This window comes from Bufo bufo, chromosome 3 (genome assembly GCF_905171765.1).
Source record: "Bufo bufo chromosome 3, aBufBuf1.1, whole genome shotgun sequence".
NCBI classification, from domain to species: domain Eukaryota; kingdom Metazoa; phylum Chordata; class Amphibia; order Anura; family Bufonidae; genus Bufo; species Bufo bufo.
Genome location: NC_053391.1, coordinates 670,629,444 through 670,690,391, shown reverse-complemented (window position 1 = coordinate 670,690,391; position 60,948 = coordinate 670,629,444). Strand labels below are relative to the sequence as shown.

The window sequence follows — 60,948 nt, the reverse complement described above, 5'->3', positions numbered from 1 at the left end:
CCATAGCTTTATACATTCTGTCTGCATGGTTTCTGCATAGTGATAACCTGCAGTCCCATGTAAAACTATAGACAACACATTGTGACTCTAGCTCAATACTCATTCCAGCACAGTATCCCCTATGTACACACCAGACTATTGCAGGCCATACACAATGGATAAATGTAGCCCACCGTCTAATATGTATGGGGGCTTCCCGACTCTCTAATCATGGCAGCTGGTGGATTTCAGTATGTCCAATCCTACTGTTCCCAGGAAGATGAGCTCTTGCCAGCTGCACAATTCTGGGATGGGGAGGGATCGCTGCCATAAAAAAAATAATCCTATGTAAATCTTTTTTTTTATATATATATATATATAAAAAAAAAAAGTGGATCATGTATTGTACTTCCTGTCCTGGCTCTTTAAAGAGGTATTCCGGTTTTAATGACTACATTTATTCATGTAGAGAATAGGATGTTGAAAAGATTTCTAATACGCATTTAAAATTTTGCTCACAGACCTTTATTATATCCGTACGGCCCGTTTTAGTCCTGTAACATGCATTCATAGTGGATAAGACTTAACATGGCGTCAGTCATGTGAGCCCTAAAAGGAACATGTGACCCGGCTTTCAGTTAACTTCCCAGGGGAAGAATAGTGTATGGAGGAGCTGTACATACACTATTACTACCTGCAGTATCTCCATCATGTCTGTGTAGTTTTTTTTTTACACTAAACTTTATTAACATGACATCACCTAGAGACTGGCTGCCATTTTACATCTCCTACGGACAGGACGCCATGTAAATACAATAAAGTAGTTGCTGTAATAACCACAAGAAAAATCATGATTCCGCCACTCGTCCTATTCCCTTAACACATGAAGGTGTCCTGTGTGATGACCCCGCACACGGATGTCACGTAACACTGCTGCTTACTGAATGTCAAAAATTACTTGATGTGAAGGTTGTCACATGACTGATGCCATGTTTCAGTTAGGCCTTAGATAGATACACAGGACTCACCTGATATAAGAAAGGTATGTATACAGAATTTTAAATACATGTACATTAGAAAATTTTATGATTTCCTATTATATAAACAAGTAAAAAAAAAAAGAAAAAAAAGAAAATGACAATCAGGAGAGGTCATCATTATAATATCAGTGGGGGTCCAAGTCCCAGCATCCCCCTGGCCTAGGAAGTGTCGCACCCCGTAGATGTGATACTAATGACCCATGCTGAGGATAAGTCATACATTTCTTTTCCTGAATAACCCTTTTAACTTCCTCTTTGCTTGGACTTTTAGCACAACAGACAGTGTGGCTTAAAGGGGTTTTCTGGGATTTTATTATTGATGGCCTATCTGCCGCTCAGCTGGTTGAAGAGAAGTCTGCGCTCCGTGCGAGCGCAGCCTTCCCTTCATTGTTTACCTCCTCACCGTCGACATCGCAGCGGTGATCAGATGTATTTACAACCAGTCCCATTCACTTCAAAGGGACGGCGTCTTTCTATTCAAGTGTAGACTACACAGCTGTCCCATAGAAGTCAATCAGGACAGCTTAGCTGTAATTACACCTGATCACCACTGCAACGTTGACGGCGAGAAGGTAGACAATGAAGGGAAGGCTGCACTGGAATGGAGCGATGCCTTCTCTTCAAACAGCTGATCAGTGGCGGTGCCGGGTGTTAGGTCATCAATATCAGATCAGCAGGGACCTATCCTGAGGATAGGTCATCAATATTAAAATCCCACAAAACCCCTTTAACTGCCAGATACTTAAATATTACTTTATTATAAATATATTCTCAAATACCTTTCATTATTTATAATGAAACAAAATGGCCACTGTCCTATTGGTTCACACAAAACCTGTCCTGATCACACATGAGGACAAGTTACTTCACAACACTGAGGTAAAGAGCTGCCTCATCCTCTTCTCTGCTCTGCTTGTCAGGGATTATGATCCTGAATACAGATAAGAACTTTAGCTGAATCTCTGGGGAATTTAGTTCATGAGGAGACATGAAGTACAGACTGTGGTAATGGAGACTGCATACAAGAGCTGCTGCTTATTATCCACATCCCCACCTCCTCTCTGTACTTCATGTTTCCTCATCATCTCCATTCTCACAGAGATTCACCTGTATTCAGGATCATGATTCCTGACAAGCAGAGCAGAGAGGAGGATGAAGCGACTCTATGGCTCATTGTGGTGAAGTAACTTGTCCTCCTGTGTGATTAGGACAGGTTTTGTGTGTACTGATAGGACGGCAGCCATTTTATTTCTCCTAATGATTGCTCCCCGGACAAAACAAGCCATTATAACTAATGAAAGGCATTTATGAATATATTTATTATAAAATAATATTTAAGTACCGTATTTTAATTTTTTTAATTCCTGGAAACCCCTTTAAGGCGGGGGCTACATAGATTTGGGGCATACAACAAGCTGAGGCGGATAGCCCTGCCTGAAATGAGCTAGGAGAGCGCAGCTACATTCACATCATTTAAAAGGGATCTGTCCTAGTAAATATTCACATTCTCCATAAAATAACTCTGGGAAAATTTTTCTTATAACTCTACAATTTGCTATTCCTCCTGCAAAAATTAATGAATAAATTGACAACTGGGTGTGACCATTGCTATTATGACTACACGCCGACACCGTAGACAATGCCGTGATGTGCAGGGACCCACCATACTGACGAATGGTAGCGCCCATATATTTTCACTAGGAATAACAGAGGAATGGTGCAATGCACAGGTCTAAGAAAAGATGCGCCAGATTTGTTAGTTTATAGGGAACACCCATTAACAATGTCAGGAGAGAAACCAGATCCCCTTTAACCCGATACTGGCTACAATGACGTGTCAGGCAGAATTCGGAGGGCCCAGTGCTACACCATTCATGGATTACCAGTGCATTTACTTGGAAAAGGAAAGATTTCATTTAAATATCTGGTAAAAGGGTTACGGTAGTAGGTGGATGAAAAGGCAATACACAGCATAATATATAAAAAATTACAACCAGTGACGGCTGAAAATACAGCTTTTTACACATTGTCCAAGGCTGGACAGCCTCAAAAGATTGGAGGCAGGAATTATCAATTTTGCATAAAAAAAAAAAAAAAGGTCAGGAGGGCGAGAAGTTACAGTACATGTGAACCGGAACAGATAAAACATGACAGAAACTGGATGTCCACCTCAAACAGGTTAAAGAGGTCATCCACAGTGGTCATGCCACTCCCCAGAGACCGCGCCTCCTTTGTCCATGGGCTATTATTGCACTTCAGACCCATTCAAGTAATCATCATCATTCAAGTGAATTGGGCTGGGGTGCAATACTGGGCACAGCCCATGGACAAAGGTAGCGTCAATGAAACACCAGAAGTTGGCTCGCATAAAACTTTGTTCTAATACTGTACGGAGCGAGCACTCTGTACAGTATTAGAATGTATTGGCTCCAATGAGCCGAAGTTATTACTTCGCAAAGTCTCACGAGACTTTGCGCAATAACTTCATAAATTAATTTATACTGTAAAAAGACAACAACATTTCCCAAACCGGAATCTGCCCCCCGCGTGTCTTCTTTTTGGTCATGGGCCATTGTCATGTACAAGTGAATGGAATGTCAGACCGACTTGGATAATTTAAAAAACCGAAATGCTATAACTACGGTAGGACTCATGCACACGACCATGATCGGCTCTGTAAACACAGTCCGTGCGCCGGCCACCTCTCCCGGACCGGCTGCGGCTCCCATGACCAGAACGGATGGTATCAGAGTAATTTATGGCAAGGTGCTACTGCTGTGCACTGATACGATGATGTGAGCACAGTACAATAGCCCCGGACTGTATCATAAATTACTGTGATGCAGTCAGGTTGGGTCAGAGAAGCCGCGGTCGGCCCAGGAGATGCAGCCAACATATGGACTGTGTCGGGTGCATGAGCCCCAAGTGGAACACAAGTCTTTGCTTGAAATGAGTACTAAGAGGCAGGACTTCCTGCACGGTCATTCTTGGGCCTCCGGGCTGTTCTCCTGTGGCAGCTTTGGAGGGACGGGTCGAGGTAGATCTAGCCGGCCCCAGGTCATAGGCTCAGCCTTTTTCATGAAAATCTCCACCTTGGTTGCAGTTAGGTTCACGTAACTTTTTTGTACGTCGATGACCTGGAAGTAACACAATCAAGAGTCAGTGATTTAAAAGGAGCAAGAAACCCAGAAAAGACTGTGGCAAATAAACGGTCTGTCAGTCTGCAGGAAATTTCTGCAAGGTTCTGAAACAGAAAGTCTTGTAGAAATCGCAGGGGTTAATCTCCTGCTGATCTGTTCCGTTCCTCTGCTGCGGAAGAGCTGAGGAGTCTGGGATTAGCAAAGGGGCTGCCTGGGCGTTACTAAGTGAAGTCAATGGGAGCAGCGCTGCACTGAAAGTGCTGTCCACTACATGGCTGACGGAGCTGCATAGTTCCAGTGCCAACCTCCGGCAACAGAGCTGCACCGGAACAGTCGGTCGTCTTGGATGCGGGGTGTCGGACCCCTGCTGATCAGCTAGCGATTGCCTATCCTGTAGATAGGCCATCACCTAGCAAGGACAGAACAACCCCTTTAACAATCTTATTGTCCTACTGCAGACTGGGCAAAGAGGGGGGCTCCTGCTGCAGACAGAACAGAGGGGGAGGCTCCTGCTGCAGACAGCTGTCTTACAGCCAGACACAGAACAGTGAGGAGGAGGAGGGGGGCTGATCTCCTGGGCCACACTGAACATTTCTTTGCATATTTCAGTTTTAAGTGCAATAGTAGAGAAATGGGATTAAAGGAAAGGAGGAGATTAGAGAATATGCTGGATTTTTTTTTTAAATTATGCATACTTTCTATTTTAGTATTCTCTTTTAAATAAAACTAAAGTTGTATGAAGTTTATCGAAATACCGCATTTCTAGAAGTATACATCCATTTGACAAATAACCGAGCCAGAGCATAATCGGACAGAGAAGCAAACAAGACAAAAGAGGAGGAGACGTACGTAGGAACAAACGTCCAGGCCGTTCTCAAGGTCCAAATAATGAAGATATTTAGAGAGTGTGCTAGAACAAGTTTGTTAGAAAGTTCACATTATAATATGAGAGGGTCTAAGCAAGAAATCCAACCCCATCAAAAACCAAAGTGTCTGACAAAGTGATCTCGATACTGTGCGATCACCCAAATCACCCAGGGAGTTCGCCGAGTGGCATAACAGAAAGAAAGTAACTAGCGCCATATCCAGAAAAGTATTTTTGCTGCCCATCATATAGGTAAATGACTACTGCCATTTTAAAACACATTAAAGGTGTTGTCACATCAATGACCCCGATGGCACGTCACTATGGTTGGCACAGGTTTCACCAGTGAAGCTCTCCCGATCAGATATGCTGGGCAGCCTCTGCAGTAGCGGCTTCTTCCCCCCCATGCAGCATAGGGATATAAACAAAGGAGGGAGAAGCTTCCAGGCAGGTCCGAATTTTGAGAGAAGCTGCAGAAATTCTGGGGGTGCACATCAATAGGGACCAGCCTTTGGGCATCACGCTGAGGAACAACCCCGTACCGCCACAGGAAGAGATTTGGCTGTATCAGGAATTCTCAACTTGCGCACCTCCAGGTGTTTTAATACTACAACTCCCACCATGCCCTGCTGCAGGCTGATAGCAGTAGCCTGTCCAGGAATGCTGGGAGTTGTAGGTTTGCAACGGCTGGAGTGCCGCAGGTTGGGCATCCCTGGGCTATATCATCTGCCAAGGCTATGGCAACTGGGACGCACCAGAAACTTCCTTCACCAAAGTCAGCAAAACATCCAAGTCCAGAAGAAAAGGACATACAAGTTTCACTCATCAGGAGCTACTTACCCCCCACAACTGTAGATTCTGCTGAAATTCCTTCTCGCCATCAAATATGATCTGAATATTAACCTAAGGAGGAAATAAAATAGGAGATGTTCCTGTAAGTAGGGTGGATGAGGTATTAGGTCAGACTCACACGAACCTGCAACGTGTGTCAATGAAAGGTCCTGCTCTGACCTCCCCTCTTCTACCAGGATCACCCAGCATTATACTGATTTTTAATGCTGTGTAAGGTCCGCAAAAACGGAGTCCGTAGGTCCGTGATCCGTTTTTTCTTCCGTGGGTCTTCCTTGATTTTTGGAGGATCCACAGACATGAAGGAAAAAGTCGTTTTGGTGTCCGCCTGGCCATGCGGAGCCAAACGGATCCGTCCTGACATGCAAGTCAATGGGGACGGATCCGTCCCCCATTGACTTTCAATGTAAAGTCAGGAGTCCCTATTATACCATCAGATCGGAGTTTTCTCCAAACCGATGGTATATTTTAACTTGAAGCGTCCCCATCACCATGGGAACGCCTCTATGTTAGAATATACCATCGGATTTGAGTTAGATCGTGAAAACTCATATCCGACAGTATATTCTAACACAGAGGCATTCCCATAGTGATGGGGACGCTTCAAGTTAGAATATACTACGAACTGTGTACATGACTGCCCCCTGCTGCCTGGCAGCACCCGATCTCTTACAGGGGGCTGTGATCCGCACAATTAACCCTTCAGGTGCCGCACCTCAGGGGTTAATTGTGCCTATCATAGCCCCCTGTAAGAGATCGGGTGCTGCCAGGCAGGAGGGGGCACACCCTCCTCCCTCCCCTGTATTACTACATTCATTGGTGGCCAGTGGGCCCCCCTCCCTCCCCTGTATTACTGTACATTCATTGGTGGCCAGTGGGCCCCCCCTCCCTCCCACTGCTAATTAAAATCCCCCCCGCCCCCCATTATTGGTGGCAGCGGAGAGTTCCGATCGGAGTCCCAGTTTAATCGCTGGGACTCCGACCGGTAACCATGGCAACCAGGACGCTACTGCAGTCCTGGTTGCCATGGTTACTTAGCAATTTTAGAAGCATTATACTTACCTTCGCTGTCTGTGACCGGCCGGGCGCTCCTCCTACTGGTAAGTGAAAGGTCTGTGCGGCGCATAGCTTATAGCACAGACCTGTCACTTACCAGTAGGAGCGCCCGGCCGGTCACAGACATCGCAGGTAAGTATAATGCTCCTAAAAATTGCTAAGTAACTATGGCAACCAGGACTGCAGTAGCGTCCTGGTTGCCATGGTTACCGATCGGAGCCCCAGCGATTAAACTGGGACTCCGATCGGAACTCTCCGCTGCCACCAATGATGGGGGGGGGGTGTTTAACTAGGAGGGGGAGCCGCACTGGCCACCAATGAATGTACAGTAATACAGGGGAGGGAGGGGGGGCCCACTGGCCACCAATGAATGTACAGTAATACAGGGGAGGGAGGGGGGCCCACTGGCCACCAATGAATGTACAGTAATACAGGGGAGGGAGGGGGGGCCGCACTGGCCACCAATGAATTTACAGTAATACAGGGGAGGGAGGGGGGGCCGCACTGGCCACCAATGAATTTACAGTAATACAGGGGAGGGAGGGGGGGCCGCACTGGCCACCAATGAATGTACAGTAATACAGGGGAGGGAGGGGGGGCCGCACTGGCCACCAATGAATTTACAGTAATACAGGGGAGGGAGGGGGGGCCGCACTGGCCACCAATGAATGTACAGTAATACAGGGGAGGGGGGGGGCCCACTGGCCACCAATGAATTTAAAACTGGGGATTAATTGAGGGGTTAATTGTGCGGATCACAGCCCCCTGTAAGAGATCAGGTGCTGCCAGGCAGCAGGGGGCAGTCATGTACACAGTTCGTAGTATATTCTAACTTGAAGCGTCCCCATCACTATGGGAACGCCTCTGTGTTAGAATATACTGTCGGATCTGAGTTTTCACAAAGTGAAAACTCAGCTCTGAAAAAGCTTTTATGCTAACGGATCTGCGATCCGTCTGTGTGAAAGTAGCCTACGGCCACGGATCACGGACGCGAATGCCAATCTTGTGTGCATCCGTGTTTTTTCAGGGACCCATTGACTTGAATGGGTCCGTGAACCGTTGTCCGTCAAAAAAAAAGGACAGGTCATATTTTTTTGACAAACAGGAAACACTGATCACGGCCGCGGATGAACAACGGTGCATTTTCCGAGTTTTCAACGGACCCATTGAAAGTCAATGGGTCCGCAGAAAATCACGGAAAACGGAACAACGGCCATGGATGCACACAACGGTCGTGTGCATGAGGCCTAACCCTGAGGGTCCTGAAATCTACTGTATATAACACTGACATAATGCTGTCAGTGTAATACCGCAGATTTCAGAACTCTCAGGGTATGGGCCTGGTTGCTTGGTTTGAAGGACAGAGCAGAATCAAATGTTATCCCCCAAAGCATCGGACCTGTGAGACCGGAAATAGTGTGGAGCCATTAGCTGTGATTGATAGGTCTGGAGGGGGACCGAGTGAGATGATGAAATCAGTTTTCTCCATGTTGAGGATTAGAAAGCAGCAGCAAGAGGATATAACCGATAGGCATGCTGGAATATCTGGAAAGCAGGGAAATGACATCTGGACCAGAGAGGTAAAGCTGAGAGCCATCAGCATAAAGGTGGTACTGAAAGCCAGGGGAGTCTCATGAGCTGTCCCAGGACAGAGCCTTAAGGGACACCGACATAGAGAAGACAGGGGGAGGAGATGGTGTCTGAGCACACTTTCTAAACCAGACAGCCTCCTTAAGATATACCTGCAACAAATCAAACTAAACCCATCTTATAAAGACGGAGAACCGTATAAAACCTGATTTCCAGGCGCTACTCACCACTGTGCTATTGGCCTCCACGTAGCTCTGTTCTGGGATGGAGTTCTTTGCATAGATTGAGATTGTGACTCCACTACCAGTCTGGTGCCAGTCGTGTCGGCAGGGAACCACCTTCTTACCCTGCGAAGCAAAATCATACAGATCAGGCAAACCCGCTCTATATCCAAGTAAGGCCTCATGCACACGACTGTTGTTGTGGTCCGCATCCGCGCCGCAGTTCTTGCGGCTCGGGTGCGGACCCATTCACTTCAATGGGGCCACAAAAGATGCGGGCAGCACTCCGTGTGCTGTCCGCATCCGTTGCTCCGTTCCGTGGCCCCGCAAAAAACGGACAAGAATAGGCATTTCTATAATGGGCCGCCCGTTCAGAAAATTGCGGAAGGCACACGGGCGGCTTCTGTTTTTTTGCAGATCCGCGGTTTGCGGATGGAATGGAACGGACGTACGGCCTAAGGGCCAGTACTTCAACGCAACCTCAAACTTACGTCGTCTTTCTTAATCCATAAATGCGTCCCCTTAAAGCACCCTTCCTGGGACAAAAATGTATTGAAATCTGAGGTTTTCCTCTTACAGCAGCTCCAATATTTCATCCTAAAAAAAATAAAATAAAAGATTTTAAAACGAGATCAAGAAACACAAAGCTGTTAAAGTGGTTTCTGCTGCCACCGTGCTCCTTGCTGGTTGTAACTAGGAAAGAGCGAATAGACTTCGAATGAAACATCCAAAGTCGAATCGCATAATACTTTAAATACTGTATGGAGCGAGCGCTCCGTACTGTATTAGAATGTATTGGCTCCTGTGGGCCGAAGTCTCGCGAGACTTTGCATAATAACTTCATAAATTAAAGGGGTTGTCCGGGATCAAATTATTATTATTTTTTTTTTAAAATATACTCACTGTTAACAGGTGATTCTAGGTCCCCCCCCATGTGTTTTAAGGCATTTTCGCCATTTCTACACTGCTCCGACGGTCCCCCACGCACTGTTTACATCTCTGTTTATTTTTGTCTAACTTCCTGCCGCTCTGCACTGTGGGTCCCAGCGCGGCATCACGGGCTTTCAGACGACTCTTCTCCGCTGTGACCCCGGCCCCTCATTGTTATTCCGCCTCCTGACGCACATCGCCCCGTCCTCCATGCATCTGCCCCATAGTTCCCTTGCCTCCTTCACTGTGAACAACACGCTCTGCCCGGTGACGTCACCGGAGTGGGGGAGCGTGGCTTAGCGCGATCTGTTGCCGCCGAGGTACCGCCCCTCCGAGCGCTCTGCATAATGCCTGCGGCTGATGGTGACATCACCGGGCTCCCTGCGAAGCGGCTTCGCTCTGCAGAAGGGACCCGGTACGTCACTGAATGTGAGAAAAGACTCGCTTTCGGCTGAGAATTTGTGTAATGAATATGGGGCATCCGAAAAGTATGGGAAAGGTAGGACAGTCATGTAGGAGAGATTTATGTCCCTAATCCCAGACAACCCCTTTAATTTCTACTGCAAAAAAACATTTCCCGAACCAGAGTTATTATTAGGGGTGCACCGAAATTCCGGCGGCCGAAAATATCGGCCGAAAATGGGCCTAATCCATTTCGGCCGATATTGGTACATATCGGCAGAAAATATGGGGTTTGGGATTTGTGCGGGCGGGCGGTTTACTTTAAGTCACTGCATCTTTATTTTACCTTACAATCGTGACGCTCCAGTAACAACTCTGCAGGCAGAGCGGAGGGCGGCGTAACGTCACTTACTCACGTGACGCGCCTGCTCCGCCTCCTTCATTCATAAAGTGCAGCAGGGCCGGGGCTGTTATGGGTAGGGGGATCGGTCTATGGCACTGCTATGGGGAGGGGGGATCCTGTGCACTGTTATGAGGAAAGGGATCTGTGCACTGTTATGCCCATAACAGTGCACATATCCCCCCCTCCATAACAGCGCCACCCACAGATCCCCCTCTCCATAACAGCGCCACCCACAGATCCCCCTCTCCATAACAGCGCCACCCACAGATCCCCCTCTCCATAACAGCGCCACCCACAGATCCCCCTCTCCATAACAGCGCCACCCACAGATCCCCCTCTCCATAACAGCGCCACCCACAGATCCCCCTCTCCATAACAGAGCCACCCACAGATCCCCCTCTCCATAACAGCGCCACCCACAGATCCCCCTCTCCATAACAGAGCCACCCACAGATCCCCCTCTCCATAACAGAGCCACCCACAGATCCCCCTCTCCATAACAGAGCCACCCACAGATCCCCCTCTCCATAACAGAGCCACCCACAGATCCCCCTCTCCATAACAGAGCCACCCACAGATCCCCCTCTCCATAACAGAGCCACCCACAGATCCCCCTCTCCATAACAGAGCCACCCACAGATCCCCCTCTCCTTAACAGAGCCACCCACAGATCCCCCTCTCCATAACAGCGCCACCCACAGATCCCCCTCTCCATAACAGATCCCCCTCTCCATACAGATCCCCCTCTCCATACAGATCCCCCTCTCCATACAGATCCCCCTCTCCATACAGATCCCCCTCTCCATACAGATCCCCCTCTCCATACAGATCCCCCTCTCCATACAGATCCCCCTCTCCATACAGATCCCCCTCTCCATACAGATCCCCCTCTCCATACAGATCCCCCTCTCCATACAGATCCCCCTCTCCATACAGATCCCCCTCTCCATACAGATCCCCCTCTCCATACAGATCCCCCTCTCCATACAGATCCCCCTCTCCATGCAAAAATTTGTTCTTGACCTGAGGCTACGTCTGTTTACAGTTTGAGGTTGGTTTTACAACTGTTTCTTGCACTGTTGTTTTGTACAATCACTTGTGTATGAGGAAGCACCATGTTATATAATATGATTTATTAAATTCATGAAAAAGAATTATTAATAAAATCATTAAATAAAAAGTATTTGGGCAAAAAGGCAGTTTCGGTTTTCGGTCAAGGGCATCCTGAATTTTCGGTTTCGGAACAGAATTTTCATTTCGGTGCACCCCTAGTTATTATATTCGGTGACACGTTTGGTCCATTTGGTATTTTCTACTTACCCCTCATGGAAGATGGGCACCCCGGAGTGATACTGACAAACCTCTTCATTACTCTGGGGTCCTGTAAACGTCTACAAGAAACACATTAAGGTTATACAATGGGACGAGGCATCAGGAGTCCTTACCATTGTCATTTATCCACCAGGAAGGGTCCATTGATATGGAAATAGAAACATAGAATGTGTCGGCAGATAAGAACCATTTGGCCCATCTAGTCTGCCCAAATCAGGCAGATTAGCCCGGGGCTGCTCAGTACGGCCCGTTTCTGATAGTTCTTTAACTTTGATTTAAGCAATGAAAGGGGGGCGCCGTTTATGTGAAGTTATCCCCTATCCACAGGAAACGGTATAAACCATGCGATCTGTGGAGGTCCTACCTCAGGAACCCTCACCGATCATGGGACCGGGGAGCATGCACACCCCACAAACAAACTGAGCGGCTGGTTATACCGCTCCATTCATTTTGATAGGAGTTCCGAAGACGTCTAAGCACATGCTTGCACAATATAGGAAAAAGCACCAGCCTATGTGCGCTCCCACGGTCCCGGCCACCAGAGAGGCGGATGCTTTTTCCTATAGTGTGCAAGCACAATCACCCCTGATGGATTGCAGGGTGGTCTGTAACCAGTGTATAATGTGATGGAAAAATGAATCCAGCCAGCAAAGGAGGCAGTATGGACAATATATTAATAATGTCCATGCTGTCCCCATCACAGCTCAGGGGGCGTGTCCATGCTGTCCCCATCACAGCTCAGGGGGCGTGTCCATGCTGTCCCCATCACAGCTCAGGGGGCGTGTCCATGCTGTCCCCATCACAGCTCAGGGGGCGTGTCCATGCTGTCCCCATCACAGCTCAGGGGGCGTGTCCATGCTGTCCCCATCACAGCTCAGGGGGCGTGTCCATGCTGTCCCCATCACAGCTCAGGGGGCGTGTCCATGCTGTCCCCATCACAGCTCAGGGGGCGTGTCCATGCTGTCCCCATTGCTGTCCCCATCACAGCTCAGGGTGGCGTGTCCATGCTGTCCCCATCACAGCTCAGGGGGCGTGTCCATGCTGTCCCCATCACAGCTCAGGGGGCGTGTCCATGCTGTCCCCATCACAGCTCAGGGTGGCGTGTCCATGCTGTCCCCATCACAGCTCAGGGTGGCGTGTCCATGCTGTCCCCATCACAGCTCAGGGGGCGTGTCCATGCTGTCCCCATCACAGCTCGGGGGGCGTGTCCATGCTGTCCCCATCACAGCTCGGGGGGCGTGTCCATGCTGTCCCCATCACAGCTCGGGGGGCGTGTCCATGCTGTCCCCATCACAGCTCGGGGGGCGTGTCCATGCTCTCCCCATCACAGCTCAGGGGGCGTGTCCATGCTCTCCCCATCACAGCTCAGGGGGCGTGTCCAGTGAGCAGGACAAAGAAACAGGGAAAACAAACAGCAGGTGGCGCTGTACAGATACATTTTATTAAATAACTCAGTGGCTATGCTAAATTTTTAATTACATGCAATTACAAAAGTATTCAGATCCAGGTGCTGGTTTGAAAACGGTAGAATATTTCTCGTGGGACAACCCCTTTAAGTGGGCTGTGGCTCTCAGGCGTGCGCTGCAGCCGCTTCGTTCTTCACATCATGTTTTATGCTGGCTGGTATTGCACACGCTGTACTTTTAGTATCACTTGTGCAGAGTATCTAAGTGACTGGGACAACGCTGTAATACCCAGCGCAGCCGCTACAGAAGGTGCGGCAGGTATGGTAGAAACCAGTGTAGGAGCCAATGCAAGCTATGAAGAGGCTGCGGCGCTTGCCTGAGCAAAGGGGCTCATTTAACCAGTTGGCTGGCGAGGGTGCTGGACGTCTGACCCCTGATATTTTAGGACCTTTCCTAAGGATAGGCCATCAATTAAAAAACCTAGGTCTTATGATAAAATGATGAACATCTACTCTTACCTTTGTGCAGCCGCCATTTTTACAGGAGGTTCCGATTTTGGTTTCTCCAGTGTCCTCATCTGTAAAAAGAGGAGGGGGGGGGAAAGTCAGGGAAGTCCTTCATTGAGGAACTAATTGTCACTAATGTCATCATGGACGCAGACGTGTGAATGAAGCCTCAGTAAGGCCGTGAAGCGGCACAGCAGTTGCCCTGTGGGTGATAACACAGGCACCATTGCTGCAGGGTGGGAAGGGGTTAAGGACGTCTATCAAGCACTGAACGGTCACCTCTCAGTTAGGCCTCTTGCGCATGAACGATATGGATTAGGTCCGGATTCGTTCAGGAAAACTCGCACCATTTCGCAAGCAATTTCAGTCAGTTTTGTCTGCGATTACGTTCAGTGGTTCAGTTTTTTTTTCCGCGCGGGCGAAATGCGCATTGATGCGTTTTTCACACGCGTGATAAAAAAAAAAAACCTGAATGTTTACAAACAACATCTCCTAGCAACCATCAGTTAAAAAAATGCATCACATCCGCACTTGCTTGCGGATACGATGCATTTTTCACGCAGCCCCATTCACTTCTGCATGAAAAACGCAGAATATAGAACATGCTGCGATTGTCATGAAAAAAATAAAAATGAATAGGTCCGGATTCAGTACGGGGCGCAATGTGAAAGGGGCCTTAACCCCTTCCCGACTGCAATCCGTTTATATACGTGATATTTGCACATGCCCCATGCAGCTACCACGTGTATAAACGTCAAGCCAGCTCTTTAACCACCTCCGGACTGCCTAACGCAGGATCGCGTTCCGGAGGTGGCAGCGCTGCGCACAGTCACGCATATACGCGTCATCTCGCGAGACTTCCTGTGAACGCGCGCACACAGGCGCGCGCGCTCACAGGAACGGAAGGTAAGAGAGTTGATCTCCAGCCTGCCAGCGGCGATCGTTCGCTGGCAGGCTGGAGATGTGTTTTTTTTAACCCCTAACAGGTATATTAGACGCTGTTTTGATAACAGAGTCTAATATACCTGCTACCTGGTCCTCTGGTGGTCCCCTTTGTTTGGATCGACCACCAGAGGACACAGGTAGCTCAGTAAAGTAGCACCAAGCACCACTACACTACACTACACCCCCCCCCCCCGTCACTTATTAACCCCTTATTAGCCCCCGATCACCCCTAATCACCCCTGATCACCCCTGATCACCCCATATAGACTCCCTGATCACCCCCCTGTCATTGATTACCCCCCTGTCATTGATTACCCCCCTGTAAAGCTCCATTCAGATGTCCGCATGATTTTTACGGATGCACTGATACATGGATCGGATCCGCAAAACGCATCCGGTCGTCTGAATGAAGCCTTACAGGGGCATGATCAATGACTGTGGTGATCACCCCCCTGTCATTGATTACCCCCCTGTAAAGCTCCATTCAGATGTCCACATGATTTTTACGGATGCACTGATAGATGGATCGGATCCGCAAAACGCATCCGGACGTCTGAATGAAGCCTTACAGGGGCATGATCAATGACTGTGGTGATCACCCCATATAGACTCCCTGATTACCCCCCTGTCATTGATTACCCCCCTGTAAAGCTCCATTCAGATGTCCGCATGATTTTTACGGATGCACTGATAGATGGATCGGATCCGCAAAACGCATCCGGACGTCTGAATGAAGCCTTACACGGGCATGATCAATGACTGTGGTGATTACCCCATATAGACTCCCTGATCACCCCCCTGTCATTGATCACCCCCCTGTCATTGATCACCACCCCTGTCATTGATCACCCCCCCTGTCATTGATCACCCCCCCTGTCATTGATCACCCCCCTGTCATTGATCACCCCCCTGTCATTGATCACCCCCCTGTAAGGCTACATTCAGATATTTTTTTGGCCCAAGTTAGCAGAATTTTTTTTTTTTTCTTACAAAGTCTCATATTCCACTAACTTGTGTCAAAAAATAAAATCTCACATGAACTCGCCATACCACTCACGGAATCCAAATGCGTAAAATTTTTTAGACATTTATATTCCAGACTTCTTCTCACGCTTTAGGGCCCCTAGAATGCCAGGGCAGTATAAATACCCCACATGTGACCCCATTTCGGAAAGAAGACACCCCCAGGTATTCCGTGAGGGGCATATTGAGTCCATGAAAGATTGAAATTTTTGTCCCAAGTTAGCAGAACGGGAGACTTTGTGAGAAAAAAATTAAAAATATCAATTTCCGCTAACTTGTGCCAAAAAAAAAAAATTTCTATGAACTCGCCATGCCCCTCATTGAATACCTTGGGGTGTCTTCTTTCCAAAATGGGGTCACATGTGGGGTATTTATACTGCCCTGGCATTCTAGGGGCCCCAAAGCGTGAGAAGAAGTCTGGTATCCAAATGTCTAAAAATGCCCTCCTAAAAGGAATTTGGGCACCTTTGCGCATCTAGGCTGCAAAAAAGTGTCACACATCTGGTATCGCCGTACTCAGGAGAAGTTGGGGAATGTGTTTTGGGGTGTCATTTTACATATACCCATGCTGGGTGAGAGAAATATCTTGGTCAAATGCCAACTTTGTATAAAAAAAATGGGAAAAGTTGTCTTTTGCCAAGATATTTCTCTCACCCAGCATGGGTATATGTAAAATGACACCCCAAAACACATTCCCCAACTTCTCCTGAATACGGCGATACCACATGTGTGACACTTTTTTGCAGCCTAGGTGGGCAAAGGGGCCCATATTCCAAAGAGTACCTTTAGGATTTCACAGGTCATTTACCTACTTACCACACATTAGGGCCCCTGGAAAATGCCAGGGCAGTATAACTACCCCACAAGTGACCCCATTTTGGAAAGAAGACACCCCAAGGTATTCCGTGAGGGGCATGGCGAGTTCCTAGAATTTTTTATTTTTTGTCACAAGTTAGTGGAAAATGCTTATTTTTTTTTTTTTTTTTTTTTTCATACAAAGTCTCATATTCCACTAACTTGTGACAAAAAAAAAAAACTTCCATGAACTCACTATGCCCATCAGCGAATACCTTGGGGTCTCTTCTTTCCAAAATGGGGTCACTTGTGGGGTAGTTATACTGCCCTGGCATTCTAGGGGCCCAAATGTGTGGTAAGGAGTTTGAAATCAAATTCTGTAAAAAATGACCTGTGAAATCCGAAAGGTGCTCTTTTGAATATGGGCCCCTTTGCCCACCTCGGCTGCAAAAAAGTGTCACACATCTGGTATCTCCGTAATCGGGAGAAGTTGGGGAATGTGTTTTGGGGTGTCATTTTACATATACCCATGCTGGGTGAGAGAAATATCTTGGCAAAAGACAACTTTTCCCATTTTTTTATACAAAGTTGGCATTTGACCAAGATATTTATCTCACCCAGCATGGGTATATGTAAAAAGACACCCCAAAACACATTCCCCAACTTCTCCTGAGTACAGAGATACCAGATGTGTGACACTTTTTTGCAGCCTAGGTGGGCAAAGGGGCCCATATTCCAAAGAGCACCTTTCGGATTTCACAGGTCATTTACCTACTTACCACACATTTGGGCCCCTAGAATGCCAGGGCAGTATAACTACCCCACAAGTGACCCCATTTTGGAAAGAAGAGACCCCAAGGTATTCGCTGATGGGCATAGTGAGTTCATAGAACTTTTTATTTTTTGTCACAAGTTAGTGGAATATGAGACTTTGTAAGAAAAAATAAAAAATAAAAAATAAATCATCTTTTTCCGCTAACTTGTGACAAAAAATAAAAAGTTCTAGGAACTCGCCATGCCCCTCACGGAATACCTTGGGGTGTCTTCTTTCCAAAATGGGGTCACTTGTGGGGTAGTTATACTGCCCTGGTATTCTAGGGGCCCAAATGTGTGGTAAGGAGTTTGAAATCAAATTCAGGAAAAAATGAGGAGTGAAATCCGAAAGGTGCTCTTTGGAATATGGGCCCCTTTGCCCACCTAGGCTGCAAAAAAGTGTCACACATCTGGTATCCCCGTACTCAGGAGAAGTTGAGGAATGTGTTTTGGGGTGTCTTTTTACATATACCCATGCTGGGTGAGATAAATATCTTGGTCAAATGACAACTTTGTATAAAAAAATGGGAAAAGTTGTCTTTTGCCAAGATATTTCTCTCACCCAGCATGGGTATATATAAAATGACACCCCAAAACACATTCCCCACCTTCTCCTGAGTACGGAGATACCAGATGTGTGACACTTTTTTGCAGCCTAGGTGGGCAAAGGGGCCCATATTCCAAAGAGCACCTTTCGGATTTCACAGGTCATTTTTTACAGAATTTGATTTCAAACTCCTTACCACACATTTGGGCCCCTAGAATGCCAGGGCAGTATAACTACTCCACAAGTGACCCCATTTTGGAAAGAAGAGACCCCAAGGTATTCGCTGATGGGCATAGTGAGTTCATAGAACTTTTTATTTTTTGTCACAAGTTAGTGGAATATGAGACTTTGTAAGAAAAAATAAAAAATAAAAAATAAATCATCTTTTTCCGCTAACTTGTGACAAAAAATAAAAAGTTCTATGAACTCACTATGCCCATCAGCGAATACCTTAGGGTGTGTACTTTCCGAAATGGGGTCATTTGTGGGGTGTTTGTACTGTCTGGGCATTGTAGAACCTCAGGAAACATGACAGGTGCTCAGAAAGTCAGAGCTGCTTCAAAAAGCGGAAATTCACATTTTTGTACCATAGTTTGTAAACGCTATAACTTTTACCCAAATCATTTTTTTTTTACCCAAACATTTTTTTTTTATCAAAGACATGTAGAACTATAAATTTAGAGCAAAATTTCTATATGGATGTCGTTTTTTTTGCAAAATTTTACAACTGAAAGTGAAAAATGTCATTTTTTTGCAAAAAAATCGTTAAATTTTGATTAATAACAAAAAAAGTAAAAATGTCAGCAGCAATGAAATACCACCAAATGAAAGCTCTATTAGTGAGAAGAAAAGGAGGTAAAATTCATTTGGGTGGTAAGTTGCATGACCGAGCAATAAACGGTGAAAGTAGTGTAGGTCAGAAGTGTAAAAAGTGGCCTGGTCTTTCAGGGTGTTTAAGCACTGGGGGCTGAGGTGGTTAATCCAAGCGCTGCAAAACGCTTGGATTAAAGCTTCTGCCCCTGCCCTGCTGCTGTCACGGACAGCATACAGTTCAGTAATGCCGGCAAGGGACCAGAGTGGCCCCTTGCCGGCAATCGATCCGATTGGTTAGTCTATGCAGACTAACCAATCGGATCGCGGCAGTGAAAAAATGCCGGTTTCAGGCTCTGAGCTGCGCTCTGCAGATCAGAGCCTTAAATCAGGTAGTGTTCCTCGTGCACCCCCGTAGGTATCACCACGTCCGTAACGACCGTCTCTATAAATATATCACATGATAGACCCAGTCCGATAAACACCATAAAAAAATAAAAATAAAAACTGTAAAAAAAGCCATTTTTGTCACCTTACATCACAAAAAGTGCAACACCAAGCGATCAAAAAGGTGTAAATCAAACAAAATGGTACCAATAAAACAGTCACCTCATCCCGCAAAAAATGAGACTCTACATAAGAAAATCGCTCAAAAAAATAAAAAAAAATAAAAAATAATATAGTTTTTAGAACATTGAGACACAAACATTTTTTTTATTTCAAATATGCTATTATTGTGTTAAAGTGAAATAAATAAAAGTGTACATATTAGGTATCACCGCATCCGTAACAACCTGCTCGATAAAAATATCACACCCCTCAGGTGAACACCGTAAAAAAGAAGAAAAAAAAAAAAGGGCCAAAAAAAAGCAATTTTTGGTCACCTTACATCACAAAAAGTGCAACAGCAAGCGATCAAAACGGCTTATGACCCCCAAAATAGTACCAATCAAACCGTCACCTCATCGCGCAAAAAATGATACCCTATTTAAGACAATCGCCCAAAAAATAAAAAAGCTATGGCTCTCAGACTATGGAGACACTAAAACATAATTTTTTTGGTTTCAGAAATGCTATTATTGTGTAAAACTTAAATAAATAAGAAAAAGTATACATATTAGGTATTGCCACGTCCGTAACGATCTGTTCTATAAAACTGTCACATGACCTAACCCCTCAGATAAACGCTGTAAAAATAAATAAATACGGTTCCAAAACAGCCAATTTTTTGGTCACCTTGCCCCATAAAGTATAATGTTGAATGATCAAAAAATTTTTTTAAAAAAAATGGTACCAATAAAAACCTCAACTCTCTGCAAAAAACGAGCCCCTGCACAGAAAAATAAAAAACATATGGCGTTCAGAAAATGGACACACAAAAACATAATAAAGCATTTTTGAAAAAGAAATTATGTAAAACTGAAACAAACAAAGAAAGTAGACATATTTGATATCATTGCGTCCGTAACAACCTGCTCTATAAAAATAGCACATGATCTACCCTGTCAGATGAATCTTGTAAAAAAAAAAAAAAAACTGTGCCAAAACAGCCATTTTTCAGTTACCTTGCCTCACAAAAAACTTTAGAGCAATTAAAAATCATATGTACCCCAAAATAGTACCAATAAAACTGCCACCTTATCCCCTAGTTTCCAAAATAGGGTCACTTTTTGGGAGTTTCTACTGTAAGGGTACATCAGGGGGGCATTAAATGGGACATGGCATCTAAAACCAGTCCAGCAAAATCTGCCTTCCAAAAACCATACGGCGTTCCTTTTTTTTCTGCGCCCTTATATCAGTTTACGACCACATGTGGGGTGTTTCTGCAAACCGCAGAATCAGGGTAATAAATATTGAGTTTTGTTTGGCTGTTAACCCTCAAAGTGTTAAAGAAAAAAAAAAATGTAATAAAATGGAAAATCTGCCAAAAAAGTGAAATTTAGAAATTTCATCTCCATTTTCCTTTAATTCTTGTGGAACACCTAAAGGGTTAACAAAGTTTGTAAAATCAGTTTTGAGTAACTTGAGGGGTGTAGTTTCTACAATGGGGTCATTTATGGGGGTATCCACTATGTAAGCCCCACAAAGTGACTTCAGACCTAAACTGGTCCTTAAAAAGTGGGTTTTGGAAATTTTCTTAAAAATTTTAAGAATTGCTTCTAAACTTCTAAGCCTTCTAACGTCCTAAAAAAATAAAATGACATTTCCAAAATGATGCCAACATAAAAGTATACATATGGGGAATGTTAAGTAATAAATATTTTATTAGGTATGACTTTCTGTTTTAGAAGCAGAGAAATTGAAATTTTGAAAATTGTGAATTTTTCTAAATTTTTGGTAAATTTGCGATTTTTTCATAAATAAATGGTGAAATATATTGACTCAAATTTATAACTATCATGAAGTACAATGTGTCACGAGAAAACAATCTCAGAATGGCTTGGATAAATGAAAGTGTTCCAAAGCAATTACAACATAAAGTGACGCATGTCAGATTTGTACATTTTGACCTGGACACTGGGGCATCAATGACCCTTGGTCATGAAAGGGTTAATGAAGGAAGCTAGTGTTATGTGTGCGTCTGTCAGCAGCTCCCGCCGTGGTCGCTCAGGCTCAACAGTGAAAGTTGCCCGGCGTTTGGAAAGAATTTATTTTTCCGCGTCTTTCCTCCGGCTGATGATTAGATCCTGGAGCTTTTTATAGACGAGGTCGGCGGCCCTGCATCATTGTGTTACAGCACGCGGCGTACTGAGGGCGACACAGAAAAGCCCCAGAGCACAAGACCAAGTCTGCGATACACGCTGGAGGGGATCGGTCTACGAGGCAGATGTGAAAAGGGCAACCAGCAAGGGTTGTACAGAAGAAGAAACAAACATGGCCGCTTTCTTTCCAGGGTCGTCACTCGTAGTGTAGCTCAGCTTCATTGAAGCGAAAGGGGCCGAGCTGCAATACCACATTCATCCTGTGGACAAGTGTGGAGTAGTTTCTGAAATAAACAGGCCATTGTTTTTTTTCTAATCCTGTTCACCCCTTTGATCCTTCAAGGATGTTGCTTAACCCCTTCAGGACTTTGCAATTTTCCATTTTTAACTCCCTGAGCCATAACGTATTCATTTTTCTGTTCAAATAGCCATAGGAGAGCTTTTATTTTCTTCCCAGGATAAGTTGTACTGACCCTCTAATCGCACCACATTTAGGGCTCACGCACATGACCGTATGTACGTAAAGCAGATGACGTCCGTGTGCATTCCGTATTTTGCAGAACGGAACAGCTGACCTCTGATAGAACAGTCCTATCCTTGCCCGTAATGCGGACAATAGGACATGTTCTATTGTTTTGCAGAACGGACATGCGGAAACGGAATGCACACAGAGTAACTTCTGTTTTTTTGCGGACCCATTGAAATGAATGGTTCCACATACGGTCAGCATAAAAAAAAAAATAAAAAAAACACGGAACGGACATAGAAAGAAAATATGTTTGCATGAGCCCTAAGTCGGAGGGTAGAAATTGAAGAAAAAAAACAAAAAAAACAAAACACAATTACACCACCAGTTTTATGGGTTTTGTTTTTCTCTTCATTCTCCGGTCAGTGCGATTAGATTACAGCAATACCACATTTATATAGTTTTTCTTGTATTTTAATACATAAAACAAAAAAAATATATACTAATTTTGGATACAAATGTTTCTTTGCATCGACTAAGGGTCTATTCACACGTCAGTAGAATGTGTCCGCCCCCGTTCTGCAATTATCCGGAATGGCAGGAATGGATGCGGACAGCGGCCCTGAACTTCCACAGTCCGTGGCTCCGTAAAAAAAAAAAAATAGAACATGTCCTATTCTTGTCCGCAATTGCATTTAAAAATAGGCAGTTCTGTGGGGGGGGGGTGCTGGCCGGGTGTATTGCGGATCCGCAATACGGACGTGTGAATGGACCCTTATTCTGACCTCCATAACTTTTTCATATTTCCACGGAGCGGTGTGAGGGCTCATTTTTTGTTGGGTTATTTGTAGTTTTTATTGATACCATTTTGAGGGGTGTGTGACTTTTTGATCACTATTTAGAAACCCGCCGGCTATGGTGCGATTCTACCACTAATGTAGATGGTTGTGTGGAGGACCTGGAAACAGCTTCTCATATCGAGGGTCTCACGTACTACTTAGATAAAGAGGTTATTGTTGCCAAAGATATAGAATTCCCCCCCCCCCCCCCCCCAAAAAGCTGCCACGCTCAGTCTTCCCACTGTTACAGGCCACAACCAATCAGATTACTGTGCAAGGAAAGAAAATAAGGATCATACAAAACAAACAAAAAAAATAAAAAATACACGGTCGCAGCGAAGGGGGTTTTCTTTTCCAGTTTTCTTTTGCATTTTAGTATATTTCTGAACAGTTGCTACACTTTATTGAGTAAAAAGTCTGGGTTTGGGTGAATTGGTGAACACATTTATGTCAATGGAAGCGGGGTACTACTGAGACAGAACTCTTAGGCTGGGTTCACACGAGCGGATGCCGTGCGTGACATCCGCTCCGTGAATGACAGCCAAGACCCGATGCAGACAGCAGAGGCACGGAGCACTGACATGACTGATAATGCTCCGTGCCTCTCTGTGACCTCTTTACTACGAAATCACAGTGACAACTTTCTCACTGTGATTTCGTAGTAAAGAGGTCACAGAGAGGCACGGAGCATTATCAGTCATGTTAATGCTCCGTGCCTCTGCAGTCTGCATCGGGTCTTGGCACTCTTTCACGGAGCGGATGCCACGCACGGCATCCGCTCGTGTGAACCCAGCCTTAAGGGTGAATATATTTTGAAGATGCAACAAAAAAATGTGGGTTTATTTTATGCACTTATATAGCACTACTATATTCCGCAGCGTTTTACAGACATTAGCATCATACTGTCCCCAGTGGGGCTCACAATCTAAGTTCCCTATCAGATGTCTTTGGAGTGCGGGAGGAAACCGGAGAACCTGGAGGAAACCCCCGCAAACACGGGGAGAACATACAAACTAGGACCTAGGACCCCAGCGCTGCAAGGCACCAGTGCTAACCACTGAGCCACCGTGCTGCCCATTCAAGTGAATAGGGCTAAGCGGCGCCCAGGCCATGTGACATACTTGTGACATCACTGGCTGCGACACTACTGTCTTCTCAAACAGCTGATCGGCGAGGGTCCTGGATTTTAGACCCCCACCGATCAGATGCTGATGACCTAGCCAAATAATAGATCATCAGCAAGAAAAAGGTGGAAAAGCCCTTTAAATACTTTCATGCCTAAGGCCTATTGCACACGACCGTTTGGATTTTTCAGTGTTTTGCGGTCCGTTTTTCACGGATCCGTTGTTCCGTTTTTTGTTTCCGTTGTGTTTCCATTTCTGTTCCGTTTTTTCCGTATGGCATATACAGTATACAGTAATTACATAGATAAAATTGGGCTGGGCATAACATTTTCAATAGATGGTTCAGCAAAAAACGGAACGGAAACGGAAGACATACGGATGCATTTCCGTATGTGTTCCGTTTTTTTGCGGACCCATTGACTTGAATGGAGCCACTGAACGTGATTTGCGGGCAATAATAGGACATGTTCTATGTTAAAACGGAACGGAAAAACGGAAATACGGAAACGGAATGCATACGGAGTACATTCCGTTTTTTTTGCGGAACCATTGAAATGAATGGTTCCGTATACGGAACGCAAAAAACGGCCAGTAAACGGGAAAAAAAAAACGGCCGTGTGCAGGAGGCCTAATAAAAATGCTCCCTGCAAAAAAACGTCATCCACACGATGCTGACCTTATAGAAATTCCCCAAAAGATATCGATACTGAGAGCAAATTGGTTTAATTATAAATCAGATATAAGACTGAAGAAAAATCCTTTAAAGGGGTTTTGCCATCTTAGACAATGGGGGCATATCGCTAGGCTATGCCCCCATTGTCTGATAGGTGGGACCCGCACCTACAAGGAGAACGGAGCCGGGGAGAGTTGTGGCTGGAGGACCCTGGGTTTCCCGGGGTCCGTCCACCACCAGGCGCAGCTCCCCCCGCCTCTCTCACTGACGTAAATGGGAGCGCACCGCGCATGCGCGGCCACCGCTCCCATTCATTTCTATGGAGCCGACGGAAATAGCCGAGCCAGCGCTCGGCTATTTTCGGCGGCTCCATAAAAATGAATGGAGGGCGGCTGCGCATGCACGGTGCGCCCTCCTCAACTTTCTCCGCACCGTTCTCCTTGTAGGTTCTGGTCCCAGAGGTGGGACCCGCACCTATCAGACAATGGGGGCCATATCCTAGCGATATGCCCCCACTGTCTAAGATGGGACAACCCCTTTAATTGTAGTGTTGGAGTACACAGACGGGGTCAGCTCGGGGCTAGGATTACTGAAAAGGAAGCTGCTGACCGAACTACAATGACTCTAGGTCGATTATACCGAGTAGGAACACCGACCTCTGCAAAAGATTGGAAAACACAGTCAAGAATATGGAGAAAGGGGATTTAAATTACATTACAGGAAAGAAAAAAAAATGAAAAAAAAAAAATGAAAAAATGGTTACCAGGGGGAAATCAAAGCCAGAGTTTTGTGGGGGAGGGGGTGTTTATATATTGTGTATGCTGTAAAATTTTTATAAAGCTAGAAAATCTGAAAAAAGTAGCTCACTATTCAATACAGAAAAAAAATACAAAATTAAATATATATAAATAATAATAATAATAATAATAATAATAAAAAAATGCAAATGCCCCCTCCCCATTGTAAGCCAAAAGGCAGATGACTTAGGACACTGGGTTCAGATGGATATGAGCACTTTTTTAGGGGTCTCACAGTTAATAGATGGGGGTCTTCTGTTCAGGATTCTCATCTCTTGGTCAGAATGGGGAACGGCTACAAAGGGCGTCTCTGGAAGACGTGTCCTGCATTACACTGACGAGTATAGGCACTGTGCAACGCTTAACTTCTCCAGTGGTGGCGCTCGGTCCGGGATAGATGAGCCGTGTGTTGGCGACATATCCTGGACCGACCACGGCTCCCCTTACCCGAACTACCAGCATCATAGTAATTTATGATACAGCGAGTGTCTGTCTGATCGCGGATCTATTGCGCTGCGCGCTCATCATCATGGCAGTACAGCACTTTATAATAAATTACTATGATGCAGTCAGCTCGGATCGGGGGGGCCGCCAACACATGGCCTATGTATCGGCAGTCATGTGAATGAGCCCTCCCTGGGGTACACTAGCACCATTACCTGCTACCGTCTGTTCAGTTTCTGAGGAGACTTTCAGCTTATCCAGTGCTTGCTTCAAAGACGCCGACACCTTCAGCTGTAACAGAGTTAAAGGCTCGTCCGCGCTAAAACACAAGAAAAGAATGGATTGTATGTGAGGCGCACCGGGTATCGAAATACTCAATCGATACTTTTAGACCCGGATCGAGCCGATACCGGGTTTTACTATTTAACGATACTAGTATCAGTTAGAGAACATGGCATGGCTCTCAGCGCGCGCCATGTTCTCTTCAGCAGCACAGGGGAGAAGGAGGAAGTCCCCCGCCCCCCCACCGCTGACACAGCCGCCACCAATGGGGAGATAGCAGGGAGGAGGAGGGGGAGCGGCTGTGGCCACCAATGGGGAGATAGCCGGGGGAGCGGCTGTGGCCACCAATGGGGAGATAGCAGGGAGGAGGAGGGGGAGCGGCTGTGGCCACCAATAAGGAGATAGCAGGGAGGAGGAGGGGGAGCGGCTGTGGCCACCAATGGGGAGATAGCAGGGAGGAGGAAGGGGAGCGGCTGTGGCCACCAATGGGGAGATAGCCGGGAGGAGGAGGGGCTGTGGCCACCAATGGGGAGAAAGCTGGGAGGAGGAGGGGGAGCAGCTGTGGCCACCAATGGGGAGATAGCAGGGAGGAGGAGGGGGAGCGGCTGTGGCCACCAATGGGGAGATAGCAGGGAGGAGGAGGGGGAGCGGCTGTGGCCACCAATGGGGAGATAGCCGGGAGGAGGAGGGGGAGCGGCTGTGGCCACCAATGGGGAGATAGCCGGGAGGAGGAGGGGGAGCGGCTGTGGCCACCAATGGGGAGATAGCCGGGAGGAGGAGGGGGAGCGGCTGTGGCCACCAATGGGGAGAAAGCAGGGAGGAGGAGGGGAGGGGCTGTGGCCACCAATGGGGAGATAGCAGGGAGGAGGAGGGGGAGCGGCTGTGGCCACCAATGAATATAAAACACATTAATTCAAGTGTAGGCTGTGGGTGCCGGCGGCGGTATCACATATCCTGCCTCAACAACAGGGCAGGGCGATCCGCGGCAATTAACTCTTCAGGTGTCACACCTGAGGGGTTAGGATCCAGCAAAAACGCTTCCGTTACTGATAATACAACCATCCGCATCTGTTATGAACGGATCCGGTTGTATTATCTGTAACATACCCAAGACGGATCCGTCATGAACACCACTGAAAGTCAATGGAGGACGGATACGTTTTCTATTGTTAGACTGATCCGTTTTGCTCCGCATCCCGGGACGGAAAGCAAACTGCAGCATGCTGCTGCTCTCCGGTATGAGAACGGAACGGAATACATTTTGGAGCATTCCGTTCTGTTCAGTTTTGTCCCCATTGACAATAAATGGGGACAGAACTGAAGCGTTTTCTTCCGCTATTGAGCCCCTATGACAAATCTCAATACCGGAAAACTAAAACGCTAGTGTGAAAGTAGCCTTAATTGACGGGGATCACAGCGCCATGTCATAGAGGCCGGGTGCCAGGTATGTGATACCGCTGCCGGCACCCACAGCCTACACTTGAATTAATGTGTTAATTATAACCATTGGTGGCAGTGGCCACAGGGTCCCCTCCCCCCATCTTCATTGGTGGCAGTGGCAGCTTCTGAGCCCCAGCAGTGTAATCCTGGGGCTCCGATCGGTTACCATGGCAGCCAGGACACTACTGAAGCTGAAGCCCTGGCTGCCATGGTAACCTCCCTGCTGCTGGCTGCCATGGTAACCTCCCTGCTGCTGTGTGTACTGTGCACAGGGCAGCAGGGAGACTGTGAAGTCCTATTCACCCTAATAAAGATCTATCAGGGTGAATAGGACAAGGACAACGCCTGAAAAAGTGAGAACTATTAAAATATAAAAAAAATTGTATGTGATCAACGCAGTAACAGAAAAAAAAAACAATTTAAACCACATGATTTGCCATTTTTAGTCACCTTGTCCCCCCTCCAAAAAAAATAGGAGAGGACTGTTCTATTATGGGCCGGACATTCCATAAAATGCAGAAAGCGTGCAGGTTTTTTGGCGTTATTTTTTTTTTTCGCGTGGTATCGAGTATCGCAATACTTTTTTTATGGTATCGAAATCAAATCAAAATTTTGGTATCGTGACAGCCCTGACTTTCTCCAGATGAGCTGTTCAGAGCAAGATGTTACACACGAGGAAAAATAAATAAATAAATAAAAACACGGAGGGCATATGCAGTGCTCCAGACTAAAAAAAAAAAAAAATACCTAGTAGCCATTGGCAACTGAACTGAAATTTTTAGTCGCCAAATCGAAACCGAATCAAAATTTTGGTATCGTGACAACGCTACGCCGATCAGATCGGTGTAGGGTTGTTTTGATACCAAAATTTTGATTCGCTTTCGTCACCATAAAAAAGTATTGCGATACTCAATACTGCCAAAAAAAAATTTAAAATGTAAAAAAAAAAAAAAAAAAGCCGCGTGCATTTTATGATTTTATGAAACGTTCGGCCCATAATAGAACAGTCCTATCCTATTTTTTGGGGTGACAAGGTGATTAAAAAATGGCGAATGCTCACCGCATAGGAGATATTTTTTAATAATTTAATAGTTTGGACTTTTCGGACGCAGCGCTATGTAATATGTTTATTTATTTATTGTTTATATATTTTATATGTAAAATTAGGAAAGCGGGGATTTAAACTTAATATTTTAGAGTACTGTCACATTAGCGTTATCCTTTTTCGGCACTGAGTTCCGTCCTAGGGGCTCTATACCGGAAAATAACTGATCAGGTATATCCCCATGCATTCTGAATGGAGAGCAATCCGCTCAGGATGCATCAGGATGTCTTCAGTTCAGTCTTTTTGACTGATCAGGCAAAAGAGAAAACCGCAGCATGCTACGATTTTATCTCCGGCGAAAAGAACTGAAGACTTGCCTGAATGCCGGATCCGGCATTTTTCCCTATAGGAATGTATAAGTGCCAGATCTGGCATTCAAAATACCGAATGTGTAAACCGGTAAAAATGTGTAAAAAGATACAAGACGGATCCGTCTGTCCGCATGACAAGCGGAGAGACGGATCCATCCTTGCAATGCATTTGTGAGACGGATCCGCATGCGTCTCACAAATGCTTTCAGTCACATCTCTTCTGTCTTCCTCTTAGCTGTGTGCAGGAAAAGGACCTGTGGTGACGTCACTCCGGTCATCACATGGTCCGTCACATGATCTTTTACCATGGTGATGGATCATGTGATGGACCATGTGATGACCGGAGTGACGTCACCACAGGTCCTTTTCCTGCAATCAGCAAAGGAGGAGACAGAAAAGATGCCGGCAGCGCGATCAAGTGGACTAAGGTGAGTTTAATTTTTTATTTTTTTTTAACCCCTCCAGCGCTGTTTTACTATGCATTCTGTATTCAGAATGCTATTATTTTCCCTTATAACCAAGTTATAAGGGAAAATAATACAATCTACAGAACACCGATCCCAAGCCCGAACTTTGTGAAGAAGTTCGGGTACCAAACATGCGCGATTTTTCTCACGCGAGTGCAAAACGCATTACAATGTTTTGCACTCGCGCGGAAAAAAAATTGTTCCCACAACGCACCCGCACCTTTTCCCGCAACGCCCTTGTGAAAGAGGCCTTAGTGTTTGTGTTTTTTTTATTTTTTACTTACTATTACGTCCTATTCACCCTTAGGCCCCTTTCACACGGGCGAGATTTCTGCGCGGGTGCAATGCTTGAGGTGAACGCATTGCAGCCGCACTAAATCCGGACCCATTCACTTCTATGGGGCTGTGCACATGAGCGGTGATTTTCACGCATCACTTGTGCGTTGCGTGAAAATCGCAGCATGCTCTATGTTGTTTCTTTTTTCACGCACCGCAGGCCCCATAGAAGTTAATGGGGCCACGTGAAAATCGCAAGCAAGTGCGGATGCGGTGCTCTTTTCACACGGTTGCTAGGAGACAATCGGGATGGAGACCCGATCATTATTATTTTCCCTTATAAGATGGTTATAAGGGAAAATAATAGCATTCTGAATACAGAATGCTTAGTAGAAGGTCAATATAATGAACATTATATACACCCCAGTATAATAAACATTGGTGGCGCAGTGTCCACAGCCCCTCCCCTCCCCCTCCGGTCTCTCCTCTTATTGGCGGCGGCACAGGGGGGGAGGGAGAGACTCCTCCTCCACTGCGCTGCTGAGAAGAACATCGGCGGCGGGGCAGAGAACTATCATCTCCGGTGCCCGCCGCTGTATTCAACTGCAGAGCTGCGGCGGCGGGTCTAGACGCAAATGGCGACAAGACTAAAAAGTCTTGTCGTCATTTGTAAATTCTAAGTAGCATTGGCGACCATTTTGGTCGCCATCTGGAGCCCTGATATATCTAATGAATGCCACAACAGATGCCATCTGAAAGCGATACGTCACCTAGGTAAAAAGAAAAAAATAACAAAAAACATTTACTGGATGGCTGCCTCACGCCGCAAATAGTCTGCCATATAGAGAAAACGGAACGGAACAGCCAGCCCCTAATAGAACCGTACTATCCTTGTCCGTAATGCGGACAATAATTGGACATGTTCTATTTTTTTGCGGAATGGAAATACGGACATACGGAAACAGAATGCATTCCGTTTTTTTTGCGGACCCATTGAAATGAATGGTTCGGTATACGGTTGTGTGCATGAGCCCCAATTCTGTTCTTATGGTTCCTCTGTTAATCCTCCTGGAAATGAATTACTAACTGGGCGTGACTATTCCCTTGTCATTTGTCCCTATACATTCTGACACTGACCACTGGGCGCTGTGCAGGGACATCCCCCTGTCCTGGAGTATAGACCCCACAGCGTCCACTAGAGGACAAACGTGGCATTACGTGCTGCCCCCCGCACTCACCTGGGTCTCTTTATGCATTCTATAGGCTTTGGTGCTTGGATGATGCGTTCATCAAACTTTGGCTTCAGGTCGGCCAGCTCTTTCTTTTCCGACGTGGTCTTCACCTCCGGCTTCACGGGTTCGGGGGGCTTCTCGTTGCTGTGTAAACCCTTAGTGCAGCCCTGCAACCACAGTGAGAGACAGCACTCAGTAGTCTTACACACGATGCTTCCGCCGAGGTCCGTCGCCCTGTTGTGTCCGTCTGTCTGTCCAGGAGGACTTCTATAGGCCCGCTCCGAAAACACGTACCGCAATACTGAGGAAATCGGAGAAATCCGTCGTCCGCCTCTTGCAGCACGACCAGCCCTGAGGACCACAGAGACAAGTTACACACGGCCGCTCGCCACAGTAATCTAACAAGAGCCTCGCTATAACATAAGCCTCACACCTACCTTCAGAGCGTCATGAAAGACGGGGACCCCCGGGTGATGGGTGCAGGAACCTACAAGACAAGAAGAAAGTTACTCCAGATATTCCTAGATCTGCACGTCCTGTTACTTCAGCGGTTGCAGAACTACAACTCCTAGTAGTCCGACCGCCAGGGTATGTTGGAAGTTGTAGTTCTGCAGAGTGACAGCCAGGCCGCGTCGTACGATATATCAGGGAATCGGGGGTCGGACTGATCTTTGAGGATGAAACGCGACCAGATTTTTTCCACGGACGTCAAACAGCCCTCTCGCTCTCGACTTGTCAGTTTAGGATTTGCCACAAATGCGGTGAATGGAGAGCCACACGTGCGCAGTGCCCGTCGCCGATCACCAACGCCACGCCATCCGCTTACGTTACCTGTGACGCAGGGTGTGCTACACCACAGCCTAGGTCGTCGTATAGCCCCCGTCTAGGACCTGGACCACCCGGTGGCACCGATTATGCGTGTGCAAAAAAAATCACACGCGTGTAACGTGGTCCATTAACACCTTATAAACTACTGCTAGAAGAGTATACAGCGCCCCCTCAGTACTAGGCGGGTACTGCACCCCTTGTAATACGCATATGAGGCCTCGATATAAAGCTGTTCGTGTAGGGTACAGTTCAGAACAAGCGCGGTACCGGACGTCAGCCTCTCACCGTCCGTGTTGGTCTCGGCGTCGTAGCGCTGGCCGCAGCCCCGGTTGTAGCACAGCATGGACATGGCGACGAGCAGCAGGCACGGGTGACACAGGAACCGCAGCGAGAGGACGAGAGCTCCCAGGACGTGTACACACACACCGCTCACACTCCTTCCGGAAAAACGCCGTTTAGCACTCGGGAACTTTCGCGAACCTTCCGCGCATGCGCCCGCCGAGGACTCGGAACTACTGCGCATGCTCGGAGGACAGCCGCAGCACAGCGTCTTTAAGGCGCATGCGTGGCGCTGGTCGGGCGGCTGTGAGGGCTGCTGGGCTCTAAGCCGCATGCGTGGCGCTGGACGGGCGGCTGTGAAGGCTGCCGCTGGGCTCTAAGGCGCATGCGTGGCGCCGGACGGGCGGCTGTGAAGGCTGCCGCTGGGCTCTAAAGCGCATGCGTGGCGCTGGACGTGCGGCTGTGAAGGCTGCTGCTGGGCTCTGTCAGTGGAGCGGAGCTCCTTATGAGAGCCGTGTGGTGTCAGTGTGAGAAGAAGTCTGGAAGTCTACAACGGTTTCAGAGGGTGTGAATACTTTTGCAACTGACTTTTAATTCCTGCAGTGCGCTAAAAATTGAAACAAATGAAGTCAGGTTGCAAAAGGGCTTGGTTAATGCGACCGCGCGACGTTTACGTGCATGCACTGTGGAGCGTGCGCTAATAGGCGTCGTGCAGCGCGGCGGGGTAATGTCTGCGATGGTGGACTTTTAACCTTTTAGATGCCGTGGTCAAATGTGAGGATAAAAACCGTGAGTGCACCATTCTCCAGCTCCCTCTGGATCAATGAGCCCCTGTCCGGAGTGATACGAGGATGCCGCACATTAGTTCCTATGGCAGGGTTCCATAGGAACTTAGGGGGCAGGGCCGGCTCCAGGTTCATGTGGGCCCTTGGGCGATAAATCTCAGTGGGCCCCCTTGTGGCATCGGTCAAATGTCACCACGGCATCTGCGAAAAACTGAAGCGCAGCCTTCCCCCAGCGGAGATCGGGGAAAGCACCCTGTATTAAAAATGAGCCGCAGCCTGTACTAGGCTTCCAGGCTCATTGTTAGTATATCCCAGTTCAGGCCACTAGGTGGCAGCACTAAACTGTGATATAGTGATTTCACGCTCGCGTTTGGTGCGGATCCGTCTTGTATCTGCACAGACGGATCCGCACCGATAATGCAAACGCTTGTATCCGTTCATAACTGATCAGTTTGCATTATTCATTCCAAAAAAAAAAGTCTAAGTCAAAACGGATCTGTCTTGACTGACATTGAAAGTCAATGAGGGACGGATCCGTTTTCAATTGCACCATATTGTGTCATTAAAAAACGGATCCGTCCCCATTGTCAGTCAGGACGGATCCGTTTGGCTGCGCATCGTCAGGCGGACATCAAAAGGCTGCAAGCTGCGTTTTAGTGACCGTCTAAAAAAACGCAACGGAGACCAAACGCAGCCAAACTGATGCATTCTGAACGGATCCTTATCCATTCAGAATGCATTGGGGCTGAACTGATCCGTTTTGGGCCAGAAACGCCAGTGTGAAAGTAGCCTAATGGAGCAATTTCCATTATCCATATATAAGTTGCAATCTGATGAAAAGTAATTTAAAAAAAAAGTTTAGAAAATATAAAAAAAAATTAAAAAGTTAAATCACCCCACTTCCCCCCCCCCCCCCCCCCAAAAAAAAGGCTGAATTGCTGTTTTTTTCATCACTTTATCTCCCAAGAAAATTTAATAAAAAGTGATCAAGTCATCACACCCCAAAATGGTATGGTCAAAAAAGAGACAGATTTCCCTCAAATGAACCCCCATACATCTCCGCAGACATAACTATAGAAAAAAGTTATGGGGGTCACCGGGGAGCAGGGGTTCTGTTAGGGTTTCCCAACAAAACATTATAGTTACACAAATTAAAAAGGTTGGTGTTTCTATTTAAGTTTTTTTTATCCTCTATTTTTTAGGCTACTTTCACACTTGCGGCAGAGTGATTCGCCAAGCAGTCCCATCGCCGGAACTGCCTGCCGGATCCGGCAATCTGCTTGCAAACGAACAGCATTTGTAGACGGATCCGTCTCACAAATGCATTGCAAGAACGGATCCTTCTCTCCGTTTGTCATATGGACAAACGGATCCATTTCTAATTTTTTTTTTCACATTTTTACCGGTCTGCGCATGCATCCGGCATTGCAGTATTTTTAATGCCGGATCCGGCACTAATACATTTCAATGTAAATTGATGCCGGATTTGGCATTCCGGCAACTGATCCGGAATTTTGGAAGGAGATAATACCGAAGCATGCTGCGGTATTTCCTCCGTCCAAAACGCCGTCCAGTGACTGAACTGAAGACATCCTGAACGGATTTCTCTCCATTCAGAAGGCATGGGGATAAAACTGATCAGTTCTTTTCCGGTATTGAGCCCCTAGGACGGAACTCAGCGCCGGAAAATAATAACGCTAGTGTGACAGTACCCTTAAAGGATTCTGCTGGGATTTGAACTCACAGCTATCTGTTCAGACAAGAACCTTAACCACAGAGCTATAGAGCTTCATGTTAAATTGCTGTTACTATATTCTGAGTAAAAAAGTAGTAGTTCCTCACATATTATGCATTCATATATATCAGAGGTATGATTTTATATATTTATTTTTTAGTAATGACACATTTATTTGGTGCCATACATTTTTTTTACAATTACAAAAAAAAAATACTTCTGCTGTATACTTAATACATGAGAAACTACTATGAGGTTTTTCTATCACAGCTTAGCATTGAGCTCAATAGCTCAGTAGTGAAGGTTTTTGCCTTTAATGTAGAAGGTTGTGAGTTCAAATCCCAGCAGGAACACTCTAGAAAGAGAGGGTAAGGGTGTCCCCCAGGCATACTGATAATGCTTGGGGATACCCCCTTCATGGTCATAGCACTATATGGAGTCAGAGCAGGGACTCCTAAGGGTACTTTCACACTAGCGGCAAGGAACTACAGCAGGCTGTTCTGATGGGTGAGCAGCCTGTCAGATCCGTGCTGCTGCTAGTGCACGCGTGCCCCCGGCTACCGCTCCGGCCCCATTGACTACGTTGGGGGCGGGCCGGAGTTCCAGCGGCAGCACGGCAAGCATGCCGAGAGGCGGCCGGAATAAAACTACGACATGTGCCGGGGCCCATTAAAAAAGTTAGGGCGGGTTTCGCAATTGCGTTAGGGCATTCCATTATAGGTTCCGTATATTATGGAAATCGTAGACGTAATTCAAAACTGAAGCCTTTAGCGGCATTTTGTTTTGATCTGTCATATCAGAAGTCTATGTCCAAACATAACGGATCCGTCTGGTTTCTGTTATACATGATGGAAATGTCGTAGTTTTATTCCGGCCGCCTCTCTCAGAAGTGATGCGTGAAAAACAACGCTCATGTACACAGACCCATTGAAATGAATGGGTCAGGATTCAGTGCGGGTGCAATGCGTTCACGTCACGCATCGCACCCGCGCGGAAAACTCGCTCGTGTGAAAGGGGCCTTACAGTTCTGGAATGTATTGAATAACACTGACAGCATTATGTCACTGTTATCCAATACATTCCAGAACTCTAAGGGTTACATAGCATCATAAATCAATATAATGCAATACGACGCGGCAGTGCTGGGAGGTCAGGACGGGAGCTGCGATGCGAGTCTGGAGCATGACAAACGCTTGTCTGCAAGCAGTCTAAGGCCTCATGCACACGACCGTTGTTGTGTTCCGTGTCCGTTGTTCCGTTTTTCGTGATTTTCTGCTGACCCATTGATTTTCAATGGGTCCGTTGAAAACGCGGCTAATGCACCGTTTGTCATCCGCGTCCGTGATCCGTGGTTCCAGTCCGTCAAAAAAATATAACCTGGCCTTTTTTTTTTTCACGGAAAACGGTTGGTGGACCCATTCAAGTCAATGGGACCGTGAAAAAACGCGGAGGCACACAAGATTGTCATCCGCGCGTTCGCGTCCGTTTTTTTCCTATCATTTGCATGGCAAACTTGACTTCGACTTTTTTTACTTTCCTTCATGTCTGGTGATCCTCCAAAAATAAAGGAAGAGACACTGAAACAAAAACGGATCACGGAACAACGGAACCCCATTTTGCGGAACGGAACACAACAACGGTCGTGTGCATGAGGCCTAAGAAAGATTTTGCAGCAGATTTATCTGCCTCGTGTGGCCTTACCCTTAGGCCACCTGTACACAGGTGCGGGTTTAGGCCTCATGCACATGACCATATTTTTGGTCAATGTCCGATACGCATTTTTGGCTGATCACACACTGATCCATTCATTTCTATGGGTCTGCAAAAAAAAAAAAAATAAAACGGACAGCACACGGGTGTCATCCATGTGCTGTCTGCATCCGTGCAGCCAGGCAGCAAATTATAGAACACGTCCTATTCTTGTCGGTTTTGCAGACATGAATAGCCATTTATACAGTGGTTCTTACGAAGATGGCGGGATGCACACGGACCACATACGTATTTTATGGATCCGTGATTTGCGCACCGCAAATCAGATACAGTTGTGTACAGGAGGCCTCACAAACAGAATTTCCATACAAATTTCTCTGCCTTTCCTCATGAAATGAAATGTGTCACTTGTGGATTTTCATGCAAATTAGAATTTTTTTACAGGGAGAAATCCACGCTGACAATTGACGCTGCAGATTTCAATTTCCGTACGGAAAAAATATGCCGTGTACATGAGATTTGTCATTCTCTTTGCTTGTACTGTGCATCGCTGCAGTTTTTCCACATAAAAATTTGCGCAGAAAAACTGCACGTGATCCGCATTGTGTGTAGGTAGCCTAAGGGTAGGTTGAAATCTGCAGCAGGTAAATCCGGTAGTCTGTTCCAGCACAGGAATAGACCACCGGAATTACCATATCCGGTATAGTCAGACGCCGCCTGATCGCTATAATGAGATTCTGTGCATTTCCGGAATAAATGCTGGTATTATCCTAACAATCCACTCGTCCGTGTTGAAATAATAGGGCACGTGGAACTGGTATTAGTTCAGTAGTTGCACCATATTTCCGATAGATGTGCGCCCTCTTGTGGAATATAGTGCACAGTACACTGTAACCACATAGAGAAGTCCTGTGTGTCTGGTTCTGACTAGGGATGAGCGAACCCGTGGAAGTTCGGGTTCGGGACCCGAACTTGACCCAAACCCGAACCCCATTAAAGTCAATGGGGACCCGAACTTCACTTTATTATTTTCCGTTATAACATGGTTATAATGTAAAATAATAGCAGTCTTAATACAGAATGCTAAATAAAATGGACATTGAGGGGTTAAAAATAATAAAAAAACTCACCTCATCCACTTGATCGCGCACGTCTTCTTTCTTCAGGACCTGCAAAAGGACCTGTGGTGACGTCACCGCGCTCACCACATGGTGACCTGTGCGGTGACGTCACTTCAGGTCCTTTTGCAGGTCCTGAAGAAAGAAGAAGTGCACGATCAAGGCTCTTATTGTGTAAAACGTAAAAAATACACATATTTGGAATATCACATGATCTACCCCATCAAGTGAACGGCGTAAAAAAAAATAATATAAACATTTTCACCAAACAGCTTTTTTGTGGCCTCACCTCCCACAAAATGAGACAAAAAGCGACTAGAAAGCCAAATGTACCCCAGAATAGTGCCAATAAAAACTACAGCTTGTCCCACCAAAAAATCAGCTCAGTAAACAAAAAAATTAAAAGTTATCACTTTTAAAAAGCATTTCAGCAAATTCTATGTTAGAAAATCCAGATTTCGCTTCTTCCTTTCTGAGCCCAGGTGTATCCCCAAATAGCAGTTTCCGACCACAATTGGAGTGTTGGGGAGAAAATAACAAATTGTGGGGTGATATTCTGCTGTTACCCTTTGTGAAAAAGAAAGTTTGGGCTTAAAGAACTATTTTCTTTAAAAAAAAAAATTATGTAATTTTTCATTTTCACACGCAAGGGTTATAAATACTATGAAATGCCTGTTGGGTCAAAGTGCTCACTACACCCCTTAAAAATTCCTTGGTTGGTGTATTTTACAACATGTGGTCACTTTTTGGGGGTTTTCACTGTGGGGGGGCCTCAGGGTGTTTACAAATGCAACATGGCTCCTAAAGACCATTCCAGCAAAATCTGCCCTCCAAGAACCATATGGTGTTCCTTGCCTTCTGAGCCCTGTTGTGTGCCCATACAGTGGTTTACTATGACATATGTGGTGTTTCTGCAAACTGCAGTGTCAGTGTAATAAATATTAAGGTTTGTTTTGTTGTTAAAGGGGTTGTCTCGGTTCAGAGCTGCCTAGCAGTGATCCCGGTGATGTCACCGGCACTAATGGGTGGGCTTTAGCACTGCTGTAGCCTGTTTTAGCCTGCCCATTAGTGCTGGTGACATCACCGGGTTCACTGCTAGGATTAAGTCTCCGTCTAGCATTCCCATACAGAGACCTGGTACATCACAGAATCTAATTAAAAAGCCCTTGCCCTATGCTATTCAACGCAGGGCAAGGGAGAGCATGCTCCAATGCTCATATCAGAGGGGCTGTCTGGGTGAAGAAGAAGATATGCCCGGGTTCAGATCTGAACCCAGACAACTCCTTTAACCCTTGATGTGTTACAGGAAAAAAATGGTTTAAAATGGAAATCTGCAAAAAAAGTGTAATTTTTAAATTGCACCTCTATATTGCATTAAAGGCTATGTACACCTTTGGAGTCAATTTTTTTAATGATTGCATTTAAGTTATTTTTGGCTAAAAATCATATTTTTAATTGGCCTTTATTAAAAATATTAAGCTGGTCAGTCACAAAGGGTTAACTGTTTTTCTAACTGTGTGACTGGTACATTCACTTTGTGCTGGTCATCTAATAAGCCTTATCTGTAAACTACTGAGAGGTCATAAACACTTATTTAAGCCACATTCTCATCAGTAAGATAACAACTGAGCTCTAATGAGTGTTTATAATGTCAGAGATAAGGAGTCCGTCTGCTCCTCAGATGCCGGAAAAGACAAAAAATCCACAGGCAGCTACTAGAGCATCTCAGCTCTGTACAGAAAAAAGGATTCCATATTTTTAATAAAGACCAATTGAAAAAAAGATGTGTAGCTCAAAATAAGTACAATGCAATAATAAAAAAATTGCCCCCAAAGGTCTGTTAACCACCTCAGCCCCCCTAGCTTAAACCCCCTTAATGACCAGACCACTTTTTACACTTCTGCACTACACTACTTTTACGGTTTATTGCTCGGACATGCAACTCACCACCCAAATGAATTTTACCTCCTTTTCTTCTCACTAATAGAGCTTTCATTTGGTGGTATTTCATTGCTGCTGACATTTTTACTTTTTTTGTTATTAATCGAAATTTACTGATTTTTTTGCAAAAAATTAAATTTTTCAGTTGTAAAATTTTTCAAATAAAACTACATTTCTATTAATTTTTTTCTCTAAATTTATTGTTCTACATGTCTTTGATAAAAAAAAAATGTTTGGGTAAAAAAAAAAAATGGTTTGGGTAAAAGTTATAGCGTTTACAAACTATGGTACAAAAATGTGAATTTCTGCTTTTTGAAGCAGCTCTGACTTTCTGAGCACCTGTCATGTTTCCTGAGGTTCTACAATGCCCAGACAGTAGAAAACCCCCACAAATGACCCCATTTCGGAAAGTAGACACCCTAAGGTATTCGCTGATGGGCATAGTGAGTTCATAGAACTTTTTATTTTTTGTCACAAGTTAGCGGAAAATGATGATTTTTTTTAATTTATTTTTTTTCCTTACAAAGTCTCATTTTCCGCTAACTTGTGATAAAAAATTCTAGGAACTAGCCATGCCCCTCATGGAAAACCTTGGGGTGTCTTCTTTCCAAAATGGAGTCACTTGTGGGGTAGTTATACTGCCCTGGCATTTTAGGGGCCCTAATGCGTGAGAAGTAGTTTGAAATCAAAATGTGTAAAAAATGCCCTGTGAAATCCGAAAGGTGCTCTTTGGAATGTGGGCCCCTTTGCCCACCTAGGCTGCAAAAAAGTGTCACACATGTGGTATCGCCGTATTCAGGAGAAGTTGGGCAACGTGTTTTGGGGTGTCTTTTTTACATATACCCATGCTGGGTGAGAGAAATATCTCGGCAAAAGACAAGTTTTCCAATTTTTTTATACAAAGTTGGCATTTGACCGAGATATTTATCTCACCCAGCATGGGTATATGTAAAATGACACCCCAAAACACATTGACCAACTTCTCCTGAGTATGGCGATACCACATGTGTGACACTTTTTTGCAGCCTAGGTGGGCAAAGGGGCCCACATTCCAAAGAGCACCTTTAGGATTTCACAGGGCATTTTGTACACATTTTGATTTCAAACTACTTCTCACGCATTAGGGCCCCTAAAATGCCAGGGCAGTATAACTACCCCACAAGTGACCCCATTTTGGAAAGAAGACACCCCAAGGTATTTCGTGATGGGCATAGTGAGTTCATGGAAGTTTTTATTTTTTGTCACAAGTTAGTGAAATATGAGACTTTGTAAGAAAAAAAAATTAAAAAAAATCTGCATTTTCCGCTAACTTGTGACAAAAAATAAAAAATTCTAGGAACTCGCCATGCCCCTCACGGAATACCTTGGGGTGTCTTCTTTCCAAAATGGGGTCACTTGTGGGGTAGTTATACTGCCCTGGCATTTTAGGGGCCCTAATGCGTGAGAAGTAGTTTGAAATCAAAATGTGTAAAAAATGCCCTGTTAAATCCTAAAGGTGCTCTTTGGAATGTGGGCCCCTTTGCCCACCTACTGTAGGCTGCAAAAAAGTGTCACACATGTGGTATCGCCGTACTCAGGAGAAGTTGGGCAATGTGTTTTGGGGTGTCTTTTTACATATACCCATGCTGGGTGAGAGAAATATCTCGGCAAAAGACAACTTTTCCCATTTTTTTATACAAAGTTGGCATTTGTGAGATATTTATCTCACCCAGCATGGGTATATGTAAAATGACACCCCAAAACACATTGCCCAACTTCTCCTGAGTACAGAGATACCAAAGGGGCCCAAATTCCTTTTAGGAGGGCATTTTTAGACATTTGGATCCCAGACTTCTTATCACGCTTTAGGGCCCCTAAAATGGCAGGGCAGTATAAATACCCCACATGTGACCCCATTTTGGAAAGAAGACACCCCAAGGTATTCAATGAGGGGCATTGCGAGTTCATAGAAGATTTTTTTTTTTTTGCACAAGTTAGCGGAAATTGATTTATTTTTTATTTTTTCTCACAAAGTCTCCCTTTCCGCTAACTTGGGACAAAAATTTCAATCTTTCATGGACTCAATATGCCCCTCAGCGAATACCTTGGGGTGTCTTCTTTCCAAAATGGGGTCATTTGTGGGGTAGTTATACTGCCCTGGCATTTTAGTGGCCCTAAAGCGTGAGAAGAAGTCTGGAATATAAATGTGTAAAAATTTTTACGCATTTGGATTCTGTGAGGGGTATGGTGAGTTCATGTGAGATTTTATTTTTTGTCACAAGTTAGTGGAATATGAGACTTTGTAAGAAAAAACTAAATAAATAAATTTCAATCAATTTCCGCTAACTTGTGCCAAAAAAATGTCTGAATGGAGTCTTACAGGGGGGTGATCAATGACAGGGGGGTGATCAGGGAGTCTATATGGGGTGATCACCCCCCTGTCATTGATCACCACCCTGTAAGGCTCCATCCAGAGGTCCGTATGTGTTTTGCGGATCCATGGATCGGATCCGCAAAACACATACGGACGTCTGAATGGAGCCTTACAGGGGGGTGATCAATGACAGGGGGGTGATCAGGGAGTCTATATGGGGTGATCACCCCCCTGTCATTGATCACCCCCCTGTAAGGCTCCATTCAGACGTCCGTATGTGTTTTGCGAATCCGATCCATGGATCCGCAAAACACATACGGACCTCTGAATAGAGCCAGCCTTACAAGGGGGTGATCAATGACAGGGCGTGATCAGGGAGTCTATATGGGGTGATCACCCCCCTGTAAGGCTCCATTCAGACGTCCATATGTGTTTTGCGGATCCGATCCGTGGATCCGCAAAACACATACGGACCTCTGAATGGAGCCAGCCTTACAGGGGGGTGATCAATGACAGGGGGTGATCAGGGAGTCTATATGGGGTGATCACCCCCTTGTCATTGATCACCCCCCTGTAAGGCTCCATTCAGACGTCCGTATGTGTTTTGTGGATCCACGGATCGGATCCGCAAAACACATATGGACGTTTGTATGGAGCCTTACAGGGGGGTGATCAATGAGTCTAATATGGGGTGATCAGGGGTTAATAAGGGGTTAATAAGTGTCAGGGGGGGGGGGTGTAGTGTAGTGGTGTTTGGTGCTACTTATTACAGAGCTGCCTGTGTCCTCTGGTGGTCGATCCAAGCAAAAGGGACCACCAGAGGACCAGGTAGCAGGTATATTAGACGCTTTTATCAAAACAGTGTCTAATATACCTTTTAGGGGTTAAAAAAATCGCATCTATAGCCTGCCAGCGAACGATCGCCGCTGGTAGGCTGTAGATCCACTCGCTAACCTTCGGTTCCTGTGAACGCGCACGCCTGTGTGCGCGCGTTCACAGGAAATCTCGCCTCTCGCGAGAGGATACATCGGCGCGTCCACCCAGAACAGCAGGGCCGCCGCCAGGACGCAATCCTGCGTACGGCGGTCCTGAGGTGGTTAATTCCTGTGGAATACTTAAAGGGTTAACATTTCTAAAACCAGTATTGAATAGTTTGAGGGGTGTGGTTTCTAAAATGGGGTAATTTATGGGTGGTTTCTATTATGTGAGCTCCTCAAAGTGACTTCAAAACTGAACTGGTCCTTAAAAAATTTGATTTTGGGAAATTTTCTTGAAAATTTCAAAAATTGCTTCTAAAATTCTAAACTTAAACTAAACTTCTAACATCCTAAAAAAATAAAATGACATTACCAAAATGATGCCAACATAAAGTAGACATAAGGTGAATGTTAACTAATAGGTATTTTATGAGGTTTTACTATCTGTCGTACAAGCAGAGAGATTCAATTTTAGAAAACAGTGAATTTTTCAAAATTTTCGGTAACTTTTGGATTTTCTTTATAAATAAAGGTAAATCATATCGACTCAAATTTACCATTAACATGATGTACAATGTGTCACGAGAAAAAAACTCTAAATGGTTTGGATAAGTAAAAGCGTTCCAAAGTTATTACCACATGAAGTGATACATGTCAGATTTTCAAAATTAGGCCTGGGCAGGAAGGGGGCAAATGGCCCGGTCTGGAAGTGGTTAAAGGGGTATTCCGGTTATGCAAAGTTATTCCCTATCAACTACTCATTCCTGCAGCTTGTAGTCCTTTTCACCCCTAGGTGCCACCACAGATGGTGCTAGGGCGGGCATCGGTATGTTGTCTATGTTGGTGCTCGAGAGCAAATAGGACTGCAGGAACAAGAATAGCAGAGGTAAGTACTTAGGATGCGGCAGGAGGTCTCCTCTATATTCAGGAGTCTCTCTGACATTTTGGAAGAGTTGCCAAGTATGGATATTTTTTATATTTTATATCAATTTATGATTCGATAATTTGAACAGAAAGAAGACGTCTTTCCAGATTGTTTGACCCGTCATTCCTCAGACATCCTGTAGATAGCAGCAGAGTTCTCTATATGTTCAAATCCTATACATCTAGCCCAATTCCGAGAACTTTATTACTGCTGAAAACTTTCAGATTTTATCAACGGCGCCACTGCAGGCGTCAACATATAATTCAGAGGCTACGATGACAAAGTGCGCTACTGACAATGGAATTTTTTTATTCGCCTGTTTGGGTGTCTATAATAACTTTTCCATTATGATATACATCTCAAAGGATCAAAAAGCTGCATCACACTTTGTATGCAGAGGAAGGTCATATAGGAAGAACAGGAGAAAAAAAAAGTACAATTACAAAACAGGGGCGACATGACGGAAGAAACACAAAGCAGAAAGTGAACTGCCATCTGTTGTGTCCTCGCATATTATAGTCTGTGTTTCAATATAGCCAGGAAAGTGGATTCGAAAGGAATGAGAAGTATAAAGGAAGGACGTAGGGTGCATTCACACACTGCTTGTAGAAATCCCCATGTTTTCCACATGGAACTAATTTTCAGTCACAGAAAATTCTGCAACCAAATCTGCAGCGTGTGAAGGCACCCTTCTACTTCTCTTTCCTGGAGTATTCACTTCTGTATTTGGCCGAATATCTTACATCCAGATCTGCTTCAAAATCTTGTCAAAAATACTTTGTGTGGCCATACCCTAAGGGCGTATTCACACGACCGTGCTGCCGTTGTGTGAACTCTTCAATGGGTATGCAAGATAGTGAAAGATGGGACGTGTTTTGCGGCGCAGAGACACGGACCAGGATCACAAGGAAGGGCTTCCGTGTGTTTCCGTGGGGCTTCCAGGTCCATGCCTCTGCACTGCAAAAGATAGCACATGTCCTGTCCTTTGCCGTAAGACCCCACTAATCATGAAAATGGAGATCTCTGATGGGCACACCATTCCAGAAGAATTTTTGTAGTGTGGCCAGGCATTATTTTACTGAAAGAGGCCACATCCATTAGGGGGCACTACTGCTTTGAATGCGGGGACTTGTCTGTACGTACGTGTCATACCCACATGATGCCAGGACCCACCTTTTCCAGTAAAACGTTGCCCAGAGCATCACGCTGCCTTCACCGGCTGGTCTTCTTCCCATATTGCATCCTGGTGCCCTCTCTTTCTCAAATAAGTGATGGGCACACACCCGGCCATACACATGATGTAATGTGATTGATCAGACCATGCCACCTTCTTCCATGATCCAGTTCTGATGCTCACAATTCCATTGAAGGGGCTTTTGGTGGTGGACAGGGTTCAGCATGGTTGCTCTGAATGGTCTGTGTCTACACTGCCTCGTACACAGCAAGCTGTGATGTCCTGCGTGACCTGATACTTTTCTGCCATAGCCAGCAGGAACTTTTCCAGTTATTTGCTCTACAGCAGCTTCTCTGTGGGATCGAACAAGACATGATAGCCATCACTCCCCACGCACATCAATGAGCCTTGAGTGGCCATGACCCAGTCACAGTTGACCTTCATTGGACCAATTTTGGTAGGTACTAACCTCTGCATACCAGGAACATCCCACAAGACTTGGTGTGTTGGAGATGCTCTGACGCAGTTGTCTAGATATCACAATTTGGACCTTGTCAAAGTGTCTCCAGTCCTACAGCTCTCTCATTTCGCCTGGTTCTGCAGTACCCCAGAACAAGGTACTTACAAACTGTTCTTTTTATGTGATGTTATTTAATGATATTTTATATGTTAATGTTATTGTAATTTACCAGCATATCTCTGTATGGATCAATCAGGGTTAATGTTCCTGACTCAGCCCCTGCAGGTAGTTAAGGCTACTTTCACACTAGCCTTCGGGGTTCCGCTTGTGAGCTCTGTTTAAAGGCTCTCACAAGCGGCCCCGAACGGATCCGTAGAGCCCCAATGCATTATGAGTGGATGCGGATCCGCTCAGAATGCATCAGGATGGCTCCGATTGGCCTCCGTTCCGCTCAGCAGGCGGACATCCGAACGCAGCTTGCAGCGTTTGGGTGTCCGCCTGGCCGCGCGGAGCCAAACGGATCCGTCCAGACGTACAATGTAAGTCAATGGGGACGGATCCGTTTGAAGTTGACACAATATGGTGCAATTTCAAACGGATCCGTCCCCCATTGACTATCAATGTACAGTCTGGACGGATCCGTCTGACTAACTTTCACACTTAGAATTTTTTCTGAACTATAATGCAGACGGATCCGTTCTGAACGGATCCCAACGTTTGCATTATAGGAGCGGATCCGTCTGTGCAGACACCAGACGGATCCGCTCTGAACGCAAGTGTGAAAGTAGCCTAAGTGTGGACTTGGGTCCAGCCCTAGCTCAGAGTTGGTTGGTCTAGAGTTAGCAGAGGAAGTAGTGAGAGCTGTGACATGTGCTCCACTCCTCACAGGACTAGGCCAAAGTTCCAGAGAGTCAACATTTCTGAGGATTGCTGTCATGCTTCGGTGTGGGAGGGAATCACCACACCGAGCATAGGAGGGAAGGGGGGAGCTGGGAATCAGGCCTGAGAACTAGGGAAGGAAGATAGACACCTCCGAGTGAAAACGTTAACCAAAATCCTGACTGACTACCAGTATAAACAGACCCCCAAAGGTAGGTGAGTTCATACGCAGGAATACCTATAGAGTCCTATCTAGCCCTATAGGACCCTGGTACTAATGGCAGGGGCGAGACTACCTGTTCCTCCAAAAGGAAGGACGAACAGTAGTCTTCTACAGGCCTAATACAAACAATAGGGAAATGCAACACACAGAACTTAAACAAAATACAAAAGGGAAAGGAAATACTAAACTTTAAAGGGGCTATGGAAGCACCAGGATCCAACCACAAACAATCCACAGGCACAGAAGCTATAAACCGCACAGCATAATAGGAGAAGGAACTATAAATAAAGAAGGTTAAATGACCACATTAGCAACACCTGAAGTCAAGGGGTGTGGCCATTACCAGAAACAACACAGACGCCTATTGATCCACAAGGAAAACCTGTCAGATAAAACCACGTGTTGCCAGTCTCACAGATCTCTTGCCACTCACTGTCGCCGGGATGTCCGTATGTCTCGGTATATCCGTGACAATTGCCTACTGAACAAGAAATGAGGAGAAAGAGAAAGGGAGAAACCAAGAAGGTCCAGAATCTGCACGGTCGAGCACTGGAGTCAGTCAGTAAGGTATTTGCTGTTTGGAGCTGTATAACAAGATAACGTGGCAGGAAATGCTCAACCCCATATGCAGTTGTGCATCTATATCCGGGGGAGCAAATCCTACACATGTGGTTCGTTTCTAATGGCCATCCCTAGCAAAAAATGCCTACAATGGAGGATGCCCGCAGCCGACCACAAGTACCACAAAGACTCAAAGCCTCCTCCCCCTCCAATTGCATGTGTGGTTTCACACTGGAGGCAACCGTGAGCTGTTTGCTGTGAGTCGGCCCTTACGCTTCTGTAATTCGCCCACTGGCCCCTGGTACTGCCCATACGTCACAGGTAGGTTAGCGTTCGGTTTTACTTGAGATACCTTGGCGGGGTGCGCGGGCTCCGGTATGTCCTTAATACAAGGATATATCGGCTAAAGTCTCTGTTTAACATCAGAGTTTAGTCAGATTTTGTTGCTTGCATCCACTACAGTAGTGCACCTAACCTTGTAACTGTTTGAAGCTGATAGACTTTACTACAGTGAGAGGGACATTGTTAATATACCCATACACGGTCTTGCCCACCATATTTAAATCTTGTAGCCCTCAGCTGGGAATTACAGCCACCATTGCAGGAGTAATATTGCCAGCCATAGATTGGGCAGAGAAACTTTAAAGAGTGTATGAGGGTTCAAGGGATGATCGTGGATGATAGATATATGTCACCGAGGTTCCTGGCCTCGGTGAAGTAAGCCAGTTTCATGTTTTAGCAGCAGTTGCTGTTTGACACGTTGCTATTTAGTATGGCTGTAATAGCTGATCCGGGATGGCTCTTACTGGGTGGGTGACTACTCCCCAAGTTCCAGGCTGGGCCTTGGTTTTGGGCTATAAAACACAGAAAGCACTGTCAGGTGGTGTGGATTATTCCTCTCTGACAGTAGAGCTCGGAGTTTGGACCTAGATTAATGCTTGCTACCTTGTTGGTGTGAAAGCAGGTGGATTCTGCTTTGTCCAAGAACTTCTTCTTTGCTGCATGGTATGAACGAACACCAGAATCACAAGGTGACTGTTTTCCTTGAAACTGACTTTTTGTTTTGTCATTAACTTAATGTGTGAATAAACACTGAACTGTTTAATTCAAAGACTTTGTTGTTGCCTCTTTACTGCATCCGCTAACCTGCCTATCAGAGCGACTCCCCACAATTGGTGGAGGATGCGTGTAAGCGCAATGAGGCTGGCCTGAAGGCCGAAAAAATTTAGTTTTTTCGGTGAGATTACAACCCGTGTCCCTTGACAAAATGGAAGCTGTCGTGAAAGCCCTCATGGAGGCTAACTTGCAGCAGCGGGAGGCTAATAAGCAGCAGCAGCAGTAAACCAACCAGCTGCTATTGCAGCATGTGATGGCTTTAGAAGTGGCAGGAGCATCCCAGAACGTCCACGATGCCTGGAAAGCGGTCTGTGCGGCGATCTCTAAGATGACCCCCTCGGACGACGTCGAGACCTATATGGCAGTGTTCAAAAAGGTGGCCGTGAGGGAGAAGCTTCCCCGAGATCAATGGGCTGAGGTCGTCGCTCCGTTCCTGGCATCCGGACCCCAGCAGGTGTTTTTCGACTTACTGGATGATCAAGCAGCCGATTACATGACAGTAAAGGGTGAGATTCTGGCAAGACTGGGGGTGAATGTGTTGGTCCAGGCCCAGCGGGTGCATCAGTGGGAGTTTAACCCGGCTGAACCCGCAAGACCTCAGTATTATGAACTGTTACACCGGTTGTAAAAAAGGGTTGCAGCCTGAAGTGCTGAGTTACACTGCTATGCTGGACCATCTGTTGGCTGATGTATTCTGGAGGGCTTTGCCGTACCCTCTCCAGCACTGGATCGGCCAGGTGTCTCCTAGTAATACCCTTGAGATGGTCGACCTGGTGAAGTGCTATGAGGCTACCAGGAATCCACAGGGCGGCTCTTTTGGGAGGGGGCAGTCAAACCCCGGAAATCTCCACCCCAGACCCAGCGGCTGGTGCCAGCAAAACCCGCCCGGGATGTACCCCCTGCAGACCCAGCTTTGATGGTCTGCTGGCGGAGTCAGGAGCCTGGCCACATAAGATACTAACTATGGCTACCACCACTCATTGTATGCCAGGAAGCTATGTGCAACAGGTACCCCCGAGACTATACACAATAGCCACCTGTGCCACGTGGAAGTGGGAGACACTCTGGTGGTGGCTCTGCTGGACTCAGGGAGTCTGGTGTCCCTGGTAAGAGCTTCCCTGGTGCTGCCCACCAAGTATACTGGCCAAAAAGTCAGGGTCGTGTGCATCCATGGAGACTTAAAGGACTATTCCACCGCCCTGGTGTCTCTGTCCACGGTGGCCGGTGTCCACGGTGGACTCACGAGGTGGCCGTCGCCACCAATTTACATTATGAACTTATAATTAGGAGAGACTTCCCGGCACTGTGGCCTGATACAAAAGTTACCGATACCCGTGAGACAGGTGTAACCCCAGTAGAGTGACCTTGCTTACGAGGGAAACCGGAACCCTGGGAACCTGAGACCGAAGGGCCAGCGATAGGGGTGGCCGCCACTGCAGTGGAAGATGGGGAGGTAACCCAGCAGAGTGTAATGGTGGGAGACATGGAGGATTTGTGGCCGGGTCCTGAGTTGGCAGACCTCAACGTCTCCGGGGAAAATTTCGGTACAGCACAGCACCGGCACTCAACACTATCTCGGGCCTGGGAAAATGTTGTAATAGTTGATGGTGAACCTCAACAACTGGGGGCCGAGTCGTTGTTTCCCTGTTTTGTGGTTCATCAGAAGATGTTGTATCGGGTAAACCAACTACGGGGTGAGCATATTGAACAGCTGGGGATGCCCAAGGCGTATCGCTAACTCGTGTTGGAACGAGCCCACCAACATGTTCTTGGAGGACACCTGGGATGGCAGAAAATGCAGGACCGGATTCTACAGCGGTTTTACTGGCCCAGTGTGTTCATAGAGGTGGAAGAATATTGTAAGTGTTGCCCAATCTGCCAGATAACTAGCCCCCAGCTACATTTCCGTAGTCCACTGGTACCTCTCCCGATTATCGAGGTTCCGTTCGAGCAAATCGCTATGGATCTCATAGGCCCAGTACAGAAGTCCGTAGAGGGCACCAACACATCTTAGTTGTTCTAGACTATGCCACTTGGTACCCGGAGGCGGTGCCCCTGCGACATACATCGGCCAAACTCATAGCTAAGAAGTTAATGGAGATTTTTTCCCGAATGGGACTACCTAAAGACGTTCTGACCGATCAAGGGACCCATTTTATGTCAAAGGTCATGAAGAAACTCACATAAACGCACATAAAACAGCTACAGACGTCCGTTTATCATCCGCAAACGGACAGCCTGGTAGAGAGATTTAATTAAACATTAAAAAACATGTTAAAAAGAGTGGTATCTAAGGATGGAAGGGATTGGGACCTTCTTCTGCCCTATCTTATGTTCGAAGTGTGAGAGGTGCCCCAGGCCTCTACTGGGTTCTTGCCCTTCAAACTGCTATATGGCCGACATCCTCAGGGTCTGTTGGACATTGCCAAAGAGGTGTGGGAACAACAACCCATACCGTATAAAAGTGTAATTGAATATGTCACTCAGATGCAAGAGTGGATGGAGACAGTGTTGCTGCTTGTTAGGGAACATATGGAGGCAGCCCAGCAAGTCCAGAGTAGGGTCTATAATCGGCATGCTCGGGTCGAGATCTTTAACCCGGGAGATCGGGTTTTGGTTCTGGTACCGACGGTGGACAGTAAGTTCCTAGCTAGGTGGCAGGGACTCAATGAAGTACTCGAAAAAGTTGGTGAGGTAAACTACAAGGTACACCAACCAGGGCGGTGTAAGCCGGAGCACGTGTACCATGTGAATTTACTTGGAAAGATAGGGAGACCAGTACAGACGACAGCCCGTGGCCGGGTTTTCTAGGGGAAGAGATTCTAGCCCCACGGTCTGATACAAGAGAAGCGGTTGCCACAGTGAAGATTGCTGACAGCCTTTCCTCTAAACAGACTCAGGCCAGGGAGTTCATCAGCAGGAACACGGATGTGTTCTCGGACCTCCCTGGATGCACGTCTACCATCCAACATGACATTGTCACTGAGCCTCAGGCCAGAGTCAGGTTGAAACCATACCGGGTACCCGAGTCTTGGCGACAAGCCATCTCGGAGGAAATGCAGCTAATGCTACAACTAGACGTCATTGAGGAGTCGAAAAGTGAATGGGCCAGTCCGATAGTCTTAATGCCCAAGCCAGACGGGACGTTACGGTTCTGTGATGATTTCCGCAAACTAAATGAGATTTCTAAATTTTATGCGTATCCCATGCCTCGGGTGGATGAGCTTATTGAGAGGTTAGGCCAAGCCCGGTATTTTTCTGTTTTTGACCTCACCAAAGGGTACTGGCAGGTACCCTTGACTGAGGCTGCCAAGGAAAAAACTGCCTTCATCACACCAGAGTGGTTGTACAAATATAAGGTGTTACCCTTTGGTCTGCATGGCGCCCCTGCCACTTTTCAACGGCTCATGGACATTGTGCTACGTCCACATCGTCGGTATGCTTCGGCTTACCTGGACAATATTGTCAGTACCGACTGGGAAAGTCACCTACCAAAAGTACAGGCTGTAGTGGACTCCCTTCGAAAGTCTGGACTAACAGCTAACCCAAAAAAATGTGCAATAGGGTTAGATGAGATGAAATACCTGGGGTATGTCATTGGGCGTGGAGTCATCAAATCCTAAGTGAACAAAATACAGGTGATATGGAATTGGCCCCGACCTGCCACCAAGTAATGCCGTTCCTGGGAATGGTGGGATATTATATGAGGTTTGTTCCCCACTTTGCTACGGTGGCCACACCATTAACAGGGCTCTTGAAGGGACGCAAGTCAGTGAGTGATGGTCCACTGGGATGATCAGGCGGAAGATGCTTTCTCCACTTTGAAGTCAGCCCTGTGTGGGTCCCCAGTTTTGGTGACGCCTGACTTCAAAAGGGAGTTTATAGTACAGACCGATGCCTCCGAAGTAGGCCTCGGTGCTGTACTGTCTCAGGAGGTCAACGGGGAGGAGCATCCCATTGTCTTCCTCAGCCGTAAGCTCACCCCAGCTGAGACCAGGTACAGTATAGTAGAGAGAGAGTGCCTGGATATCAAGTAGGCACTAGAGTCTCTCCGCTATTATTTGTTGGGGAGAAAGTTCTGCCTGGTGAATGACCACTCCCCTCTCAAATGAATGAGCCAGGCCAAGGACAGAAATGCCTGGGTCACCTGATGGTTTCTCTATCTACAAAATTTTACATTTTCGATGGAACACAGGGCAGGCCGGTTGCAAGAAAACGTGGATGCCCTGTCCCGGGTACACTGTTTGACGTGTGTTTACCCCCTCAGGGTTCAACAAAGGGGGGCGGTGTGTAGGAGGGTTCAAGGGACGATCGTGGATTATAGATATGCGTCGCCGAGGTTCCTGGCCTCGGTGAAGTAAGAGCCGGTTTCGTGTGTTAGCAGCAGTTGCTGTTTGACACATTGCTATTTAGTATGGCTGTAATAGCTGATCGGCTCTTACTGGGAGTAGTCAAAGTGCTGGGTGGGTGACTACTCCCCACGTTCCAGGACGAGTCTTGGTTTTGGGCTATAAAACACAGGCAGCACTGTCAGGTGGTATGGATTACTCCTCCCTGACTGTGGAGCTCTGTCAGTCTCTGTGTTGGGACCTGGGACTTTTGGCCTGGATTAAGGCCTGCTACTTTGTTGGTGTGAAAGCAGGTGGATTCTGCATTGTCCAAGGACTTCTTCTTTGCTGCATGGTGTGAACGAACACCAGAGTCACAAGGTGACTGTTTTCCTTGAAACTGACTTTGTTTTGTCTTTTACTTAATGTGTGAATAAACACTGAACTGTTTAATTCAAAGACTTTGTTGTTCCCTCTATACTGCGTCCACTAACCTGCCTATCACAGCGAATCCCCACAAGAGATGGAGGGAAGGAGTACAAAAACCCCCATCCTAGCCTATATCCATACATTGCTTTCTGTGAATTATTTGGAACTGTATTTTGATACCGTTGGATGTATTACAACTCCCATTCTGCACTCTAGTAAATATCTATGTTTATTTTCTGTAACTGGCCTGGTTACTGATTCCAGCACCATTCGCCGGCCACTGGACCCTGCCTTGCACCCGCACCAAACCTATAATGTCAAGGGTGTATAATCGAGAAAGTAGAAAAAATCAGCGGCACTCACCAAACGCAGGTTTTCAACATATCATCCCTTTTTTATTGTGATAATAGGTACATGCTTTACAGGGCTGGGGCGAACAAGCCTTTCACTTGAATCAATAACCGCCTGAGCAGTATGTGGCAGCGACGGCCGTTTCGCACAGTATGCGCTTCTTCCGGCTACCTAGATGACGCATACAGGTGTGCCGGCCTATTTAAGGAGGAGCGTGAGAGTTAACCCCATGTGGAGTGAATCATCCTCAGTCGCAATTAAAGGCGACACCTGTGTGCGTATATAATGAACTTCAATCAAAAACAGTTAGTACATTTAAATGAATACACTAAGATCATTCCGATCGTTCAGACCTAGGGGTCCCATGGCATCCGTGCGAATTATCCATCGCGCTTCTTTTTGTAAAAGGAGGCGGTGTCTGTCGCCTCCTTGTTTCAATTGTGGAACCACCTCGATTCCAGCAAAATTCCCTGCAACTGCAACTGAGGGACTTGTTGCAAAAATACATTAGCATTGGCTTCCTCGCCGGCAACAGTATGGACAAGCTATTACCAACACATCCCAGGAGACCATCCTGGTATTTTTTGCCAAAGGTACATAAGTCACCCACCCGACCCCCCGGCCGCCCTATAGTGGCGGGGATCGGGTCGGTGACTGAACCTTTGTCGAAGTACCTGGATTGGCTCTTGAGACCAGCGCTGAAGAAATCGGTTACCTATCTTAAGGACACCAAGGACTTTCTTCTGGCACTGGAGGGTCTCCAGTGGCAGGGAGACTGGAACCTGGTGTCATTAGATGTAGAGAGCCTATATACCCGCATTCCCCAGCGAGCGGGAGTAGGGGCTGTCGTGGATATGTTGTTGTCCACTGATAAGGATGGGACTTATGTCCAATTTGTAGAGGAAGCGCTGTTGTTTGTATTAAGCAACAATGTTTTTAGGTTCGTCAACAATGGTATCGGCAGGTACACGGCACGGCGATGGGGACGCCAGTGTCGTGTACCTTTGCCAATATATACCTAAATAACCTGGAAAATAAATATGTATTCAGCACAAAAAAAAAACTTTCTAGCTAACATCCAGATGTTCTTGCGCTACGTGGATGATGTCTTCATGGTGTGGAGGGGAAGTCGAACAGCATGCGAAGATTTCGTGACTTATTTAAATCGTGAAAATGACATGAACATGTCTTTCACCCTGAACTTCGGGGGTGAGATTTTGGAACTTCTCAATGTTCATGTCATTATTCAAGATGGCGAGGTGATAACAGAGGGTTTTCGAAAACCCACTGCTTCGAATTCCGTTCTACACTATGAAAGTTTCCATCCACGGAGCGTGAAGGAGGCCATACCGTATGGGCAATTCACGCGATTAAGACGCATTAACAGCTGTAATGAGGGATATATGAGACAGGCTACGGAGTTAAAAAATCACTTTTTGAAGAGGGAGTATCCATTGAGAATGTTAGATGAGGCTCTGAGGAGAGCAGGTACAAATACACAAAAGGAGTTATTACACCAGAGTAAAAAATCTGAGAAGGAAAATTGATTTGTATTTGTGTTTAAGTACAGCCCTATGGCTGACGCAATCAAAAAAATCATCTACGACAATTGGGAATGTGAAAAAACCCTCAGGGAATCATCGGTGCGTTAATTGTTCCTTCTGTGGTTACATGCTCCGGGACAGGATCTTGTCCATAGGAAATGTAACACACAGAATGAAACAATTTTGCACATGTAAAACCACATATGTGGTGTATATGGTCAAGTGCGAATGTGGGGCATTTTATATAGGAAAGACAATAAGACCTATGCTGGAGAGGTTCCGTGAACACGTCAATTCCATAAAGACTAAGAAAGGCTGCCCACGTTTAATAGATCATATATGGCAAAAACATGGGGGAAATAAAAAATGCCTGGGTTTTGCTGGAATTGAGGTGGTTCCACAATTGAAACAAGAAGGCGACAGACACCGCCTCCTTTTACAAAAAGAAGCGCGATGGATAATTCGCACGGATGCCATGGGACCCCTAGGTCTGAACGATCGGAATGATCTTAGTGTATTCATTTAAATGTACTAACTGTTTTTGATTGAAGCTCATTATATACGCACACAGGTGTCGCCTTTAATTGCAACTGAGGATTACTCACCTCGTACGGGGTTAACTCTCACGCTCCTCCTTAAATAGGCCGGCACACCTGTATGCGTCATCTAGGTAGCCGGAAGAAGCGCATACTGTGCGAAACGGCCGTCGCTGCCACATACCGCTCAGGCGGTTTTTGATTCAAGTGAAAGGCTTGTTCGCCCCAGCCCTGTAAAGCATGTACCTATTATCACAATAAAAAAGTGATGATATGTTAAAAACCTGCGTTTGGTGAGTGCCGCAGATTTTTTCTACTTTCTCGATTATACACCGATATTTGCTACGCTATTAAGCAGGCACCACCTTATATTCGCATATGCCCGACATACACAGAGGACAACAGCATTGTGTTATTTAACCCAAGGGGGTGTGGTGCCGTCTGGACTTTCTTTACCTGTGGTGACTATAATGTCAAGGGCACTCCAACTACCATCAAGCAGAAGCCCCAATATCAGGGTGTGTCTCAGGGGAAGAAGGGGTGTGCGTGCCTCCTATCCCTTCCCTGGCCCTAGGGAGCATCGATGTGAGGATTGCCACTGAACAATCATTGCAGCCAGAGCCACTACCACTCCCACCCTCCACTCTGCTCCTCCTGGGTTTGTAGGACTTTCAACACATCAACTTCAAGAACTGACTGTTCACTTGCTGCCTAGTATATCCAACTCCTTGGCCAGAGCCATTGTCACCAGGTCATCCATGTTATTCAACACACCCTGAAATTATGCACCTTTCGACCCCTTGATGATCCTGAGAGGGGTCAGTAGGGAGCACTGAGTGGTTGCTGTGGGCGGTAAGACTAGATTTTTCTTAGCGTTAGTAAGTGAGGGCCATGAGATTATTCAGCTTCCCTATAAGATCATGACTTGGATTTCGTATGCCCCAGACATCAAGTACAAGGAGAGCATGAAGGAACGCGATTATATTATACATTCCGGATACCTGATTGTAATTGGTGCCGTAAGCTCTTCGATGTCTCATGAATATGAGATTTTTCACCACTTTATGCAAGCGTAAAAAATCTATATTTTACAGACTGCATTGTACAATCTGAGTGTGTCTCCTAGCGAATGGTTTATCCCATGTATGTATAGCATGGGTTTATGCAGATGGGATTAACAGTGACCATAAATTCCACTTTTTACAGCTTAGACATTCAGATGCCTCATAATTACCAACATTGCAATTGGTAAATTAGGGACAAAAAGGCCCCGGCCCGGGAACTAACCAAAATCTGGCAGAACCTAACACAGTGTCATGTACAGAGCCCCCCTATTATAAGAGTGTATGTCCTGATGGCATAGAGACAGTTGAAATCAGAACATGCAGGGGTCCAGACAGCTGGGTACCGCGATTTGGATTTGGACCGTGGTCCGCCTTTTCAGTACACCTGGTCTAGAGAATATATGGAGCACAATTAGGGAGGTGGTGTGGTGGGAGAAGGGAACAACTGGAGGGGACAGCACCCAAAAAGGGATTTAGAAGAGGCGCCATACTGTATTAATACAAGGACCAAGCCCTGCCCCTTGCTGGGGGGAAATTGAAGGCAGCCCGCTGTAATCAGGAAGATGGAGATACAGTTGCAAGAAAAAGTATGTGAACCCTTTGGAATTATATGGATTTCTGCACAAATTGGTCATAAAATGTGATCTGATCTTCATCTAAGTCACAACAATAGACAATCACCATCTGCTTAAACTAATAACACACAATAATTAAATGTTACCATATTTTTATTGAACATACCATGTAAACATTCACAGTGCAGGTGGAAAAAGTATGTGAACCCTTGGATTTAATAACTGGTTGAACCTCCTTTGGCATCAATAACTTCAACCAAACGTTTCCTGTAGTAGCAGATCAGACGTGCACAACGGTCAGGAGTAATTCTTGACTATTCCTCTTTACAGAACTGTTTCAGTTCAGCAATATTCTTGGGATGTCTGGTGTGAATCGCTTTCTTGAGGTCATGCCACAGCATCTCAATCGGGTTGAGGTCAGGACTCTGACTGGGCCACTCCAGAAGACGTATTTACTTCTGTTTAATCCATTCTGTTGTTGATTTACTTCTATGCTTGGGTTGTTGTCCTGTTGCAACATCCATCTTCTGTTGAGCTTCAGCTGGTGAACAGATGGCCTTAAGTTCTCCTGCAAAATGTCTTGATAAACTTGGGAATTCATTTTTCCTTTGATAGCAATCCGTCCAGGCCCTGACGCAGCGAAGCAGCCCCAAACCATGATGCCCCCACCACCATACTTCACAGTTGGGATGAGGTTTTGATGTTGGTGTGCTGTGCCTCTTTTTCTCCAGACATAGTGTTGTGTGTTTCTTCCAACTTTGGTTTCATCTGTCCACAGAATATTTTGCCAGTACTGCTGTGGAACATCCAGGTGCTCTTGTGCAAACTATAAATGTGCAGCAATGTTTTTTTTGGACAGCAGTGGCTTCCTCTGTGGTATCCTCCCAGGAAATCCATTCTTGTTTAGTGTTTTACGTATCGTAGATTCGCTAACAGGGATGTTAGCATATGCCAGAGACTCTTGTAAGTCTATAGCTGACACTCTAGGATTCTTCTTCACCTCATTGAGCAGTCTGCGCTGTGCTCTTGCAGTCATCTTTACAGGACGGCCACTCCTAGGGAGAGTAGCAGTAGTGCTGTACTTTCTCCATTTATAGACAATTTGTCTTACCGTGGACTGATGAACAGCAAGGCTTTTGGAGATACTTTTATAACCCTTTCCAGCTTTATGCTAGTCAACAATTCTTAATCGTAGGTCTTCTGAGAGCTCTTTTGTGCGAGGCATCATTCACATCATGCAATGCTTCTTGTGAAAAGCAAACCCAGAACTGGTGTGTGTTTTTTATAGGGCAGAGCAGCTGTAACAAACACCTCCAATCTCATCTCATTGATTGGACTCCAGTTGGCTGACACCTCACTCCGATTAGCTCTTGGAGATGTCATTAGTCTAGGGGTTCACATACTTTTTCCACCTGCACTGTGAATTTTTACATGGTATGTTCAATAAAAACATGGTAACATTTAATTCTTTGTGTGTTATGTGTTATTGTGGATTAAACAGAAGTAAATACGCCTTCTGGAGTGGCCCAGTCAGAGTCCTGACCTCAACCCGATTGAGATGCTGTGGCATGACCTCAAGAAAGCGATTCACACCAGACATCCCAAGAATATTGCTGAACTGAAACAGTTCTGTAAAGAGGAATAGTCAAGAATTACTCCTGACCGTTGTGCGCGTCTGATCTGCAACTACAGGAAACGTTTGGTTGAAGTTATTGATGCCAAAGGAGGTTCAACCAGTTATTAAATCCAAGGGTTCACATACTTTTTCCACCTGCACTGTGAATGTTTACATGGTATGTTCAATAAAAACATGGTAACATTTAATTCTTTGTGTGTTATTAGTTTAAGCAGACTGTGATTGTCTATTGTTGTGAAGATCAGATGACATTTTATGACCAATTTGTGCAGAAATCCATATCATTCCAAAGGGTTCACATACTTTTTCTTGCAACTGTAAAAAAAAGCATTCACTCATCAATAAGAATGGACGAGCAGAAGTACGATAAGTCACCAGCAATATTTATTCATCAAAAAGTGGAGTCCAGTGGAGGTGGACCACAGATGTTACGTGGTCTCTTACAGTCCATTAGGAAGTTCCCATGGTAGGCGCTGATGGATCTAGCAGGAATTTGGAACCCGTTATCAGGTACCAGTTGTAGGAAGCAATATCAGGTCCCAAGGCATGGGGTAAGCCATGCAGATCAGATAAGTCTTGTAGGTCTTCTAGATGTAGAGGGCGAAAGTGTTTCTTCCACCTGTAGGTGATGTTGTTCAGATAAGATGTAGGTGGACATCAGGCAGCCTGGCAGCTCTCTCCACTGATGCAGTTGGCCTCGACAATTCATTTTTTAAAGAGATGAAGAGGAGAATTTTGCGAATCACGAGGTCTAGACTCTAGAGACTGACCCAGGTGGTAGTGAGGGGGCTTAGCGGGGAGTCCAGGCCCAAAAAGTAAATCTCATGGTGTTAATTGTAGTCTGTGTGGTGCTGCACCCGAATCGGTCTTGTCATTGGTGTTTATGTTCATGAAGTTGGATGGTGGCCAAGATGGAGTCTTCGCATAGGTGGGTATCTGAAAAGCAAATATTTATATGAACAGATGTAGCAGGGCTTAAAAAGGGTATTCCGGTGCAATAAAATGCTGGTATGATGGGCTACTCATCTCAGAAAACAGTCAAGGATGTTACTCACCTCCCCGATGTGACGATACCGAGGAAGTGGAGTGCAGCACTGTCAGACCGGGAGCGACAAGGTAATAGAGTAATATCCTTTATTCTTCTCAGACATTCCCAGCCCACCGGGCCGGCTTTTCATGGCTCCAGAATACCCCTTTAATGTCTTATTGAGGTCTTTGTGACTGCATGGTGTTAGGACGTCTGTGGATCTTTTCTATTCCAGTGTGAAATATTTATGGAGGAAAATGTCTTTAATCTACAATTGAATTTGGTGGGAAAATTATGGAAGTTTTGCAGCATGTAAAAGTCGCTTACCTGGGCTAACTCCAAAGACTCTTACAAGAATTTTCATTCCCCCTCGGAGTACCGTGCACTTTTCTTCTGTCTTGATGTTGATGACAGAATATGTAGATGTTGGTCTTGTGCTTCACTAAAAGCAGTCCCTACGACACAGGGGACAACTAGACGATGCAGGTAGGATGGTATAAGTGGCCGCAGTGCAGGGATGTCACCTGCTCGCCCTTGGTGTAATCAGTCAAGCAGATGACACAAGACTGTGGCTCTTCCGCTGTGATGGTCCTTGCAGGGAGGTCTCCAATTTGCGCGGCCCTGCAGCTCGGTGGAGGCTGGTGGGGCACACCCGGTGGAGCCGGTGTTGGGGGCTCTGGCGGTGGTATGGCCTGAGGTCTCATGGTGCCCATCCTCTGCAGCTGTATTAAGATGGTGTAGAGGCGTTCTGCAGAGTGTATGGGAGACCTTCTGGGTGGCTGCATCTCCCTGGTCCTGCGGCTCGGTGGTATAGGCAGAGGAAGGTAGAATTCAAGGATGGTGGGCTCAGCACTCTCATGGCTGCTCTCCCCAGATGGTCGAGGGTCTTGGGCCAGCTCAGGTCTTATTGGAGAGCGGCTTCTCTCCCTGGCAGATGTTAATTGCCGCCATGGAGCACCTCTGACCATGGAGACATTGTGATGTTGTGTGTCTCTTCCTGATGTTCTCTGAGCCAATCTTAATCGGTGTACAAGGATAGTTTGACCTAAAAGAGCGAAGAAATGAAAAAGAATGGAGGTATTTCCAGTATATGATTGATATAGAGCCCTACAGACCATTTAAACAATAGGTCAATTTCTAATGACACATTCCCTTTAAGTCTAACATTTCTGTCTTTAGATGTTCCTCCACACTTTCTGCACCCCCTTTCACTGGAGCAAGACTGAAACATTTTTGGGACTTAAAAAAAAAAAAAGTCTCCATTGATGAATCTCACATAAATCAGCTAGACAGGCTAACCATGCTACCCACTTCACATTGAGTGAGTGTAATAAAAATGAAAAATGTCTCAAAATATGTGAGCAAGTAAGCCCCAAAAAGTCTTAGATCCCTATTTTTGACATTCTTAAAGCCAGAATTCTGTTGTGCAGGTTTCTGGAGATCTGTGAATGAGGTGCTTTGTAGAAATTGGAGAGGAAGTGCCCCATATACTGTCTTTGCACAGGGGCCCGCTGTTGTTGGGGCCCACCACTTTCTCTATGGTATCAAGCAGTTTATACACAGGAATGTATAGGACCTGATCAG

General features: G+C 46.0%; 1 protein-coding gene across 1 annotated transcript; it reads right to left on the bottom strand.

The window, feature by feature from the left end:
- Nucleotides 1-2,289: 2,289 nt before the first annotated feature.
- On the bottom strand, nucleotides 2,290-32,130 carry CHORDC1 (cysteine and histidine rich domain containing 1). The gene is made up of 11 exons (XM_040426359.1): nucleotides 31,924-32,130; nucleotides 31,248-31,297; nucleotides 31,105-31,161; nucleotides 30,817-30,977; nucleotides 25,913-26,016; nucleotides 13,732-13,790; nucleotides 11,796-11,866; nucleotides 9,232-9,337; nucleotides 8,747-8,866; nucleotides 5,865-5,927; nucleotides 2,290-4,156 (listed from the first exon to the last, which is right to left on the bottom strand). Exons 1-11 carry the CDS (start codon nucleotides 31,985-31,987, stop codon nucleotides 4,001-4,003), a joined length of 1,011 nt encoding a protein of 336 aa, XP_040282293.1. The 5' UTR covers nucleotides 31,988-32,130; the 3' UTR covers nucleotides 2,290-4,000.
- Between the last annotated feature and the right edge of the window lie 28,818 nt (nucleotides 32,131-60,948).

Coding starts and splice junctions, on each gene's coding strand:
- CHORDC1 (XM_040426359.1), bottom strand. CDS start 31,987: ATGTCCATGCTGTGCTACAACCGGGGCTGCGGCCAGCGCTACGACGCC. Junction 30,978..31,104: donor CCGATTTCCTCAGTATTGCG/GTACGTGTTTTC, acceptor CTGTGGTTGCAG/GGCTGCACTAAGGGTTTACA. Junction 26,017..30,816: donor GAATGCATAAAGAGACCCAG/GTGAGTGCGGGG, acceptor CTTGTGTTTTAG/CGCGGACGAGCCTTTAACTC.